Source organism: Vicia villosa, unplaced genomic scaffold (assembly GCF_029867415.1).
Source record: "Vicia villosa cultivar HV-30 ecotype Madison, WI unplaced genomic scaffold, Vvil1.0 ctg.000628F_1_1_3, whole genome shotgun sequence".
Classification (NCBI taxonomy): domain Eukaryota; kingdom Viridiplantae; phylum Streptophyta; class Magnoliopsida; order Fabales; family Fabaceae; genus Vicia; species Vicia villosa.
In genome coordinates this window covers 309,601-381,689 of record NW_026705284.1, presented here as the reverse complement: position 1 = coordinate 381,689, position 72,089 = coordinate 309,601, and the positions used below count along the sequence as shown (strand labels likewise).

The 72,089-nt window shown below is 33.5% G+C and overlaps 4 protein-coding genes and 1 non-coding gene across 5 annotated transcripts; 3 read left to right on the top strand and 2 right to left on the bottom strand.

Moving 5' to 3' along the window:
* Window positions 1–20,251: 20,251 nt before the first annotated feature.
* Window positions 20,252–29,828, bottom strand: LOC131629984 (ras-related protein RABA1f-like). Its single transcript, XM_058900779.1, has 4 exons — window positions 29,794–29,828; window positions 29,337–29,735; window positions 20,686–20,782; window positions 20,252–20,500 (listed from the first exon to the last, which is right to left on the bottom strand). Exons 1-4 carry the CDS (start codon window positions 29,826–29,828, stop codon window positions 20,252–20,254), a joined length of 780 nt encoding a protein of 259 aa, XP_058756762.1.
* Window positions 29,829–30,443: 615 nt separating this feature from the next.
* On the top strand, window positions 30,444–36,299 carry LOC131629993 (protein DETOXIFICATION 46, chloroplastic-like). The gene is made up of 14 exons (XM_058900793.1): window positions 30,444–30,994; window positions 31,122–31,216; window positions 31,852–31,960; window positions 32,093–32,148; window positions 32,454–32,509; window positions 32,928–33,066; window positions 33,186–33,323; window positions 33,409–33,477; window positions 33,578–33,688; window positions 33,935–34,063; window positions 34,651–34,728; window positions 35,363–35,434; window positions 35,789–35,848; window positions 35,967–36,299. The coding sequence occupies exons 1-14, from the start codon at window positions 30,589–30,591 to the stop codon at window positions 36,066–36,068; spliced, it is 1,620 nt and encodes a 539-aa protein (XP_058756776.1). The 5' UTR covers window positions 30,444–30,588; the 3' UTR covers window positions 36,069–36,299.
* A 6,453-nt stretch (window positions 36,300–42,752) lies between these two features.
* On the bottom strand, window positions 42,753–44,724 carry LOC131629998 (uncharacterized). Its single transcript, XM_058900800.1, has 3 exons — window positions 44,141–44,724; window positions 43,345–43,554; window positions 42,753–43,256 (listed from the first exon to the last, which is right to left on the bottom strand). Exons 1-3 carry the CDS (start codon window positions 44,699–44,701, stop codon window positions 43,188–43,190), a joined length of 840 nt encoding a protein of 279 aa, XP_058756783.1. The 5' UTR covers window positions 44,702–44,724; the 3' UTR covers window positions 42,753–43,187.
* Window positions 44,725–44,825: 101 nt separating this feature from the next.
* Window positions 44,826–44,897, top strand: TRNAP-CGG (transfer RNA proline (anticodon CGG)). Its single transcript has one exon. It is a non-coding gene; the product is annotated as a tRNA-Pro (tRNA).
* Window positions 44,898–68,972: 24,075 nt separating this feature from the next.
* LOC131629983 (protein MEI2-like 6) lies at window positions 68,973–70,576 on the top strand. Its single transcript, XM_058900778.1, has 4 exons — window positions 68,973–69,535; window positions 69,620–69,739; window positions 69,849–69,990; window positions 70,125–70,576. Exons 1-4 carry the CDS (start codon window positions 68,973–68,975, stop codon window positions 70,272–70,274), a joined length of 975 nt encoding a protein of 324 aa, XP_058756761.1. The 3' UTR covers window positions 70,275–70,576.
* Window positions 70,577–72,089: the final 1,513 nt, after the last annotated feature.

Genomic DNA, 72,089 nt, shown 5'->3' with positions numbered 1-72,089 from the left:
TGAGATGCCCATATCGACGGTGCCATAACTCTGCCTTGTCTGAGATATCAACCTGCAGGCATCTCTCCTCCTTTGTTTTGTCATTTGATTCACCCAGTAGGATAAACATCCTATTAGCACTCATAACAGATTATGCTATTTTTCCTCTCGAGGGATGAAAGATGCTGCAAGTTTTTTTATCTCCTCCTTTGAATAGCACATCTAAACCCCTTTCTTGAAGTTGCCAAACACTCAACAGGTTGTTCTTTAATTCTGGAATATAATACACATCGTTGACCACATAGCTTATTCCCTTGAGCATTATCTTCACCACTCCTTTCCCACCAACCATCAGTTTGTGATTGTTCCCAAGCTTGACATTATGTGTGAAGCTAGTGTCCAAGCTTGAGAACATGTCTCTTTCTCCACATATATGGTTTGAACATCCAGAGTCCACGAACCACGCATCTCTTCTTCTAGTACCTTGAAGTTCCACATACGCCATGAGAAGAACTTCATCATTTTCTTCGATCTCTGCAAAGTGTGCTCCATTGTTCCCATTTAGACATTCATATTGGAAATGTCCAAGTTTGTGGCAGTTGTAACACTCGATTGTTGATTTGCTGAATGAGCATCCTCTTCCCCTGCCTCGACCTCTATATGATCCTCTGCCCCTGCCTCTGACATTGAGAGCTTGATCATCTTCTTCATGATTGATCTTCTTAAATTTCTTTTCATGTACGGACAGAGAGCTCTGTAGTTCGTCAATCGTCATCTTTTCCGTGTCTTTTGACTCCTCGATGGACACCACCACATATGTAAACTTGTCAGTCAGAGTCCGAAGTATTTTCTCAACAATCTTCGAATCTGACATGTCTTCTCCGTTGCTTCTCATCTTGTTGGATACAGACATTACTCTTCCAAAGTAATCATCGATGTTCTCTTCATTCTTCATTGCTAGAACCTCAAAATCTCTTCTTAGGGTTTGGAGAAGAGACCGCTTCACCCATTCGTTGCCTCCAAACTTTCTCTTCATCGAATCCCAAATGATCTTGGATGTTTTGCGATCTAAGATCTGTTCAAACACAACCCGATCAATTGCCTGGAACAGGTAGTGTTTCACTTGACAACCCTTCATCTTGAGCTCCTCAAGAATCTTCTTCTACGCTGCATTCAGTTCGATTCCTGCTGCCGGTTCGGTGTAACCCTCTTTCACTAGACTCCACAAACCCTTGGCACGCAAGAGGTTTTCCATCAGTCCACTCCAATGGTCATAGTGACCATCAAACTGTGGAATCTTGTTGAGTGCTTTGTCGTCACTCATCTCTCTCCCTTGGATCACTTTGCTTTGCTTTGGCTCTGATGCCAAATGTAAACAGTAAGTTTCGCTGAATTTGCAAATGCACCAGAAATGATCACTTTATTCATAGGCTTCAATGCCTTTTTATAGGAAATACATAAAAACTGCAAAGCAACTGAAAATCCTAAAATAAAGGACATGACTCAACTAGCTCCACTAATAGCGAGAATTTAGCAAAACAGAAAATGACCTGTTCTAACCTAAAGAATAGGTCTTTATTGAAATAATTAAAACGTACACAACAAGCTTACCCAAATTGATCGCCATCGTTGGAAAGAGGGCCGCTGGACATTGCTTCGGCGAGGTTGGTTCTTTCCTTTTTTTTTAACACTGATGTTTTGCTTATGATGTGCTGAATAAAAACCTTATGCTAATTGCTTGATCTGATGAACCGTTACCATTCAATTTTTATTCATAAGAATTAGGGTTCATGTTTGAATTTGTATATTTTCGGATATTGGTGTTGTCTCTGAGAATTCGGGCTGGGAAGTTGATTTGAGAACGAAAATCTAAACAAAACTATACTTTCAATTTGCGTTTTCGGTTGAATTTTGATGGTGGGATAAAACGGCCATGGAAGGGGGAAAAATGTGTTAGAGAAGAAGTGAAATCGTGCTCTTTAATTCCTGTTTGTATTTAATTTTGTTATTTTGATTTGGTATTCCTTTTTTTTAGTTTTTATTTTATTAAAAGATATAGTATAAAAAAATTTAAGAGATATATAAGGGTGGGATGCGGTTCAGCCACCATTTTTTCTCTCCCCATTTTTATTGATTAATTATTTTGTTTATTTTGTTTTATTTAGATGTTATTTTGATTTTTTTTAATTCCATAAAAAATAGAACAAAAAACAGCCCATTGGAATAGAGAGACGATGAGGATTTGGTCCTCACATGTACAATTTTTGTTATATCATGTTTTTATTATTCTAATTAATTTTATGGCATTAGTTTGTTAGTTTTTATTATTCTAATTAATTTTATGACATAAGTTTGTTAGTTTTTATTATTCTAATTAATTTTATGGCATTATCATTTTATATATCTGTACTAACACTTCTTTATTTTGCGAGGTACTACACTTGATGTTTTGGATTATTTTCATGGGCATTTACAAGTTACTTAATTTTCACACTTAATCATTTTATTTTAATTTGATTGTTGTAATAATTTCCTATCCCCATTCGTTTAAATTTGTAATCCCCATCCCGAAGCCATGTAATAGTTTAGGGCTTTACTTTCCGCTTTTGCTTTCTGCACCCTTATAACTGCTGATATACCTGCTAGATGTATGCTTAGGATTGACACCTTTTTCAAAAACACACACACACACACTATGTTTTTTCAAGCTTTTCAAAAAACAAAACGAGCTAAGCAAACTAAGAGCCCGTAGATAACTACGGATGAAAAGGGAGCTAACACCTTCCCTTTTCATAATCTACCCTCCGAGCCCGTTTTCTTAAGAAAGGGTCTTTTTCTGTTCTTTTTACCCTTCCAAGATATTGGACAAAATAAAAGTTGGTGGAGACTCATGCTTACCGCAACATTGCTTGCTTACAAAAATAAAAGTCAGTTCACCGATTTACAGAACTAGCGACTCTGCTGGGGATTCTTTAAGAGGGGTTTACCTTAGGGCTTAGTTCATTATAAATGTTTTTAATTGTTTGTTTGTGTGCTTTATTTTTAAGGGTTTGCTTGGGATTGGTTCTGAGTGAAAGATTCTAACCCGAATCTCGAGATACCTTAGGTATGTGGCAATAGACCAAGGAGACTGTACGACATGTATCGTTATGGTTGATCTGGTGGCCACCATTAGTGAGACGCTTTGGTTTGTCCTGATGGCCCTTGAAAGTGAAAGAAGGGTCATCCAGATCACCTAAATTGACCTTTCTGAACATGATAGCGGTGTTAGTTTTTCCATTAAAGCAACGTAACTATGGATTCAAAGCATGGCCATGGTTATGTTCTAAGAAGGGTGTTTTAACATGGTACTCTTTGTTCTGGCCATTAAAGCTTCATGCTAACGTTCAAACCTTCTTTAAATGTTCCCAGGAACATGTTAGTGTGATTAGATTTCAACAAAATATAACAATAATAAAAATATGATAAAAATTGAAATATGCATAAATATGGAGTTTTTAATTCATGAACTCCTAACACTACTACAGGTTACAAGCTACATGATGCTTACTCTATGATATCCCAGGAGTGGAATAGAGTGATTTGAATGGATTGAAGATGGCTACTTGAATGAGCCTTGATTTTTACAAGTTTCTTGAATTTTTTATTTATTATGGAGGATATGCTTAAGCTATGGCTTTGTTGTGTTTGTTGTTGATTGTTTGTGGCTCCTTTTGAATGAAGTTTGAGGCTTTATTTATAGGCCAAGGATCTGATCTTGAAGCCCAAGCAAGTGGAAATTGTCATGATTGATTTTGTGGAAAAAATATGGAATATTCCCATTATGCTAGGTTAAAAGCTTAACCATGGTTTAAGCACTCAAGTGCATTTATTCCCCTTGGAAAATCTGATCTTTAAGCATCTTGCATTGGTCATTACTTGCATCACATGCGCATCTTTGAATTATCCTTGAATTATCTCACTTTAATTAAACTTTAAATGAATAAAATTCAATTAAAAATGGAATAAAAAAGTCATGAACCATGGATAGTTCTTGAATGCCCTTAGCCATATGAGAACCAAGATGGAATCATAAAAGAATTGGCCATTTTTGAAGAAGAATCAAGTTTTAGTCATTACTTGTTTCATGCATTTTCCCAAAAAAGGTCAACTTCATCGAGGCATATCTCCCTCAATTTTGGTCCTATGAAAGTGTTCTTGTATTTTTTGGAAAGCCCAAGATGTCCCTTACAAGCCACTTTGGAAGCTTTTTTGCATTTGGAGAAGTTATCTTGATGATATGGGCTTTGACAAAAAACTGCTTTTTGTTGACTTTGAAAATGACCTGTAATGTTTTGGCTCATATCTCCCAAATGCTGAATCTGATCATCATGAGACCAATTGCATTTGGTAGATAATTTAATTTCCTTTAAAATGAGCTTTGGTTGGAATTTTTCTGATAAATCAGGAGAGAGTTATGGCTGGTTAAAGTTCAGTTGACTTTTAGGTCAAAAACCCTAATTTTGCAAATTTGAGTTTTGTTGATTTCTGAACTTTTCTTGATGAATTATGATCAACCCTTGATAAAATGATGAATATTACTTCAAATAATTGATGTTGACTAAAAATTTTGATTTTTGATTGCAGTTGACTTTTCTCCGATGAACTGCAATTTTGCGATCTTTCAATGAATCAAGGTCTTCTCCTCAATTGAATGACATGAATGGACTATAATGTTGATTTAAAGGCCTTTGAATCATATTTTGAGTCTTGGAATCACCTCCTAATTAAAAGTCAATCCTCTGGTGAAATTAGGTCAAAACCCTAATTTGGCGCTTCTGGCGATCTTGAGAATTGTCTGCCTTAAACTGAGCCATCCTTGGACTTGAATATTGATTGAAGGAACCTTTGAGTCTTGAGAGAATGTTGAACCTCTTGTGGGCCTCAAAACCCTAATTTATTCAGCTCTCTCTTGATCATTCTCCTGTCTTTTTAACACACAAGCAACAAACTTTTTTTTTGTTAGTAAATAAAAATATGCATGATAATAAATGATAATGATAATGATCAGAATACTTAGAAAAATGATGGGATTTCAGAGGTTAAAAATTGGGGTATGACACTTATCCAGAGTCCAAAAGCCCAACTTAACACTTAGTTGCAAAGTCGGATGATCCTGCATAGGACATCTTATTCAACATGTTATACCAGTTGTAGTAAATAGAACATCTTGTTCAACATATTGATCAGCATATATTTTTTGCAATGTTGAAACATTCTATCTAACATGTTGTTTCCTAATTTGTTTTACTAAAATTAATGTCAACCATATAATCAGAGAATTAACAATTAGAACTTGTGGTTGTGTTTGCGGCGTCTGTTTCCACTATCGGATACACTGCAGATTCAATTGGTTATTCGCAAAAATAGTTGCGTGATTTTGTTAACCAATAGCTTTAGTTTCAACTAAATAACCAAAAGTTTCGCTATTGAGGCTAGCATGAACTAGGTTTCTTTCCAAGTTTGCTACGTTGACAATTGAGCCGATAGCAACCCTTGTTGTGTTTATTGAAGAGTAATTCATATTCAGAAGATGAGCATCAGAAGTTCTGATGTGGGAAGATCTTTTGATGGTTACTCAGAAGATAGTGTTGACCAGAAGATGTTACCTTCTGGGTCCCGATAGCGTAGCTGTTTAGTTTAAATGGTACTTTAGTATTTTGTAGTTTTGTATTGTTTGTACTTTAAACTTGTTCACTAAGTTTAGTCTGTTAGGGCTTAGGTGGCAAATTTTCTTTTGTATAAATAGCCTTGTAGTAGCTATCATTTTTTAACAACGCAAGTAGAATATATAACTTTATTCTCTCATTAATCTTTGCACCGTTATTCTCTTTGTCATCATCTTTATTCATTGTGCACCAACAATTGGTATCTAGAGCTCCGATTCCAAACACAGGGAAACACGAGTGAACGTGAGTGTGTGTGACTGTGTGATTGATTTTGTTTCTGGGAAACAAAGTTGTGTTTAATCACATTTTTTCTTGGTTGTTTGTGGGTTGGGAAATACTGTGTGAGTGTGTGAAATCTTTTTTTTCTGCACAAGTTTAAAGATGAGTGGAAGCAACTTGAATACCAAACTTCCAGTTCTTGATGGCAAAAACTGGAATATATGGATGATTCAAATGCGTGTATTATTTGGTGCTCAAGATGTTCTAGATCTTGTTACTGGAAGATATGTTCCGGTTGCAGCGGATGCAACAGAAGAACAAAGAGAAGCGCAAAGAGAGACGAAGAAGAGAGATCAAAAGGCGTTGTTCTTCATCCATCAGTGTGTGGATGTGAATGTGTTTGAGAAGATTGCTGACTCTATGACGTCAAATAAGGCGTGGGATATACTGGTCAGGTGTTACGGTGGTGACGTATTAGTGAAGAAGGTGAAGCTTCAATCCCTGAGAAAGCAATATGAGAATCTCAACATGAAGAACAATGAGAAAGTCTCTGAGTATATCTCTAGAGTGATTTTGATCACTAATGAGATGAAAGCTTGTGGAGAAACCCTTTCTGAACAAGTAATCATGGAGAAGATATTGAGGTCACTTACTCCTCAATTTGATTATATTGTTGTATCTATTGAACATTCTAAAGATCTGGAAACCATGAGAATAGAAGAGTTGCAAAGCAGTTTAGAAGCACAAGAGTTGCGTCTGACTGAGAGAACTTCTGAGAGAGAAGTTGAGCAAGCTCTGAAGGCTTCTTTTGTCAAGAAGGACCAGAAGCATAGACGTGGTGATAGATTCCAGAAGGAAGCCTCAACTTTTGATGAGAAGAGATATCAGAAGGGAAAGGATAAGAAGAAAGTTCAATGTTACTGTTGCAAACAGTTTGGCCATTTTGCTAGAGATTGTTTGGCAAACAAAGGAAGGAGATCAGAAGAAGCAAATATAGCCAGAGGAGTTTCAGATGATGAACCTGTGCTATTGATGGCTTTAGAGTCTGACGAAAGATGTTTGTAAGAGTGGTGGTATATGGACACTGGGTATTCAAGTTACTTGACTAGAAACAAACAATGGCTGATAGACTTTGACTCTAAAAGGAGGACAAAGATCAGATGTGCTGATGATAAGTACTTTTATGCAGAAGGAATGGGAAATGTCAAAGTTAGAGTGAAGAATGGGAAGAATGTTCTGATCAAAGATGTTTGGTATGTTCCTGGAATCAAAAGCAATCTGATGAGTGTGGGTCAGCTCATTGAAAAAGGTTTCTCAGTTGTTATGAAGAACAACCTCTTGAAGTTGTATGATTCCAATCAGAAGTTGATTATGCAATCTGAACAGGGAAGCAACAGAACATTCAAGGTGAATGTAGAAACAGCTGAAACAGAGTGTCTGAGTGCAGAAGGCTCAGAAGGTGATAGTAAGCTGTGGCATAAGAGGTTGGGGCATCTGAACTATATAAGTATGGGACATCTAAGTTCTAAGAAGCTTGTACATGGTATTCCTAAGATTGTGAAGCCTGAGAAGTCATGTGAGGTATGCATAAAAGGCAATCAACCCAGATTTCCATTTGTATCAGAAGTTGCTCCAAGAGCAAAGCATGCTCTGGGAGCAGTGCACTCTGATGTGTGTGGACCATTTCCAGAACCTTCACTTGGAGGAAATAGGTATTTTGTGTCTTTTGTGGATGAGTTCACAAGAATGACGTGGGTAACACTTATCAAGTTTAAGACTGAGGTGTTCACAGAATTCCAGAAGTTCAAGGTGAAGGCTGAGAAGCATAGTGGTCAGAAGATAAAGATTCTCAGAACGGATGGTGGAGGTGAGTACAACTCTACAGAATTCCAGAAGTTCTATGATGATAATGGAATTGAGCATGAGGTTACTGCTCCTTATACTCTTCAACACAATGGTCTTACTGAACGTAGAAACTGTATTTTGCTTGATATGACAAGAAGTATGCTAAAAGAGAAGAAGCTTCCTCACAATCTCTAGGGAGAAGCTGTTGCTACTGCAGCATATGTGCTCAATAGGTGTCAAACAAAGAGGCTGAAGGAAATTGTTCCTTTAGAGAAGTGGACTAAAGAGAAGCAAAGTGTTAGTCATCTGAAGGTTTTTGGTTATGTGTGTTACAAACACGTTCCAGAAGCTAGAAGGAAGAAGCTGGATGATAGGAGCAAAGTGATGTTATTGGTGGGGTACCACAGTACAGGTGCATACAAGCTCTATTGTCCAGAAACTAATAGAGTTGAAGTCAACAGAGACGTCATTGTGAAAGAATCAGAAATTTGGGATTGGAGAGAGTCTCAACCAAGTTCTGATGTAGAGATAACTTTTGAAGAAGAGTTAGAGTCAGAAGATGAAGAGTCTTCTGAAGACGAGTCAGATGGTGAATCTGATTTTGATCCAGATTCTGATTATGATCCAGAGTCTGGTGGTAGTCATGATTCTGGAAGGGAAAACTCTGAAGATGTAGAGTCTGGAGGACAAGCTTCTGGAGATGATCATGAAGGTGGTGACTCTGAAGTAGCTCAAAGGCCACAAAGAGTAAGAACTATACCTAGAAGGTTTGCAGATTTTGACATGTTGCAAGACACAAAAGTTGACTCAGAAGGAGATGACAATCAGTGTGCCATGTTAGTAGATTCTAAACCAGTGGGTATTGAAGAAGCGCTCAAGAAGAAAGTCTGGCTGAATTCCATGAAAGAAGAACTTGAGGCTATAGAAAGAAACAAGACTTGGAAGCTGACAGAACTTCCAAAGAAGAAGAAAGCCATCAACGTCAGATGGGTTTTCAAGGTAAAGATGAAGCCAGATGGATCAGTTGGTAAACACAAAGCGAGACTAGTGGCAAGAGGTTTTCTTCATAAATCTGGGCTAGATTACTTTGAGGTGTTTGCTCCTGTAGCTAGACATAAAAAAATCAGACTGGTGATTGCGTTAGCTGCAAATAGAGGTTGGTCCTTGATGCATCTAGATGTAAAGTCTGCATTTCTGAACGGTCCATTACAAGAGGAGGTATATGTGTCACAACCCCCTGGATTTGTGAAAAAGAATCAGGAAGGGATGGTGTACAAATTACACAAAGCTCTGTATGGATTGAAGCAAGCGCCCAGAGCTTGGAATTTGAAAATTGATTCATTTTTCAAGAAGCAGGGGTTTCAGAAGTGTGAAATGGAATATGGAGTTTATGTGCAACATTCTGGAAGCAATATGATTCTGTTGTGTCTGTATGTTGATGACATATTGCTTACAGGGAGTTGCCCAGAAGATCTGATGAAGTTCAAGAAGTTGCTGATGAATGAGTTTGAGATTACAGACCTTGGGAAAATGTCATATTTTCTAGGGATGGAGATTTTGTACTCATAAGATGGTATCATTCTACATCAGCTGAAGTATGAGTTAGAACTTCTGAAGAAATTCAAGATGGAGAATTGCAAAGCTGTTGTTACACCGTCAGAAACGAATCAAAAGTTGGACTCTGACTCTGAAGGTGAAGATGTTGATGCTACGATCTTCAAACAACTGGTGGGTTCTCTGAGGTATTTATGTAATACCAGGCCTGATATATGCTATGCAGTTGGATTGGTTAGTAGGTTCATGAGTAAACCTAAGTGTTCCCATTACCAAGCTGCTGTCAGAATCTTGAGGTATATCAAGGGAACTCTGAAGTTTGGCATATTATTTCCTTCTGGGAGAAAGGAAGAATCGGAGTTATTGAGTTACTCTGACTCTGATTAGTGTGGAGACAGAGTTGATAGAAGGAGTACCTCTGGATATTTGTTGATGTTTCTGGGAGGTCCTATTTCTTGGAGTTCCAAGAAGCAAGATGTTATTGCTCTATCAACCTGTGAAGCTGAGTACATTGCAGGCACTGTAGCTGCATGTCAAGCTGTGTGGCTTATGAACTTATTAGAAGATCTGAATATTAAAGTGAAGAAGCCTCTGAAGCTGATGATTGATAACAAGTCTGCAATCAATCTTGCCAAGAATCTGGTGTTACACGGAAGAAGCAAGCATATTGAGACTAAGTATCATTTCTTGAGAAGCCAAGTCCAGATTGGAACATTAGAAGTTGTGCACTATAGCACCCAGAAGCAGATGGCAGATGTTCTGACAAAGGCGATCAAGACTGATCAATTTCTGCTCTTAAGGAATGGAATTGGCGTTGTCAGCTTTGATTGAAGAATATGAATTAAGGGATGGTATTGAAGAGTAATTCATATTCAGAAGATGAGCATCAGAAGTTCTGATGTGGGCTGATCTTCTGATGGTTACTCAGAATATAGTGTTGACCAGAAGATGTTACCTTCTGGGTCCAGATAGCGTAGCTGTTTAGTTTAAAGGGTACTTTAGTATTTTTGTAGTTTTGTATTGTTTGTACTTTAAACTTGTTCACTAAGTTTAGTCTGTTAGGGCTTAGGTGGCAAATTTTCTTTTGTAGAAATAGCCTTATAGTAGCTATCATTTATTAACAACGCAAGTAGAATATATAACTTTATTCTCTCATTAATCTTTGCGTCGTTATTCTTTTTGTCATCATTTTTATTCATTGTGCACCAACAGTGTTGACCGTAGTTGTAGATGCAATAGAGGCTGCAACAATGACGTCTTCCACATTTTCATCCACGTCTTGATTCTTCTTGAACAAGAAATTCACCATCTTAATTATTAGCTAATCAAGTGTAAGAATTTGGATGTTAATTTTTTCTACGGATAAGACAACAACATTTGTGGTTGACAGTAGCCATATGTACAAGGTAAAAAAGGACAACCATAAAGATAAAACCTTTGATATCAATTAAATAAAATATTATGAAAGTATAACTAAATTTGAATGCCTTTGCGTTGAGGCTAGCTTGAAAAGCTGAATTTTTAGAACTTGCGATTGACTTTGCAACTTCTGTTGCCTCTGTCATAGACGCTAGAGATTCTACAGTGTGTTTTGTCGTAACAATTGCATGATTTTCTAAAGCAATATAGTGGTTTTCAGCTCTACTAATAGAAGCGTCACTGCCGCGGCTAGCATGAACTATGTTTCTTTTAGAGTTACCTCTGTTGACTGTTGTGTTGGCAGTAACCCCAACAAGTAGGCCGCAGTTGTACCTACGACTAAGGCTGCAGCCACAACATCTTTCACATTTGGATCTTCCACCATAATTTCACTCGCATCATGATTCTTATTGAACAAGAAATACACCCTCTTCTTTATTAGCTGGTTGATTGCAGGAATTTGGATGACAATTTTTTCTAAGCACAAGACAATAACAATCCTGGTTGACAGTAGCCATAGCCATATGAACAGGGTAAAGAAAACCAACCATAAAGAAGAGGCCTTTAACATTAATTACATAAAATATTATGCAAACATAAATAAATAGGAATGCCACAGCATTGAGGATGGCTTGAACAAAAGAATTTTCAGAACTTTGTGCCTATGTTTGTAGTGTATATTGCCTTTATCGCAAATGCTGAAGATTCTATTGTGTGATATGCCAAAACAAATATGTGATTTTCTAAAGCAATAGCGTGAGTTCCATCTCTAGAAACAAAAACTTTGATGTTGATGCTATCATGAACTGCATTTCTTTCTGAGTTTGCTTCATTGATAGTTGCTTTGGCAACAACCCCCTGAGTTGGTCGCAACTGCATTTGCAACAAAGGTTACAGCCATGGTGTCTTCAACATTAGGATCTTCTACCGTAATTTCATATGCATCTTGATTCTTCTTGAACTAGAAATTCACCCTCTTCTTTATTAGTTGTTTGAGTGCACGACTTTGGATGACAATTTTTTCTATTAACAAAACAACAATAATTGTGGTTGATAGTAGTCATATGAGCATGGTAAAAAAGTTCATCCACAAAGAAAGGATATTTAACATCCACTACATAAAATATTATGAAAACATAAGTAAATAGGAAGGCCTCAACATTGAGGCTGGCTCGAAAAGTTGAATTTTCAGAACTTGATGTTTGCAATAATTGCGTGATTTTTTTGAATCAATAGCGTGAGTTTTAGCTACCGAAACAAAAAATTGGTTGTTAAGGCTAGCTTGAATTGTGTTTCTTTCTGAGTTTGCCGCGTTTATAGATGCGGTTGTAACATCCCTGCTAAGTTGGTCAAAATTGCAACTGCGACAGAGGTTGTAGCCACAATGTCTTTCACATTTGGACCTGCCGCCACAATTTCACATGCATCTTGATTCTTCTTGAACAGGAAATCCACCATATTCTTAACTAGCTAATTTAATGCAAGACTTTAGATGTCAAATTTATTGTTTGGACAAGACAACAACGTTGATAGTAGCCATATGAATAGTGTAAAACAGACCAACCATAAAGAAAATACCTTTAGACTCGATTACATAAAATATTATGGAAACATAAATAAATTGGAATTCCTCGGTATTGAGATTGGCTTGAAAAGCTGAATTTCAGAACTGACAGCCTCTATTGCCTCTACCATTGAGGCAACAAATTGTATTGTGTGATTTGTCGAATAAATTGCGTGATTTTCTAAAGCAATATCGTGAGTTTCAACAACAAAAACAAAAGCTTTGCTGCTAAAGCTAGCATGAACTGTGTTTCTTTTCAAGTTTGATGCATTGACAATTATGTTAGTAGTTGGCCTTGCAGAGGCTGACGTCACGGCATCTTCCATGTTTGGATTTGTTGCCACAATTTCACCAGCATCTTGATTTTTCTTGAACAAGAAATCCACTCTCTTCACTATTAGTCGTTTGAGTGCAAGACTTTGGATGACAATTTATTCTATGACAAAAAAACTACGGTTGTGGTGGACAATAACCATTTGAACAGGATAAAAAACCAATCATAAAGTAAAGACCTTTAACATCAAGAAATCATCACTATTATTGAAGTAATTACTGCACTATTAGAGAATTTTATTGCAGTCCCATGAACAAAATGAAGGAAAGAATGATGAAAAGAAATTGTCAAAACCTTTAATATATCTCATGAAAATGCCAAAACCTTTTCTTGACTACTCGACATCAATCTTAGTATGTACTTAAATGATGCCTATTGTACCATTAAGGACAAGTAGAAGATATGTTAAGTTTATTAATTTCGAAAATGATGTTTCCATTTCTTATTTGATTGAAAGCTGGAAAAGAAGGAGAGACGTGGAAGAATTCTAAAGCAATCGTCTGATTTGGATTATTTTAAATTAATTCTTGAATTCTCTCTCTCTCTCTCAGATATCTCTCTCTCTCTCAGATCTCTCTCTCTCTCTCTCAGATCTCTCTCTCTCTCTCTCTCTCTAGTAGCTTTGAGATATTGTAGAACAAGTTCTACAACTAGCAAGTTTTTCTCCGTTACAACATGCATAAATTGACTCACCATACTAACTACATATGTCAAATCCGACATAGTATGTATTAAAAGTAAATCAACATTCTCATTAATATCTTAATATCAATCCTTGTCAACTTTAGCGCTTTCTCCCTAAAGCAAGCTTATCCTAAAACTTTTCTCAATGGAAATATTTGCTTAGTTTACACTCAAGTTTCCATGTTTTTTTGCAAAAGACCAAACATATTTTTTAGAGAAAGAGATAAAAATGCCTTGTTTATAATAGGCATATACCAAGGATATGGAACTCATACTCTAACTCTTGGTCATTTATGTTTCCCTTATACGCGAAAAACGGGTGAAGTATGACATATTGTCATGAAAGATGATATTTTTAGTGGAAATATCCCAATTAGGAAGATGATAATATTTATACTTGACTTAACTTATAAAACTAACTCATAGGGTAATGGTTTTTTCAAATTATGAATATGTCATATATTGATATTTTGATGTGGTACTCTTAACATTAAGATTTATGTGTATCTTAATTCTCATTCTTCTGATGAAATATCAAGTGTTTGACAAAAAAAATGTTGTTTAACAATGCGACTACTCCTTTATACACTAGTTGTGATGTCTTGTTTCTATTTTCAGATACACGTCTGCTGATATTATGCTTGGGGTAATATTCTCGTCTCTACTTCTCCTCACGAGGTAGTATAAGCTAGGTCCATCTCAGATTATGTAGATCTAAGATTTGAATTGAAGTGTGTTACCTAATCCAATTGATTCAGGTTTTGGTTGTATTATGTGCAACATTTAGTTCATTTTTGTGTGGGTTTAATAGTAGTGTCGGTCTTTCTAACCTTCTACATGATGAGATTATGATACAGATATAAATTTGTGTGTATTTTTCCAATCCCTTAAATTTTTTTCAAAAGTTTTTCGAAAATCCAAAAATATCTTTTAAATTCCAGAATTCAAAAAAAAGTGTTTGGATTGTAGAATCTAAATCAAATAAAAAATAAAAATTTAAACATCTAAATTCTAACCAATTGGGGGAATTTAGATTTAGAATCCAAGTTAACGATGAGACCTAACAACATCTCCAACTTTGATATCACCATGAACACAACTTCGTTCAACTATTTTAGGAAGGTATATACACTTTATTTGGAAAATGGCAGAAAACATCGGTTAAGGGGACTTTTGATGGAACAGATCCAGTAGGAGGAGTATATCCAATTCGTTGGTGAATTGAAATATAAGCTTGCAATTGTCCAAGGAAGCGTCACCGAGCGCCGGGAGAAAGGGATTACCTAAATGGAAGAGAAAGAAGATTTAAAAAACCTACTCAAAACGGTGGCACTAGAGGTCGGGACTCACACTACAAAGGAAATAGCCTGTTAAGGTTTTTATTAAGTATGTATTTGAATAAATCCGTTTGTTAGGCTTTTACTAAGTCTTTAGTTGAATAATTCAGTCCTATATTATAGGAGACCTGAGTAGTAGGTGGTTCCTAAAAGTTAGGATTTTTCAGTTGTACTTAGGCTATTTAAGATAAGCCAAACATCAATAAAATCACAACGTTTTTCTATTCCAATTTAACGTTACAAATCTGTTCCAACAAATTGGTATCAGAGCCCCAATTGGGGCCTGATCAGTGAGAAAGAAAATAGAGAAAAGAGAAGATTCAGCAATGGCGGGAGAAGGGCACAGCATGCTAACCATTCCCAAATTCGATGGGGACTATGAGCACTGGAGCATGCTGATGGAGAATTTACTGAGATCGAAAGAATGGTGGAATCTGATTGAAACTGGCTATGTTGAGCCGGCTCGAGGAGAAGTTCTGAATGGAGTACAGAGACAAGCTTTGGCGGATCTCAAGCTTAAAGATCTTAAAGTAAAAAATTATATATTCCAAGCTATAGATAAATCAATTCTGAAAACAATAATTCAGAAGGATACTTCCAAGCAATTGTGGGAGTCACTCAAAACCAAATATCAGGGAAATAAGCGCGTTCAAAGAGCACAACTTCAATGCCTCAGAAGGAAGTTCGAAATACTGGAGATGAAGAATGGGGAAACCATCACAGATTACTTCTCTAGGGTTTTGCTAGTGGCAACTGAGATGAGGAACCTTGGAGAGGACATGCAGGACAACCAAATTGTGGAGAAGATTTTGCGCACACTCTCAGAGAAGTTCACATACATAGTATGTTCAATTGAAGGGTCAAAAGATATTGACAGTCTCTCGGTGGATGCACTTTAGAGTTCGTTATTGTGTCATGAGCAAAAGATCATGAGACATCACCCAAAGACAACAACAAAGGAAGAACAAGTCTTACAAATCACATCCTCGAGAGAAGGAAGCTTTGCCGGAGTACGTGAAAGGGGCAGAGGAGCATTCAGAGGCCGAGGACGTGGACGTGGAAGGTTAGGGCTTGACAAAACTCAAATAGAATTTTATAGATGTCATAAGTTTGGGCATTTTCAATTTGAATGCCCTAGTGGGGAAAAGCAAGTCAACTATGTTGAGTTCAATGAAGAGGAGGAACTCTTACTGATGGCACATGTGGAGATACAAGGCGCAAAGATGGAGGATTTGTGGTTTCTTGACAGCGGGTGCAGCAACCATATGTCGGGAATCAAGAAATGGTTCTCAGATATGGATGAAACGTTTAAGCACTTGGTGAAGCTAGGAAACAATGCAAGGATGATGGTTCATGGGAAAGGGAGTATCAAGCTTAAGATAAATGGCCTGGTTCAAGTAATCAAGGATGTGTATTATGTTCCGGATCTTAGCAACAATCTTTTGAGCATCGGACAATTGCAAGAAAGAAAGCTGAAAATTGTAATCGAAGATAATATGTGCAGAATTTATCACCCAATTAAGGGGGTCATCATGGACACAAAAATGAGTGCAAATAGAATGTTTGCAATCCTGGGCAGAACAGCTGATGCAGAATCATGTTTCCAATCCATCACCTCTGAGGATGCACATCGATGGCATTGCCGGTATGCACATTTAAGCTTTAAAGGTCTGAAAACTTTGTATTCAAAGAATATGGTTATTGGACTACCACATATAGGAGAGCCAACAAAGCTATGTGAAGACTGTCTCATGGGGAAGCAAAAAAGAGACCCATTCCCAAGGAAAAGCAATTGGAGGGCATCAAGAAATCTGGAACTTGTCCATGCCGATATATGTGGTCCAATTACTCTAATGTCAAACAGTCAAAAGAGGTATCTCCTAAATTTTGTTGATGATCATAGTAGAAAAATGTGGACTTATCCCATTTCAGAAAAATCAGAAGCACTGACTATCTTTAAGAGTTTCAAAGCAATTGTTGAGAAAGAAGCAATGTCTCCAATATGCTGCCTCAGAACAGACCGAGGCGGAGAATTCACTTCGCAAGAATTTAATGAGTTCTGTAGGATTCAAGGCATCAAAAGGCAATTAACGACGGTGTATACTCCTCAACAAAACGGAGTAGTGGAGAGGAGGAACCAAACAATCATGAATATGGTGTGCAGCACTTTAGCAAACCAAAAGATGCCAAAAGAATTCTGGGCCGAGGGAGCGAAATGGATATCTTATGTATTGAATCGAAGTCCAACGTCAGCACTACAAGAACAAATGCCAAAAGAAGCATGGAGTGGCCTCAAACCAAATGTAAGCCATTTTAAAACATTTGGGTGCATTGGATATGTTCATATTCCAGCAGCAAGAAGAACCAAGCTTGATAACAAAAGCTGCAAGGCAATTTTTCTTAGTGTCAGTGAGGAGTCCAAGGCATACAGAATGTACAATCCCAACTCTAAAAAGATCACTATCAGCCGAGATGTTGTGTTTGAAGAAAATAGAGCTTGGGACTGGGGAAGGAACAATGATCATGTGACTACAACTTCTAATGTACTCACATGGGAGAATGATGGGGAGGATACTGAAGGTCATGAGGAGAATTCTTTCCCTGAAGCCGTAGACACCACACCTGAGCAAGGTCATGAAGAACAAGAGAGCTCCTCATTTGACAGCTCAGCTGCAAGAGGGCATAGAGCGAGAAGAGAAGTCAGACAACCTGTATATCTCCAAGACTATGTCTCTGGAGATGGGCTTTCGGAGGAAGAAGAAGAAGCAATGTTCATTGAGACCCAAGCCTTTCAAGTCCTTACCTCTGAAGGAGACCCATTAACCTATAAAGAAGCAGCAAAACATGCAGAATGGAGAAAGGCTATGCAATTAGAAATTGAAGCTATTGAACGCAATCATACATGGGAGTTGAGCTCACTGCCAAAAGGTATGAAATCTATTGGTGTTAAATGGGTTTTTAAAACTAAAGTTAATGAGCATGGAGATGTAGATAAATGCAAAGCCAGGCTAGTAGCGAAGGGATATGCTCAAAGGTTCGGAGTAGACTATTCTAAAGTTTTCGCACCAGTTGCAGGGTGGGGTACAATCAGACTCATTACAGCAACTGCGGCACAAAGGAACTGGTACATCTACCAACTTGACGTAAAGAGTGCATTCCTACATGGCGAGCTTAGTGAGCTGGTGTATGTCGAGAAGCCGCAAGGGTTTGTTAAGCAAGGAGAAGAAGGGAAGGTATATAGGCTGAAAAAGGCATTGTATGGGCTAAAGCAAGCTCCAAGAGCATGGTTCAACAAGACTGAAAAGTACTTTGCTGAAGAGGGATTCGAAAAGTGCGACTTCGAACACACTTTATTCATCAAAACTGAAAACAGAGGTAATATTTTGATTGTCAGTGTTTATGTAGATGACTTAATCTTCACTGGAAACTGTTAAAGAATGTTTCTTTCATTCAAAGAGTCAATGAAAAGAAACTTTGATATGACTGATCTTGGGAAGATGAGGTATTTTCTTGGAGTATAAGTGTTGCAGAAAGAAGAGGGAATTTACATGTGTCAGCGAAAGTTCACACGAGATATTCTGAGCAGATTTGGTATGAAGAACAACAATGGAGTAAACAATCCCAGAGTACCAGGTGTGAAACTCTCAAAGAAAGGAGGAGGAGCCGAGGTAGACATCACGCTCTACAAGCAAATGATAGGCAGCCTAATGTACCTTACGGTTACACGACCCGACTTGATGTTTGTTGTATGTCTTGCTAGTCGATACATGTCTGCACATACTGAAGAACATTTTCAGGTAGTAAAGAGGATACTCTGATACATTGAAGGTATAATGGAGTTTGGAATATTATACAGGCGAGGAGGAGATGAGAAAGTGCTATCATACACAGATAGCGACTATGCCGGTGATCTAGAAGATCGCAAAAGTACATCAGGTTTTGTTTTTTTAATGTGCGGAGGAGCCATTGCCTGGAGTTCGAAAAAACAACCCATTGTTGCTCTGTCAACCACAGAGGCAAAATACATAGCAGCAGTATCATGTGCAACTCAAGGAATTTGGATGAAAAGAATACTTGACAAGATTGGAAATAATCATGATGATTGTATTGTGATTAGGTGTGATAACAGTTCTACAATTCAACTGTCAAAGAATCCGGTATTTCATGGACGAAGCAAGCACATTGAGGTACGATTTCATTATCTGAGGGATCAAACTAGAGAAGGGAGAGTGAAGCTTATACATTGTGGAACACAATATCAAATAGCCGATATTATGACCAAGCCACTTAAGCTCGAGACATTCACAAGATTAAGGAAGATGCTAGGAGTGTTGGAGGTTCCTAATCAAACTGCCCTACTTTCAGAATGCAGTTTAGGGAAGGATTTGTTAAGGTTTTTATTAAGTCTGTATTTGAATAAATCAGTTTGTTAGGCTTTTACTAAGTCTTTAGTTGAATAATTCAGTCCTATATTATAGGAGAGCTGAGTAGTAGGTGGTTCCTAAAAGTTAGGATTTTTCAGTTGTACTTAGGCTATTTAAGATAACCCAAACATCAATAAAATCACAACGTTTTTCTATTCCAATTTAACGTTACGAATTTGTTCCAACATAGCCTTAGACGGTCTCTTGAGGGATCCCTAAACTCTCTGAAGAAACTCAAGGAGGAGTTGTCCACACTCAAGGATGACCAAGTGGAAAATTTTGACCAATACTTCGAGTGGGCGAAGGAGCATATAGCGTTCCTCTATCCAGGGGTAAACTTGAGTCAAATATACTTATTTAAAATGGTCTACGGTGGCTATTTAGTAGATGACGAAGAGGCCGTGTTCGCTGATATGGTCTCCTTTACTGATTACCAAGCGACATAATGTGTTGTTTTCCCGAGGAATAATTTAGAGGATCAATGAACTTAAGGTTAACTTATTCACGCCTTTAGCCTCCATTTGATAATGGTGCCCAAAAGGATTTTGTAATCATTTTCCTTTCAAGTCCTTAGAGCATCCACATCCATGCCACTCAATTTAGTGGTGTAAATGGACCCCATCCAATATAATATATTATTTCACGTTTTCCAATTACTTAAACCACCCAACTATATTTTTTCAAATATCCATACCACTCATTTAAATTTTAAAATGGGTCCCACTTTACCATTGAAGAATAAAATTGTAATATTTAATGTTGCAACTATCATATTTATTGTTGTTATAGATTAATTTTTTATTATATATTTTGTTTCAATATTGCTGATGTGGTCATATTACCACGGTGCTCTGCAAGGCCACTTTCAAAAAATAAAGCCACTCATAAACTGTCCAAAAGCAGAAGTTACTGACACAATTTTCTTGAATTTGGTGAAGTACCCACCGATGTGGGTGGTCTTAGAGGTTCTTTAGAACTCTTTTTTGCCCTCTTTGGGTTTTAACTAAATGACATGTTTGCATACCCTTGTCTTATTTACGTGGATTACTTATGACTTATTATTTCTAACATCCCCTTCTTCTTAAGAGTTTTCTTCTTGTTGTTTGGTGTGGTTGACTTTTGGGTAGGGTTTCTCTTGGGTTTTAATACTGATTTTTGTTTCTCGATTATTTTCTTGGATATTTTTACATATTTGGTTGTGGTTTCACTGTTATTAACAGTGGGAAAAAATCATCAATATTGCAAATACCCTTGTTATTGACATCATTATGGACTTCATCAACTTCATAATTTTCTGAGACATCTACCTCAACGTCATTATGGGTTGGAGGCCCAGTCTCCAACATGCCTTCTAGATTGTCTCTTATATCTGTAGGGACATCTTTAATATTAATCTCAACTTCTTGGTTAACCTTTGCATCATCATTGTCTTCCTACATTTTATCTTCACAAGGGTCTTCTTTGCTATCATCTGGTTCATTCATTTGGGCATCTCCTTCAATCTCTTTTATACCTTTTTCACCTTCTTCTAAACATGCATCATCATTGACTTCTTCGTCATCATCTTCTTCTGACTTATCCTCTATGTCTGAGGAATCTCATATATATTGTTGGTTACATCCTTATTGCCAACATCCATACTGGCCCCACGATCCTCTTCACTAGATTCATCATCTTCAGACACATTATCGTTCAGGATGTTTTCAATATCAATACTGAGAATAGGAATATCTATAGGTTACATAACAACATGTTTCTCTTGATCAGGTTTTTCATTCATAATCTTATCATTATTGTTCTCACTTGGAAGGTTATCACATGGATCCATGGTTTTTAGGATTTGATTGATGTTGTCTAAATCATTACCCCAAACATCTTTTGCATTAGTACTAGGTTTAGATGCTACACAATCAGCCTTATAAACCAACACAATTGCAACAATACTAACTTTAGAATGATAAATATATTTGGATGACTTACTGTTTCCCGTTTCAGGAAACCCAATGATCAGTGGTTTTCACACATATATTTATCGTTGTTTTTAAGTATGTTTAAGTTATGTTATTGAGCGTTTTATTTCTTTATTCGTCATTTTATGCTTTGGTTGTATGTTTTTATGTTTTCAGATTCATATGGAGAAATCGGAGTAAATCAGTGCAAAACTCGGAAGTTTTGAGGAAGTTCAGAAAACATGCTACAGGAGGCCTGACACGGGTGGCCGTGTTGCCCAACACGGGCCGTGTTAGGAAGAGAGCTGGGAGCAAAGTTTGAGAGAAAGGAAAAACAGTGAAGCAACACGGGTGCCCGTGTTGCACAACACGGCCCGTGTTGCACATCCTGGGACCAAACAATAAAAATAAACATAACAGGGGACCAACACGGGTGCCCGTGTTGCTCAACACGGCCCGTGTTGGTGGATGACGCTGATTTCAGTGATTTTTATTATTTAGTTCAGTGGTTGGCCTGCAGGGGTGTTTTTGGGATTTCCAACCAACTTAAGTGAGTCTGCACTATTTAGGAGGGTTTTCAAGATGAATGAGGGACTTTTGCATCAGAGGATAGAAAATCACAGAAGAGAGAAGATAGCTTCATCAAGGATTTCGGAGACGGAGAGATTCAACGGTGGACACCATTGAAGATCAAAGTTCTCAATTATCTTTGTAATGTCTAAATTCTTTACTATGTCTTTCTTGAATATTATGAGAGGCTAAACCCCCCAATGCTAGGGGGGTGGTCCTGATTTGGTTTTTGTAATAACGATGAATTTGTGATCTCGTCAATACATTGGTTTATATTATTCAGTTAAATTATGCAATGTTCTTCTTGTTTTCTTTATCGGTCAAATAAGGATTAATCTATGGCTGACAAATACAGGACTGTAGTTGTTAGGGTTTGTGCATAATTTGATTATAGTAGATATCACCTAGGACTAGGGATACCCTATCATTACCACATAATCTTGATTATATAAAAGCTTGGTTTCAATTTAGGTTCCTAAGGACTTAGGATTTAGGTTGGAAGACCAAAGGTTTCCTCACTAAGGACTTAGGAGGAAACACCCTAAGGATGTGGTAACTGAACATTATGAACTTGTTGAAGAGATCTTAATTCTGAAGTGTTACATGCCAAATCAACCACTCACCCTAGCATCTCATATATTTGATAACAAAAATCAATTTATTTTCTCATCATTTTTTCTTTGCAAGGATTTCATCCACCAAAACCAAAACATTAATCTTTTGTTCAATTGAATCATCTTTTACGAACCTGTATTTCCTACGCAGTCCTTGAGATCGACATTCGGGGAATTTTCCCTTTATTACTACAGAGGCAAAATAGTACACTTGCTATTTTACCGATCAAGTTTTTGGCGCCGTTGCCGGGGACTGCCAAAATACAGATTTTTAACTTAAGTTCAATTGAAATTTTGTTGCTCTGCGACTAAAATTTTATTTTCTGCACTTTTTATTTTTTTTCTTTTCTGATTTCAACTAATCTGCGCTAATCATTGTATGCGAGGAAAGTCCTCAGCTGATTTATCTTTTGACACAGAAATTGAAAGAACCTTGCACGCAAGGCATAGACAAGCTCGTCAAGAGAAACTTGAATCCGAAGAAGTTGTGACAGTTCATTCAGATTCTGAAAGTGAAGAGGAAGTTATGGGCGAGAATCCACCTCCACCGGAGAGACTTCTCGGAGACTATGGTGCTACGAACACACCGGGTGGTAGACTAACAATTGTCAACCAACCGGTAAATGTGGCAAATTTTCAATTGCATCCGAGCACAATAAATCAGCTGGAAAGAAAACCTTTCACCGGAAGGGTTAATGAAGATGCAAACAAGCACCTACAAAGATTTCTTACCATGAGTACAACATTAAAAATTGAAGGGCATACAGAAGAGGCAAAGAAGCTGAGAATGTTCCCGTTCACCTTGGCCGAAGAAGCAGAAGAGTGGTTCTATTCTCTTCCAGCAGGAAGTATCACATCATGGGAAGAGATGGAGAAGGCTTTCTTGGATGAGTATTTTCCCGCATCTGTTTTTATAAGGAAGAGGTATGATATCTTGAACTTCAAGCAGAAAGAGGGTGAACCCTTAGGAGATGCCTACAAAAGATTCAAAAGAATTCTAGTAGCATGTCCCACTCATAATATGGACAAGACTGAACAAATGCAAGTATTTGTCAATGGGCTCAAAATGAAGACAAAGCAGTTGATCGATACAGCAGCTGGAGGCTCAACAAATTTCACAACAGCCTCTGGTATCATCAAGATCATTGAAGCAATAGCTGCAAATGAGCATTTGGAGTTGTATGACCGGTGTACGAGAAAACCTGAAGGAGTCATTGATCTGAAGCTAGACACCAACAAAATTCGGGTTGAAGAAGCTATAGCTGCAGAGGTAGAAAAGAGATTAAAGGCTAGGAATATTGGTACTCAACAGGTTGCTCAAGTCCAACAAGCTCAACCTGTAATCTGTGAAATTTGCCAAGGCCCTCACCAAACTGTGTGTTGTGTTGCTACTCCCAAGCAAATTGAAGAAATCAAATTCTTGAGGCAAAACAACCCGTATTCTAACACCTATAATCCAGGGTGGAAGAATCATCCCAACTTTGCTTGGAAAGATCAACAACAAATTCCTCAGAAGGCGGAGTGGGAAGTAGCTATTGAGAGATTGGTTGGACAATGCTCTCTGTTTCAAGAAGAAACTAGAAACAACCATAGGAACACCACAGCTTCGATAAAAAATCTGGAAGTTCAAGTGGGTCAAATAGCACAGCATCTCACTCTACAGGCACAAGGTACTTTTCCGAGTTCAACTGTGAAAAATCCGAAAGACGAAGAGAAGATTAATGCTGTTACTACAAGGAGTAAGAAAGTGGCAGAACCGGAAAAAGAAAAAGAGGAAATAGATGATCCCATGGTGATTGAGGTAGATTTGGAGATAAGAGAGAATGTGAAAGAGCCCAAAATTGTGATACCACCGGTTAAGCAACTTGAAGAGAAAAATAAGAAAGATGCTAAACCGGCAATCAAGCTTCCTTTTCCTTCTAGAGTGACAAAGAAGAATTCAACAGAAAAGGATTTTGAGAAGTTTGCAGCCTTGTTTAAAAAATTAGAGGTTAATCTACCTTTCTTTGAAGCACTTGAGCAAATGCCTTTGTACAAGAAGTTTATGAAGGAGGTTATCGGTAAAAAGAGGCCAATGGGGGGAGAACCAGAAATTGCAACAGAAAAGTGTAGTATAGTCTCTCCAGCAAGGAAGATCCCCATCAAGAAGAAAGACCCTGGAGCAGCGGCGATACCATGCACTATCAAGAACATAATGTTTAAAAAGGTACTCATTGATTCGGGTTCTAGTGTGAGTTTAATGCCACTATCTATCTTTAAAAAGCTTGAATTGGGAAAGATAAGTGAAAGTGAGACAAAGTTGAAGTTCGCTGATCACACCATCAAGAAATCATATGGGATAGCTGAAGACGTATTGGTGGAGATTGACAAGTTTGTATTCCCTGTTGACTTCCACATCATGGACATTCCTGAAGATGAAGAAACTCCTATCCTTCTTGGGAGACCATTTTTGTTGACAAGTCGTTGCAACTTTGACATTGAGAAAGGGACTCTGACGGTGAAATCCTTTAATGAAGAAGTAACCTTAAAGATGCTAGAAGTCAAGAAACTAAGTGAAGGTGTACATAATCAAGCTTCTGTTGGTATGATCAAAAGTGAGGGAGAATACAAAAGCCCTAAACATCTCCAGGAAAAAGTTTCAAGCATAGCTTCTCAGGTGGAACTAGCTCATGTTGCTATCAAAAGTCCTAAGGTCGCTATAGAAGTTAAGAAGAAAAAGAAAGAAGAAAACCAAGGTGAGAAGATGAAGTTTGAAAGTAAGTTACAGAGAAAAGTGATCCATGCTTTTCATCTTCATGAGTTCTCGGTTGCGGAAGTGATGAGCAACAAGGTTTGGAAAAGGAAATACCCTCCATAATAAAGGGTAATGGACCGTCGAGCCATGCGACGTTAAACGAAGCGCTTCGTGGGAGGCAACCCACGGTTTTAATAATTAATTTTTCTGTCTGTTTATGTTATTTTCAGGAAATAAAAGAGGACGTCTCTAGTGAAAGCTCAGAAGTGATCATTGGAGTGCAATACCCTCTGTGAGTCACCTCTCTCGAACTCGTTCTGAAACATTGAGGTCAATGTTTAGTTCAAGTTTGGGGGAGGCTCTTCTCTTTGCATTTTATTTTTATGTTAGTTTTATGTTATTGGTATGATGTGAAACCATTAAGTGAATTCTACCCAAATTTTTACCGAAATTTGAAATTTTTGTTGAAGAAGTTTTGATCCTAAAGAGCGATCGGGAATAGTATATAGAGATGAAGCGAGGATTGTTTGAGGACAGGGAGTGCGGAATAATGTGACAAGAGGTTTGTGTAAGCACCCTTGGTTCCCTGAAAGAGATACGAGTCTAACGTGTAGATTTGCACCATAGTACTTGTCTCCTGAGAAGTACTTCTCGAGTAGTTTATTGATACAGTCTGGCATAATTCGGATTCACTTGCATGATGGCTGGTTAAGAAAAAAAAGAGAGAGATATAAAGTTGGCACCAAATGATGAAAAGGCGGTAAAAGGCAATCGGCTCGCTAAGTTGGGTAACCCTCACCCGGTTATTCAGCCCAAAGGAGATTGATCCCCAAACGTCGTCCAAAAGGACAATATATAACTGCAAGGTTTGAAAATTTCATCGGTAATAAAAAGTAGCCAATGCTGCTAGTTTGGTGCCAGGAAAAAAATAATAAGAAGCCTTGATCCGTCTCATGCAGGTGATGATTATTATAAGAAATGCAGTGCCTTAATATGATTGTCCGAATGAAAGAGGAGGAAAATCGGAAAGAGACTTAAGTGCAAAGCATAGTTAGAGAGGTATCCGAAACGGGAGCTTGAGGATTAATGTGGTAACAAAACTCGTTGCGTCATGTGAATGCCGAACCAACTGTTTCTTGATCAATACAGACAGATATCTCACGTATGAACACCGTGCGCTTTGAGGGTCATTAACTTTTGTAGTTGTCGCTTGAGGTCAAGCAACGGTTTAAGTTTGGGGGAGTTTGATCAGTGGTTTTCACACATATATTTATCGTTGTTTTTAAGTATGTTTAAGTTATGTTATTGAGCGTTTTATTTCTTTATTCGTCATTTTATGCTTTGGTTGTATGTTTTTATGTTTTCAGATTCATATGGAGAAATCGGAGTAAATCAGTGCAAAACTCGGAAGTTTTGAGGAAGTTCAGAAAACATGCTACAGGAGGCCTGACACGGGTGGCCGTGTTGCCCAACACGGGCCGTGTTAGGAAGAGAGCTGGGAGCAAAGTTTGAGAGAAAGGAAAAACAGTGAAGCAACACGGGTGCCCGTGTTGCACAACACGGCCCGTGTTGCACATCCTGGGACCAAACAATAAAAATAAACATAACAGGGGACCAACACGGGTGCCCGTGTTGCTCAACACGGCCCGTGTTGGTGGATGACGCTGATTTCAGTGATTTTTATTATTTAGTTCAGTGGTTGGCCTGCAGGGGTGTTTTTGGGATTTCCAACCAACTTAAGTGAGTCTGCACTATTTAGGAGGGTTTTCAAGATGAATGAGGGACTTTTGCATCAGAGGATAGAAAATCACAGAAGAGAGAAGATAGCTTCATCAAGGATTTCGGAGACGGAGAGATTCAACGGTGGACACCATTGAAGATCAAAGTTCTCAATTATCTTTGTAATGTCTAAATTCTTTACTATGTCTTTCTTGAATATTATGAGAGGCTAAACCCCCCAATGCTAGGGGGGTGGTCCTGATTTGGTTTTTGTAATAACGATGAATTTGTGATCTCGTCAATACATTGGTTTATATTATTCAGTTAAATTATGCAATGTTCTTCTTGTTTTCTTTATCGGTCAAATAAGGATTAATCTATGGCTGACAAATACAGGACTGTAGTTGTTAGGGTTTGTGCATAATTTGATTATAGTAGATATCACCTAGGACTAGGGATACCCTATCATTACCACATAATCTTGATTATATAAAAGCTTGGTTTCAATTTAGGTTCCTAAGGACTTAGGATTTAGGTTGGAAGACCAAAGGTTTCCTCACTAAGGACTTAGGAGGAAACACCCTAAGGATGTGGTAACTGAACATTATGAACTTGTTGAAGAGATCTTAATTCTGAAGTGTTACATGCCAAATCAACCACTCACCCTAGCATCTCATATATTTGATAACAAAAATCAATTTATTTTCTCATCATTTTTTCTTTGCAAGGATTTCATCCACCAAAACCAAAACATTAATCTTTTGTTCAATTGAATCATCTTTTACGAACCTGTATTTCCTACGCAGTCCTTGAGATCGACATTCGGGGAATTTTCCCTTTATTACTACAGAGGCAAAATAGTACACTTGCTATTTTACCGATCAAGTTTTTGGCGCCGTTGCCGGGGACTGCCAAAATACAGATTTTTAACTTAAGTTCAATTGAAATTTTGTTGCTCTGCGACTAAAATTTTATTTTCTGCACTTTTTATTTTTTTTCTTTTCTGATTTCAACTAATCTGCGCTAATCATTGTATGCGAGGAAAGTCCTCAGCTGATTTATCTTTTGACACAGAAATTGAAAGAACCTTGCACGCAAGGCATAGACAAGCTCGTCAAGAGAAACTTGAATCCGAAGAAGTTGTGACAGTTCATTCAGATTCTGAAAGTGAAGAGGAAGTTATGGGCGAGAATCCACCTCCACCAGAGAGACTTCTCGGAGACTATGGTGCTACGAACACACCGGGTGGTAGACTAACAATTGTCAACCAACCGGTAAATGTGGCAAATTTTCAATTGCATCCGAGCACAATAAATCAGCTGGAAAGAAAACCTTTCACCGGAAGGGTTAATGAAGATGCAAACAAGCACCTACAAAGATTTCTTACCATGAGTACAACATTAAAAATTGAAGGGCATACAGAAGAGGCAAAGAAGCTGAGAATGTTCCCGTTCACCTTGGCCGAAGAAGCAGAAGAGTGGTTCTATTCTCTTCCAGCAGGAAGTATCACATCATGGGAAGAGATGGAGAAGGCTTTCTTGGATGAGTATTTTCCCGCATCTGTTTTTATAAGGAAGAGGTATGATATCTTGAACTTCAAGCAGAAAGAGGGTGAACCCTTAGGAGATGCCTACAAAAGATTCAAAAGAATTCTAGTAGCATGTCCCACTCATAATATGGACAAGACTGAACAAATGCAAGTATTTGTCAATGGGCTCAAAATGAAGACAAAGCAGTTGATCGATACAGCAGCTGGAGGCTCAACAAATTTCACAACAGCCTCTGGTATCATCAAGATCATTGAAGCAATAGCTGCAAATGAGCATTTGGAGTTGTATGACCGGTGTACGAGAAAACCTGAAGGAGTCATTGATCTGAAGCTAGACACCAACAAAATTCATACCACACATAATCACTAAATTCAAGTATTATGTTTTCACAAAGAATTGCCTCAAAAGCCATCCAAACATTTTTCATAAAATTTCAGAAATTCACTACAATTCATTATAAATCACAAGCATACAAAATCCAGTTCAATTTTCAAAAATAATTTTTTTTGAAAAACAGACTGCACTAAGCCCGCGTGCGAAAAACCAGAAAAATTATGTTACTGACAGATTCTGTCCCACACGATTTTTCACCATAAAATCCATCCAAACAGCCAAAATTCATGAAATAAAAGTATTCTAACATGTATCACCATATAACAAGTATTACAACCAAAACTTGCTTTAATCATCAATTTCATGGATTCTTAACAAAACCTAACAAGTCAAAACCTAGAATTAAAAATCTCAAATCCTAACATGCTACTACCCATTACTCATGCATGATATATCCCATAACAAGATGAAGACCCATTCTTACCTTAGTTGATTTCTTCCCCTAGGTTTCCCTCCTTCTTCTCTTCTCTTATCTTCTCTTCTCTTCTCTTCTCTTCTCTTCTCTCCTTTTCCTCTTTCCTCTTTTCTTTCTAATTTTCTAATTCTCTCTTTTCTCTTGTTTTGTTAAACTCTTACTAACTTATTATCTCAATTGGGATTACTAATTCTTAAACCCCACTTTTCTCATTGTAACACACTGTTAGGCCCAATTAATTATTTTATCATTCTCACACCAAATCACACACGCACACGCACACGCACACACACACACACGCACACACGCGCACACACACACATACACAAACACATCGCGGGAACCAACATTAATCGTCTGTCCTTTAGGTAAAGCAGCCAGATCATCACCAATCTCAAGGGCCTTTTTGCTTACAACGCGGTATATCTGGGTCAACACTTCTGTGAAGGCACTTTCAACGTTCAAGGACTCAAGGGCAGATGTCTCCATAAAAAATGTATGCTCCCGTTTAGCAAAAGCTGTAGAATCTTCTGTCGAAACTGCTCTTAAATGACGCAGGTCTGCTTTGTTGCCTACAAGCATCACGACAATGTTGGCATCAGTGTGATCTCTCAGCTCTTTTAGCCATCTCTCCACATTTTCAAATGTTACGTGGCGGGTAACATCATAGACTAATAAAGCGCCAACAACTCCACGATAATAAGCACTTGTAATTGCTCGATACCTTTAGTAATGAAATGCAAAATGAGATAAATTATATCATGAAAAATTGATAAAAATACAGTATGATCAATAGTAATGCGTGATCTAGAAACATTCTTATTAAATTGTATTCACATTATTCTTTTCTTTCCATAGGAATTGGTTCGGTTTGTATTGTTTACAGGTTTGAATTTGTGAAGGCTTTAATAGAATTTGTTAATGATTTTGCAATTTTAAATGGTGCATCTAAGGTGTCTGATGAAATGTCTGTGAGAACTTTGTTTCTAAATTTTTTTGGGTTTATTTAGAGGAAGTTTAAAACCCCCTCAATCTAATGCGTTTTAAAATTTTTGCCAAGCTGTCTTCCACGTGGCATGTCACGTCAGCTTCCGTTAATTAAAATTGACGGTAGGGACCAAAATTGAAGACGGAAAACTTTATGAGGATCATTCTTTGAACGAAAATGTTATAGGGACTAAAACAAGATTTTGGGTTATTTATAGGGACTAAAAACATATTTAACCAAAAATATTATTTATATCTTGTCAACCGTTAGTAGGCATTCCTATGTTTGAGATTAAAAGTGACTTAGGCACCAATAAAGATTTGGCTCCTTGATACTTGATAGTTAGTTTTGAAATTCATGTTACGGTTCGTTTGATCCTATATCAACAATTTAGATGAGTCCGCACACATTTTTAACTAGTCAACAATAGTCAGCCATAAAAATCAAGAGTAAGAATGAACGTGAACTCGGTGGAAAATATTATCCCATGCGTTTCGGCATCGCATTTGTAAGCCATTTGTCAGGAGCTATTTTTTTGTTAGAACTTGAGTCGCTTTCTTTTCCCTCCACCAAACCATAGACCCAAAAAATGGCACTCAAAATCCCCTCAACACTTCTCCCTCGCTCTCTTCACCTTCCTCCCCGCCAAAACCCTAATCTCTCACATTTCTCAACCGTTTCTAACCGTCACCTTCCTCTTCATTTCTTCACACCTTCCATCCTCCCAATCTCCGCATTTCACGAAGCTCGCCTCCGAACAGCTCGCGCGATTCAAGGTCAAGAACTCACCGGCGATGATCTTGAAAAAGAACAAGAAGAAACCGTGGCTAAGAATACGGAAAAGAAATTAGCGGAACAAGGTATATGGATTCAGATGCAGGAAATTATCAAGTTTACAGGACCGGCAACTGGACTTTGGCTCTGTGGTCCGTTAATGAGTTTAATCGATACCGCGGTTATTGGTCAGGGAAGCTCCATTGAGCTTGCCGCTTTAGGTATTCATGATATTTTTAGTACATTTATGTAAATTTTCGCCATGAATCTTGGAGATTTTGTATTGATGATGATAGCATTTAGTAATGAGTAATTACAGTTATTGTGTTTTTTATTTCGCCTGTGTAGGTCCTGCTACAGTTGTTTGTGATTACATGAGCTATGTGTTCATGTTTCTATCAGTTGCTACTTCAAATATGGTTGCAACTGCTCTTGCTAAACAGGTTATTTCATTTGTTTACAAAAGTATTGACGAATATTCTTGTTTGATTTATTGATTGATGTGTATTTCCGAACTTTACATTAGGTTTGATTAGTGTTGAGTACACGGCGTCTTAGGAAAAAATCATGCACAAGACATGAACGACTGACATGTGGTTGATTGATATGGTCTATGTTCTCAAGTATGAGTGAAGTAAATTTACTATGACGTGATGGAACCTGGATCCTTTCCAGCTGTAGCTCGATACTGTAGCTGTAGAGGATCCGATGCCAGTGAAATAATGCGCCACAAACTAGGCTGATGATAAATGGTTATTCAAATTTTAGTTACTAATCGATTAAGATGTTTGATCTCATGTGTAACTTGCTTGTGATTGTGAAAACACTGCAATATTATGACATGTGTTGGCTGTAATGAATTGGACATATCAATTGATTCCATTTGAACATTAATATGTTTTATTGCTTTTTGATGGATTTCAATATGCGGTAGTGTGATTATCACTGCTTTATCTATTAATATAATTATCTGGTTTGACTAAATCTATATGTTCGTGTTAACTTCAATCTTCATATTGATCACTTTGTGCACTTTTAGGATTTATACTGGTTCTCATTGGTATAAATGTTTGTATAGGATAGAGAAGAAGTGCAGCATCACATATCTGTCTTGCTTTTTATTGGGTTGGTTTGTGGCTTCATGATGCTTTTGTTCACATGGCTATTTGGTGCTACCACACTCACTGGTATTGAAAATAGAGCAGGAGTGGTTTAGTCTTTTATGCTTTCAACTCATTTTGGATAAGAAGAACTTGATTTTGCTCAAAGATAAGAGTCAATCCCATAACGGATGGTTTTGCTGTTTATGCCCTTTTCAGCTTTCACTGGGTCAAAGAGTGCACATGTAGTACCTGCAGCCAACACTTATGTACAGGTTTGTTTTTATGTTATTATGTACCCTTGATTTAAATTACGGCTTCAATTCATGTTTTATAAATTGAAGAAGTCACATTGAATTTTATGGAGGAAAGTAATACTAGCCTTCTTCATTTCCATTTTTTTGTAAATGTAGATGAAAGTATTATCAGAACTTTCATCACGGCAGGATAAGAGCTTGTAAAAAGATTCCTCTTTGTGTTTGTTAATTATTTTATTTTAAAAATGACCAAGTTAATGCTGTTCTTCTGTGTTTGATTTACTGCAGCATATTTCAATTACATTGAGTTTTTTTGTTGTTAGATTCGAGGCCTGGCATGGCCTGCTTTACTTGTTGGATGGGTTGCACAGAGTGCAAGGTGCAAATTTACTATGTATTACTAATATGTGATTCTCTGATGTGAGAGGTTGAAAGTTTTTATATCAAAATTGATACTGAGATACTGCTAGAGTTATGGCTTTCTATTTCATGTATCAGAGTTGATTTTATGTTGAAATACTGTTCAATATAATGGTAGAGTTTATCTTCTTAGTTACTTAAATCTCTTGGCAAACGATATATTGTCCGTTTTTTATTTTCTGAACAAGTATATGCCTTTTCTCTTTCTGGTTTTACTTAATATTTTAAAATCTGTATGAGCAACCTTTTTTAAATTCCTCTTACCATTAATCAAGCTTAATATAATACCTAGTCTCAAGTCTCAACACATGCTTTTTATGATTTGACTAATATGGTAACTATTAGCTTATTAATTTTCATCGTTTAATCTGATATAGTCTTGGTATGAAAGATTCCTGGGGACCCTTGAAAGCTTTGGCTGCTGCTAGTGTTATAAATGGCATTGGTGATATAGTTTTGTGCACCTTTTTAGGCTATGGAATTGCAGGGGCCGCATGGGCTACAATGGCATCACAAGTATGCTGAACTAGCTCTTCTGCATCATCAAATATTAAATTGTATTTATATATGGTTCCTCCTATTTTCAAACCACTCAAATGTTATATACTGTTTCTCTGTTCCGTTACTGCTCCTAGGTTGTTGCTGCATATATGATGATGCAATCTCTAAACATGAAGGGATACAATGCCTTTACCTTATCCATCCCTTCGGGGAGGGAACTTCTGACGATTCTTGGGCTTGCTGCTCCTGTGTTTTTGACAATGACGTCAAAGGTTGTGTTAAGTATTAGACCAAATTCTTTGCCTTAAATGAAATATGCTATAGCCTTTTATTATAACAAAAAGTTCCAATGTTTAGGTGGCTTTCTACTCCCTTCTAATATACTTTGCAACATCATTGGGGACACATACAATGGCTGCTCATCAAGTTAGTTTTACTTCACCCTGTTTCATGACTGATCCTTCCACTGCTTGCTATCTGCACATCTGGAAAACTAATTTCAAGGCCGGTACAACTCTTACTTCAGGTCATGCTCCAAACCTTTAGCATGTGCACAGTATGGGGCGAACCTCTCTCCCAAACTGCTCAATCGTTTATGCCCGAATTGTTATATGGAGCTAATAGGAATTTGTCAAAGGTTAGTGTTTCTCATTTGCATTGTTACCCAATGAACTCCTGCATATTCTCATATTTATAGCTTCTGATCTCTCTAGTGTCTAGTTGACCTTCATATTATATAATGGGATGGCTGTTTTCTTTAATTGGGATATGAAGTTTTATACAGTGATACTACATTATCTTTTCTTTATAATGTTGTTATATAAAATAACATTCAGTTCTCATTTGTCTATCCACCTTTGTTTAATTTTTGTACTATCAACAGGCCCGAATGCTTTTAAGGTCTCTCGTGGTAATTGGAGCTACACTTGGATTGTTATTAGGAGTTGTTGGAACGTCAGTACCTGTCTTATTTCCCTACATTTTTACGCATGATCAGATGGTCATTCGGGAGGTCAGTTCTTTTTTTGAAATTCAGATTAGATGAGTTTTGTCTTTATATAATCCTTTGTGATTATGTTCAAAACATGTGGCTGTATTATCAATCTAGTAATAGTAAATCAGCATGCTACTTTCCGCGAGAGCTTATGATTTTAAATCATAATCTGCATGTGATATAAGTTCCAAATAATCAACAGAGAAAACAAAGAGAAATGTGATAGGAAAAAAAATCCTTTCTAACAAAGTGAGACTGTATCATTGAAAAACATAAGAAATACAGAAATTGTTGGAGCTAATGCCCGTTCAAGGATGACACCTTTAGCCCCAAGCTACAAACCTAAATTTTTTTATGGGATTCACACAATTCCTTCTCCCTCCAAATAGATCTAACATATGTTTGCTCTCTCTCTTCTCTGACTAACTTTCCCTATAACTTGTTATGTACTGTACATGTTATTACTCCCCTAAAGTGGGCATTGGGTTCTTGTTGAGCCCCTTCCTGTTACTAATCAAGTCGATGAATCTACAAAATGCGTAATTTTTTATGAATTGTAACAGCTGTGGATTCTTACAATAGTTAACTACTTTGTAACCATGCAGATGCACAAGGTGCTGATTCCATACTTTATAGCACTGGCTGTGACACCCCCTACTCACAGTCTTGAGGGAACGTTGCTGGTATGATTATTTCATCTTCTCTATTAATAGGAAAGTAAGCATATAGTACTAATATTACTTCTCACCAACTATTTGAGGATGTTCAAATGATTTTTAACTGTAGCTCATAGCTTGCAACTTCTAATTTTTGTATTGTGTAATACTAACATAATCCTGCTATTTAAACATAAATGAAACTGAACCAGTACTACTACTATGATATTATTTGGTCAGAATGATGTCTACTGCAAGTAGATTTGATTTCACAACGAAAAATGTTATAATTGATTGTCTCTGTTGGACATGATTTTAGTACAATTTTAGCTATTATCATGCAAGCTTGATTTTGCCTCCCAACTTTGGGTTGGCTAGAAGTTATATAAAGTAGTTTTTGGTTTAACTTGAAAATTTACACCAAATTTTAGACAAACTTGCTTTTAGCGTAAAACCATCTAAACAAATCAGCTTACTTCAAGCTCATTTTTACCTAATCTACTTTTCAAAATCAAGTTCAATTAAAATTATGTATGATAATTACATTTTGTCTTCAACAGTCCTAATTGTTTTATGGTGCTCCTCACATTAAAGATAGGGCACGTGCATGTGTTAGTTGACAACTACAATTGTAATTTTGATATATCGGTCACATGTGCAGGCTGGAAGGGATCTAAGATTCATAAGTCTGTCAATGAGTGGATGCTTATGTGGGGGTGCACTAGTATTATTGGTAATGACCTTTCTTGATCTCTTGGGTTACGTATGATATTGCTTGACCAATTTTGCCCGGACTGTAAACACCTGCTAGCCACTGGCCAGTGCAAAATAGTGATGATAAAATGTGGAGAATATATTGTTATATGAATAAACAAACAGCAGGGTATTTGTGAGTTAGTTATGCTAGTTAGCAAGGAGTTTGGATACTAAAATGAGGGAAATTTGTCAATTTTGTGGAATAAAAGCACTACTGATTTACTATTGTTTATGTTTTTCCCCTCATTGTGTTCCCTTCCCTCATTGTGTTCCTTTCCCGCTCATCAATTATGCGCGAGAAAACCTAACTACCAATATTTCGTGATGCCAGGTCTTGTGTAGCAGATATGGTTTGCAAGGCTGTTGGTTTTCCCTCGCATTATTTCAATGGGTAAGAATAAGATCTCAGCTTGCATCCAATTAAAATATTATTACTAGTTCATTAAATATTAACATATCATTAGTAACTAGTTCTTGAAATAATATAACTTGCATCTTATTTTTTATAGGCTCGGTTTTCAATAGCCCTCCTGCGACTTCTTTCTCCCAAAGGCATTTTATACTCGGAAGATATAGACCATAACAGACTGCAAAAGCATAGAACTGCTTAGTCTAGGTACTGATTAATAGACAAATGTTGTATGTTAGTCTGAATTAGTGTTACAAATTAGCCATACACGATGATTCACATTGCATTTACACTGTCAAGCGATGCAGTGCTAGCAACAGGCTCAATCTTACTGATGTATTATAATTAGTAATAGACCTGCCCAATGCATAGGGCGACATTAAAATTTTATTGAGTTCTATTAAAGATAATAACAAAACAATGTTACATAATATAGTAGAGTTGTTTAGTCTTTTCTGGCTTTAGTACATATCTTTTGATTTGTATTGTTAAAACTTTTGTTATTCATTTTATTAGAACCTTAGTCTCTTTTTTCCTTTTCATTTCTCTTTTTTATGAATCTATATCTATATTGTTTACAAATGTATGATCAGATATAATTAATACAATGAAAATGAAAAGTACACAGCACTTATTTCCAATCCAATGGTTGATCATTGCACTAACAAAAAATGATAGTACTAAGGGGACAGAAAATAATAGATCTAATGGTTGAGAACGGAGCATGATAGAAACATGAGAGAAAATAATAGATCTAATGGTTGAGAACGGAGCATGATGGAAACATGAGAGAAATGGCATGAGAGAGGATCCAAATCCTTTTGAAATAGCATTGTCATCCCAATCAAATCAAATAAAATAAAGAGCAAAGATGTACTTGTAGGGTATAAATGTCATTAGAAAATGCATATGATATAGTATGGAGCTAAATCTGCCGGACAAGTTTTTTATTTGCAGGATAAAACAACGTACAAGAATGAAATCCAACAAGTGCTACTTACTACCCAAGAAATACAAAGGGAGTTGATAACCTCTCCTATATGTTGGGAAAACACCTTCTACAAAATTAAAAATATCTTTTAGATTTTGGAGATGCATCTCCGAATGCACTATATGTATTTACCAAATACAATCAAATTGAGTAACATCCCAATGTTCAAAATTTGTTAGGGAGATATATCTCAATAACAACTCAATTTACACCATATATATTCTCCAGTAAAAGTTTTATGTTGACAAGAATTGACCCGGAGATACATCTCCATGATCGTCCCAGACAAATTCCGGAGATACTTCTCCGTATCCACACCAGATAGCAATTTTTACATTTGATTTAGATATACTCAAGAATTTGACGATATGTGACTTTTTTTTTTATAATTTAAACCACACTTTTAGAATATATATATATATATATAAATATATATATATATATATATATATATATATATATATATATATATATATATATATATATATATATTATTATATATAAAGTTAATTAATCCAAAGTACACAATAAAGTTAAAATTCATGGTACAAATTAAAATACAACAAAAATATAAATTACTGCAAAGCCATTCAAAAATATAAATTAAAATACCCCTGTAATGTAGTGCTTCTGGTGCCTCCCCATCATGGCATCTATAACGTCCCTCACTGTAGAGTCATTCGGAAATAGTCTGTTGTTTATACACGTCTGCCCAATCTCCACGATACGGTGACATCTAGGCAACACTTCAACATCATGATCAACTATAGTTTTCCCATCCTCTAGTATCTCTAGATGAGCTAGCCTAGTAGGATCTCCTAGGACATTTGGTACAATATAAGGATGTGATACCCTAAAGTATCATTGGATGTAGCTGTGTACAAGACTCCAATCACTAGGAGTTGGGATACTTTGTGCCTCATATTGTACCATATGAAAAAGATAGTCATGAAACATAATATCCATATATTGACATCTTATAGTCGGAGGAATAAACTATGAAGGGTCTCTGGGAACAAGTTGCATGTAGCTGAACTGCCTCGTGGCGTGCTCAGGAAGAAAAGGATACATTAAACGTGAACCGCAAGCCAACCAGCCAGAGTAGAAGGAAATGTCGTCCATGGGACGCTTCTCATGGTGAAAGACATACACCTTGAATTGTATTTCCTCTGCTACCATGATGTCAAGATACACCATGTATGGATGTGTCGCCTAATTCCCACCGAGTGAGGCATATGCCATACCACGCGACATATGCTCAGTGTAGGTTGGCATATATGACCATCCATATATGTGTGGAAAGTGTTGGAGAATTCAAGCCTGGAAATGGTAAGTTTAAATAATTAGTAAAAGATACAAAAATGGATGTATATTTTAAGTATTAGGAAAATGTTACTAAATGATGCAGAAATATTACCGTCAAAAGTGTGATGCTGCCTGTAACATGTTTTGTCTTCTACATACAACCTTCGCCTAACTTGGAGTATAGGTATACCAAACAAGAGACTCCTCAATTGTACTATGGACCCGCTCCAAGTCATATAAGTATTGCAGGTATACCGCATCGACATATGTGGCACTCTTGTCCACGAAAATGGTTGTGTCATCCATATATAACATGTATGATCTAATACCGCATACTCTATGGTGCACAATCTGCTCAACATCATTAGCATTCTGCTATGCATTAAGTAACTATTGTATATACACATTCTCCTGGCATTGAACGTAGCAAGAGCCCGTCGGTTGGCTTCTAACTCCAGCATGGCTTTTCTGGGTCAGCTCCCAGATAGTCTACCAACATCACTAGTGCCTCCTCTTTGTTACTTTTGTTGTGATCTAAGAATTTCCCCCTAATCAGAATATGTAGCAGGCACGAGACATAGTCCAATGTGATAGACATCTCACCGTGTGGGAGAAGAAATGATGACGTCTCCAAGTGTCATCTCTTTACAAATGCATACATCATACCATGGTTAACCGTAACATAATTGATCCTGCTCAAATCTCTTAGTCTGAATTGCTGCAACATATCCATAAACCACCATTAATTAGGAATATGTAGACTCATAATCTTTCGGTCATGGTTGATGAAATTTAAAGAATCATTGTCCTGCAATAAAAATAAAGAATCGTGTGACATGTCTTTTCAAAGTAAGATGAAAGAGAGATATTTTTTATTTTATTTGCATAATTTACCTCCCCGTCCCATACATGTCTGCAGTATCATTCGGGTATATTGACAACAATGATAGGTTGAACAATCCTCCTCCAAAACCCTGTGGGGCCTTGGGTACTTCCTACGGGGCCTTGGGTGCCTTTTGTGGGGCCTCAATATGGTCATATGCATCAGTAGGTGACACCAGGCTCATTCGCGATGACCTAGCCGGAGATGCACGAGCCCTAGATGTCGACCCCCTAGAAGTTGATGCCTCTGCAACGGCCGAGCTAGAAGCAACGACTGAGATAGAAACAATAGGTGCTTAGGAGGCTTGGGATCTTTCCCTCTAAACCGATGCATGATGTGTAATTATGTCGTGCCTTAATCTATCTTGCATATCAGCCAAAATGCCTACAAGAAAAACACACAATTATTAGACAGATGAAACATATCAGATCAAGTAAAAAAATTGAAGATATACAATTTTGGAGATGCATCTCCGATTTCTGGGAAATATTTTGTAAGTTTACGGAGATTCATCCTCGTAAGGTTCTGCAACTTAGAGCTCGTCCATGACGGACATGTAGTTCGACCCAACAACCAAAATAATGCATTTTTCAATAAAACAACCTATCAAACACATTGTTAATGTAAATGACATATCTAAACTACCTATTACGTAACCTAATGCTCAATTTCTACATATGTTCATGAAAAAAAAACTTAAGAAAATTTGTTGATGTTGAATGAGCTCTTTGATCTTTTTGATGTTGATGGAAGAAGATTTGGAAGTGTCTTGGATGATTTTGAGTGAATGTGACTTGAGATATTTTGAGAGATGAGAATTAGAGAGCTGAAGAGTATTATGAGAAGTGAAGAAGGAGAAAGGGTTTTGGCACCCTTTTAATTAAATATCGTTAAAAGATGCGTCTTCGAAAGTAGGTAGTGTATAATCTTGACGTTGAAATTTTACGGAGATGCATCTCTGTAATTTTTTTAACGTTACTTTAATGGCCTGAATCTGAAATATTTGTGTTTTGGATACGTCTGGAGATGTATCTTTGAAATCTTGAAGCATTTTTTATTTTTCTATAAAGTGTGATAACAATTCATATGGTGTCTTTAGCAATTTCTAATACAAATAGAAAAAGAAATGATAACAAAATATTTGAAAGTAATTGGCTGGAAAATCAAAGAAAAGTTCCCCAAGGCCAATAAAATGATAGCAAGACATTTGAAAGTAATGTGTTGGAAGATGAACCAAGGATTCCTAATGGTTACATTATTTTCTCATTGTGATTTCACACCTTTGTGAAAAAACAAAATTACTCATGTAATATATAAATGTATTTTGGGACGTATTTCACTTCACACATAATTCATTCGTGAGTTAAACCCTAATTTTTTCAAAAATTAATACAAAAATGTATCTCATATCATTTACGAAAATGCACCTCTGGGCAGAATTTAATCAAAAAAGCGCGTGACTCTCCCTCTTCCTCATTTCTAACTCTCTTCTCAAACTCTCTCAACTCACTTACAAATTTCTGCTCTCAACATCCAATCAATCGAAGTGCTCAACATTTAAGTCATATTTAGTAAGTTTTTTATTCCAAATTTCTATTAAACAAAATGGTAAATAGCTCTCTTCTCAAACTCTCTCAACTCACTTATAAATTTCTACTCTCAACATCCAATCAATCGAAGTGCTCAACATTTAACTCATATTTAGTACGTTTTTTATTCTAAATTTCTATTTAACAAAATTGTAAATAGCTATCTTCTCAAACTCTCTCAACTCACTTAAGAGCATCTTTATTGCAGGTTTCTTATTGCAAAATTTGTTATTTATTGCAGGTTTCTTATTGCAAAATTTGTTATAGTTTACGTAAGCAATAGACAACTTGCATTGGAGTAATAATCACATGGCATATAATAAGTTAAAATTTAGTAATCGTTATCTACAGAACCAACGTTAACTATTGATTTTAAAACATATAATATTATATTATTATTATATTGCATAAAAGTGGTTATAATAAAAAAGTGGTCATGTTATTTACAACTTTAAGCCCACAAGTAAAAAAAATAAAAAATGTGGAATAAAGTTTTGGTTCTTTATAAAAAATCACCATTAAAATAAAAACTACTCAAATTAACTATAAATATTTTAGAGAATTTTTTTATGGGCCCCCTAACTTTATTGAACACTCGCGGCGAAAATACTAAAATGCCCCTATATTTTAGAAATGCATCTTCGAAATCACATTTTTTTTAAAAAGTTAATTTCCGAAGTGCACTTCCGAAAACTATTTTCAGAGATGCATTTCTGAAATCACTTTTTTTTTAGGAGCGTGTGTCTTCGGAGATGCATATCCGAAATATTCCAATTTTTTGTCTTGGAATATTTTGGATATGCATATCCGAAAAAATTCAATAATTAATAAAAACTTAAAATTAAGGTGAATCAATACAATTAATAGTATAATTAATTATATTAATTAAAATATATTATTAAATATATATCATTATAATCAATACAATTAATAAAAACTTAAATATATTATATTAATTAATTATGTTAATTGATATAATAATAATATTATTCTAATAAATATTTAAATTAATACCTTATTTACTTCTTTTTTTATGATACATAAAAAAAATTATTTGAAAAATTAATGTAATTTAAAATTTATATTAAAATAAAAATAAAGTAGTAAATAATTTTATTCTTACTTTGTCTTTTATTTTAAATTTTTGTTTAATAAATATTAATATATTTATTTTTTATATAATTATAATTATATTGTATTAGCTATAATTTTAGTAATTATCAATATGAAATTTATTAAAAATAATTAAATTTTATGAGTTTTTTTAATTTATAATTGAAATTAGAAAAGAAATATCAACTGTATAATTATCATTATTACTATTCATAACTTATAAATTATATCAATTTTATGATATCTGAATTAATCAATATCCCAAAAATTTTAATTTTTTGGATTTTGATTAATTCGGATATGCATATCCGAAAAAACCTCTGACCATATTTTTGAGGTTTTTTCAGATATGCATATCCGAAAAAATACCTGACAGTTAAAATCCATCGTTTATTTTAAATTTTCAGTGCTTTCGGAGATGTATCTCCGAAAACACCACAAAATGAGTGTTTTCGGAGATGCATCTCCGAATTTTGGAAAAATCTAAAAAAAATGTTTCGGAGATGCATCTCCGAAGCAGAGATATTTTTGAGTTTTCACCAGGGGTTCTCCCCATAGGGGGTCAACAAAGAAATTTCCATTTATTAAATCCTACAAATCACTTTGGGCCCACATAAAATAGTTTAGTTTACCCATTTTAGTTGCTCCCACTAAAGATGCTCCTACAAATTTCTACTCTCAATATTCAATCAATCCAAGTACTTAACATTTAACTCATATGTAGTAAGTTTTTTATTCCAAGTTTCTATTAGACAAAATTGTAAATAACTCTCTTCTTAGACTCTCTCAACTCACTTACAAATTTCTACTCTCAACATCTAATCAATTGAAGTGCTCAACATTAAACTCATATTTAGTAAGTTTTTTATTCCAAATTTTTAATAAACTCAATATTAAATTGTAAATAACAAAATTATAATATTCGTTTAAAGCTCATTAAAAATAATAAATAGATTAATTTTTCCCTTTATTTATGTAAGATAATTTCGGCATTGCAAATATATATAAAATACCGATCTGCCAACACTTTTTACTTAGAAGAAAAAACATACACGTAAATTTTAAAAAAAAAAAAAACAGTACAAATAGTAATGTATAAAGCTAGTAAAAATATGCAAATTGCAAGAGAGCGGGCATCACTTCAAATGTATGGGTCACTGATTTTTTTTTCTTTTGTGTGAGCTTAATTGTAGCATGCGAGTCAATAATTGTTTATCATTTTTGTGAGCAAATGCAGTTTACCAACCAAGATTTATCGACTGGAAGCAACATTCTCTTAAGCAACATTCAGTCACAAGTAGTTGGGGTGCGGGAAAATGTTTGGCGCCACATATCCAAACAAGCACTATGTAAAATCTACTAACAAACTGCAATCCATTCATGGCTATAAAATCTACTGATTTAATCTCAATCTCAAAGCTAGAAAAAATCATAACTTGTTTATGAGCTCCTGCTTCTCGCTTTCCATGATGAACCTCGCTTTGATGATCTGGGTGCTTGTGTCTTACTCTGCAGTTTCACAAGAAGATTAGTGAAGCGTAAGAAGGGATCAAAATAATTTGAGCTTTCAAACGATACAAATAAAACCACAACCTACCCTGTCTATTGTTACTCTTCGGTTACGTTGTTTTTTGAGAAAAAGTTTCTGAACTTCTTTCCTCTTTTCTTCTACCTTCAATTTGGAGAGACTAGGCCTGTATAAAATAAGGGTTCGACCAATCCGATCGACGATCACTGAGCCAGTTGCTTCTTCCAACTGCTTCATAACATCATCTAACTCACCTGGACAACTCCCATGTATTTTAATCTGTAAATGTCATCCAAATTGCAAGTACAACTTAATAAGATACAATATTTGAAAAAGGTCTCACTTGTGCATTTTGATGATAAAGACGCAAAAGGGAAACACAGGATAACAGCACAATAGCGGATGGGTTTAAAGGATAAACACTATTGGTGTAAACCAGTTTTACACTAACATCCAATTTGAGTCCATTGTTTTGTTAAAATTGATTGTTTGAATTAGCAAAGTAATGAGTTCATATTAATTGTCCTTTCAAATCATAGAAGATTAAAAAAGCTAGAAAAATTACTCTCTGATTCATGCTAGAGTCTCCCTCAGAGATTAGAGAACCCCGCATTTTGTTCAACAATTTCAAATGTCATATTAATTATCCACTTGAATGACAATACACATTACTACATCCAGCTATGCAAAACAACAGTCACAGATATATATACTAAACATGAGAAGAATAAAACAGTTACCAGAATAACGAAGCAATAACCTAAAGAACACATGAATTATCAAAACACATGAAATACAAACCAAACAGAAGATATAGACATTTTTGAGAACACAGATTCTCAAACAACATAGTAATAACCGTTACCTTGAGAAGTTCATTAGCTTCAAGGTTATCAGTGAAAGCAGTAACAAGATTGGGAGTAACACCAAATTTACCCACCAACTGTGTATTAAGCTTTTTCCCCAAACTATGTGCATAAGACGCAAGTTCTTTCCTTTCCTTCACACTCAAACTCGGCACTTTCAATTTCAATCTATCTTCCCTCTTTCCCACCAACGGCGACGAAGTCGAATCCACCACTTCTGTATCTTCAACATTCTCTCTTTCATCATATTCTCCTTCTTCTTCTTCTTCCTCTTCCGATGCGTCTTCTGTGGAGTTCGGAGATGAATCTCCAATTACGGCGGAGAAGGGGGTGTAGGAAAAAGAGCGGGAAGAAAAGGAGGGTGTGGATAAGAAAGAGTGGGGAAGGGTTTTGGGTAGAGGTGCATTATAGTGAAGTCGTCGAAGGGTAATATTGGAAGAAGGGAGAAAGAAAGGTTTGAGAAATGAAATGAAAGAGGAAGAAGACGACGGTAACGGTAACGGCGGTTGTGAACGGAGAACGGGGAGGAGGTGACAGGATGCGGTTGCTACTGCCGTCATGTCTGTTTGGATTAACTTGTCTTGGATTGTGAAACTGGAATTGAAAAATTATGATAAAAATACAATTAAAATGGAAACATGTTTATTAATTATATAATTAATTATTAATTCAAGGTGCATGCACGGGTGTTTGGTCTAGTGGTATGATTCTCGCTTCGGGTGCGAGAGGTCGTGAGTTCGATTCTCGCAACACCCCAATTTCTTTTTCTTGTTTTTATGTTCTGGTGATTAACGATACTGGCACAGATATTCCCAAAAACACGATAGTAACACAGAATATAAAAAAACACTTTATTGATAACTATTCAGATTAAATTACATTTATTTTGGAGAACCTTTTCCAATTTTTATATTTAGTTTCACTTTTTTTTCTTTTACTTTTATTACATATATGACAACGGTTTTAGTCAAAGTTCACATAAATTTAACATATATTCAGATTAAACATTTAAATTAAACTTAGTCAAAGTTTTAGTCTCATAAATTGTAAAACAATTGAATATAAGATAGTCGTTTTTTTTTCAAGTTCACATAGTTCTATGATTTTTGTGAGATTGTTAGAATTAGTCAAATTGTAGTGGAACTTGATAATTTGATACTCCGTGCTTCATATTTATAATGTCATTAATTAAGTCAAGTATTGACAAAGCGACACATTTTAAGAAGAGGACGTATATGTTGATAAGAGAAATTGAAAATGCCACGAGTAGTATCACATACCTGAGGCATCACATACTTTAAATGACAATTAGTATCACACATTCTTCGCATGAATATTTGAACAAGACTAAATTTTATAGGTCACGGTGTTTTGGCCTTTATGATTAGGATTTGGCTATAGATATTACACTAGAATGTTTTTACACACACAATTAATACGTTATGATATTTATGCATTTTATCCATTTATCTTTCTGTTTTACTTTACAATTATGCATTTCTTAATTTAATGGCTAATAAAACACACAACTTCATACTTTTTACTCTTTGGAAGAGTTATGTAATTCATAGTTAAAGATAAAATTTCTTCTTCGACGTAATCGTTTAGAAATTAATGCAGTACGTTAAGAGTTTTTATGAGAATTTATGCAATGCAATGTCATGTATGTATGAAGGTTATGAAGGTACGAAAGGCGGGGACTGAAACGATCTTTACATGATTTAAAATTATGATGGGGAGATTTTAAATGTCTTATAATTAGTGGAGTACACAAGGGATGGCTTTAGAGTTTCACCAAGGTTCCTAGAGTCAGGAATCCTACTTTGAAATATCGCCATAATCACAGTCTATCCATTAGATGACAACCCTCTTAAAATGATCTATTCTAGATGAGATCTTTTTGTCAGCCAAACGAAATGTACATCTCGAAGGCCAATAATACGTAACTCTACAATTAATAAGCACTTTATGGTTCTAAATAATGCTTCTATAAACACATACTCAATTTTGAAATATTGTCATAAATCATAATAACAGGATAGTCATTAGGTGGTGATACTCTTAAAAAGATCTACTCTAGGTGATGACTTCATGTCAACCAAGCAAGATGTACATCTCGAAGGCCAATACTACTTAACCTCTAACTAAACTTAAGTGTTTAAACTCGGGTATAGAGCCTCACTAAAGAGTGTGTGTAGATGAAGGCGAATAGAAACCTAAATCCATAAGACATTCAATCATATAACAAATAAATACACAATTAAACATTTAATCAATAAAGACAATAATAAAATAAGAAAGTAAAAACAAAATCACATTAGAAAAAGAGATAAACAAGATTAACACTCTTCGTAAAACTAAATATATTAGGCTCGACTCCTTAAATGGTCCCTAGTTAAGTCGTCAACTGTCGCGGCACAAAAAATATTTGAGAAAGAAAACGCTCGAAAGCAATTAATTCACCACCAAAGTTTATTTTTAAAAGGGAAAACGTTGATAAAATCCTCAAAGATTAAAAATATGATCATTTCAACCAAATTTAGGTTCAGGAGTCGATAATGCGTTTGAGAGGTGTTAGCACCCTACGACATCCGTTCAAATAACGATTACCTCTAATTAAGTTTGCAAAAATATTGTGTTCACCTTAATATATTTAACTTCTCCTAACTTTAAACACAAGAATACAACATATTTACAAACAAAATGGGAAAAAAAAATTTTATTAGGGTGCTTGAGAAAATTTAACTCTTGCTCCTATGTATCTCCCGGCGCGATGGAGAATTCAAAGCTACATATTTATTAGGAAGAAAGGTCTTGTTTGTTGGTTTATTTTAAAGAATTTTTTTGATCGCGTTCAAGCAAAAATATGTTGCTTATTGGTCGCGCTAGAGCAGAATGAAAGTGTTGTTTGTTGATCACATTAGAGCGGATAAAACATTGTTTGTTGGTTGGTTGTAATTGTTTTTAGGAGGAAGAGAAGTGTTCAAACCAGTAAGTTGTACAACTTTTGTCCAAACAATTGAGAATAAAATGGATGTACAGGAGTAATCATGTTGTTGAAGGCTTGCATGTCAAAGTTCGTATAAGGCAATAACCTCTCTCTTTTTAGGAGAAGCTTCAAGAAATGTTTCACGTACATGATGTCGCTCGAGCATCCCCCTTTAATAAGGATTAATGACACATCTAAGTTGGCCATAGTCTCCATTATCACTAGAGGAAAAATTCCTTTCTAAATACAATCTACTTTCTCATTATCCTTAAATCCAAGAATAGGCCTTTTTGGTTTCTCCTCGGGGACCTTTCCTACCTATTTACAATCTTCCATCAGCTCGGCAATCGCTCTTTTAATTGTCCCTTTAGATAAATTCTTTGGTCGGGGGAGGCCTCTCGTGGTGAATGTTATATATTTATGTTTTCCCCTTTAGTATTCTTCTCTTTCATCATTATTGTCCCTCCTTCCTTTGGACTTATTCATATCTTCGATTGTGTTATTAAGGGATGCATTCTCTTAGCAAGGGGATCACTTATTTCTTGGTGTTTCATTTCACCTCTTGTATTTTTTTCTTTCTTCCACTATCATTTTTTCAACTGCCATATCGGGTTAGCCTTCCCTTTTTAATTATCTCTTTAATCATGTCTTTCAAATACACACATTCATCCATATCGTGTCCATGACTCTTTTGGAAAATGACAGAACCATATCTTATTAGTCCTAGTTGATTCTTTTGCTGGGTAAAAGTTTCTTATCCCGTCTTCCATGAAGTCAATGTTTGCACACTCCTGCAAAATCTCTCCTTTTGATGTGTTCAAGAGGGTGTAAGATAAGAATATGGATTGTGTCCATGTGTCACCTTCATCTCGATGGTCCTCTATAAATCACTTATTCGTCGTGTTCCCTGACCCTCGGCCATTTTCTACTTCTATCGCAAGGAGTTCCTTTTCATAGTGTATGTAGATTTAGACTGGTCAGGAGGTCATTTAAACTCTCATCCCTTATAGTCCTAAATTTTTGCGAAACATATAGTGTACCCTCATTCTCTTCTTAAATATCCAACATTCCAGCGCATTATTCATTCCTTCTACCTCTAAGATGACCTTGGTGAATCAGTTTATGTATTCTAGTAAGGTTCGTTTTTCTTTTCCGGAAGTTTGTTGAGAATGACTATTGTCGTGAGGTGTTGTTTCTGATTTCTGAATTAGGAGGTAAAGGGTTGTAGATCTCTTTCCATAAATTCGTGACCATATGGAAAGGTTTTGAACCACGTTATGGCGACTTTCTGAGGATCATAATGAATAGTTTACAGTTCACCATGCTTCGAGCACGATGATGATTAAGCATAGTAACCATGTGTTCGATGTGCTCGTCTAGATATCAAATCCCATATCCCATTGTAGTTATTTAACTTTGGGGATTTTTTTGAGGGATTCAGGAATCCAATTTTCGAGGATACACATGGATAGAAAACTCCTTCTCTGGTCATGAATTTGTCTTCCCTTCGAAAATGCGATAGTGATTGGTGAGGATGACATGCTCCTAAGGGAGTATATGGCTAATGCGTCTTCCTATGAAATCAAGTAGAGGAGGTTGACATTCTTGATACCACAAATGATATGGAGATATAGGGGATACTCGACCTGGAGAGGCAGTATTGATGAGGATCAGTTGTATTATGACTCTCAAATGTCGGGTAATACTGTTTCGCTCAAGGAGTGGTTTATAGAAGGAGTGTATTTTCGGTTATCTTCAACCCGAAAGCGTCTTTCAACCATGATATATGAGCTCTCTTGGTTTACAAAGTTGTAGATGTTATTGAACAACTCATTCTTCCTTGTTTGACTTTGTAGAAATTGTTAAGAAGATTGAAAAGTCAAAAGGACCTAGAATATGCTCTGACCAATAGCCGGAAGAACTGGATTCTGAGCAGTTGGAACGTAAGCAAAAGTCACTATGACTGAATAAATATATCCTGTTGGAAGAGATGGAACTTCTCTCGCGGGACAGAAAGTATTAATCGTCGCACCAATGACGACGATGATACAATGGGTGACTAGCCGAGTGGACTTAGATGTTGTCATGATTTACGTAAGATTGACTGAATGCTGGAGTAGAAAGAAAATCAGTTGAAGGAGATGAGTGATGAAAACAAGTGGATTTTACGAGAATTTGAAGGAATCAATAGTCGTTTCCACAAACGGCGTCACTGTTATGGTTGAAACGAGAAATACATAATGTCAGGGGAATTAGCTCTTCTATTGTTGTGGCGAGAGCTCCAGGTACGATAAAATTAAGATGACTTGCAAGATTAGCTCTCCAGCACGCTGGCCAGTGAAATTAAAAAAAAAAACGTAGTTTGAGAGTAAGAGTGAGATAATTCCAATAATGGAGCGTTATGAGACTTATATATAGCAAACAATTAAAACTATTTATATCCAAAACTTATCACAATTAAACTTCCATTAAAAATAACTTCATAAATATTTGTCACAATTAAAACATAGTCTCAATTTTTTTTCCATCAGTTAAATCATCTAATTTGATTTTCAAAAACTTACTGACTTAATATAAAAGACACACCCAATATCACATTCAACTCACAAAAAAAAAATCACAATCCTTTTTTTATACTATAAACAAGGAAATCAATTAAACGAGTACTAGGGGTACTCGAACCCGCATACAAACGAAACACGAGCAACAAGAAACATTCCTAACCAACTAAAACTTAACCGAGATAATACAATGGATCTTTGCAAAACTCGTAAATTTATACTTGGAATTAGAAATATTTTCACTACTAAGCCACTTCCAAACCTTCAATTTAATATCCCAAACTAAATCCGATAATGATACCTTCGCACCGTTAAAAATGATATTATTCCTAAGACACCAAATGCCCCACATCACCGCCAATCACAAAAGACAATCGGACCCTTTTTTCACGTCAAAATTTCTACTAGCAACACACCAAACTTTCAAACTATTCCAAACTAATCCACCCAAATCAACAAGAAAACCACACCATAAGAACACATCTTTCCAAACTAACTTGGAAAAAGGACAACCCCAACAAAATATGATCTAAAGATTTAAGCTCGACGGAACAAAAAACACAAAATTGATCGTTGATCGATAATAGAATACCTCTACGAACTTAAAGATACTTTGTAGGAAGTCTATTCCACAATACTTGATCACATCAAATTTTATATATATATATATATATATATATATATATATATATATATATATATATATATATATATATATATATATATATATATATATATATATATATATATGAGGAGGGATATTCTTACTCCAGGAGTAAGTTTAAAACACTTACTCCAAATCTTAACCATTGATTTTCATTAATCTAACGGCTTTGATTGATTATAAATATTTCCAAAAATAATTAGATTAAATGATCAATTAAAACCGTTAGATTAATGAAAATCAAAGGTTATGATTTGGAGTAAGTATTTTAAACTTACTCCTGGAGTAAGAATATCCCTCCTCTATATATATATATATATATATATATATATATATATATATATATATATATATATATATATATATATATATATATATATATATATATATATCTTAAAATTATTCATTATGAGTTTTTCTTTGTAGACTCCCTTATGGGGAGAACCTCCAACGAAAACCCAAAAATTTTAGAAGATGCATTTCCGAATTTTAAGAAAATTATTAAGAAATGTGGTTGAGCCTAACTCATCCCTACAAAACCGGCTTGTAGGGTGAGGATTGCCCCCACTTATAAGAACATGTTTAGGCCATATATTGTCCGATGTGGGACTCTTAACACACCCCCTCACGCCCAGGACTAGACAACTGGAGCGTGGAAATAAATGGTGGGTGGCCCGATAGCGGAAACCATAGAAGGTGGTCCACCGGATCTTAAACGAGGCTCTTGATACCATATTAAGAAACGTGGTTGGGCCTAACTCAACCCTACAAAACCGGCTAGTAGGGTGAGGATTGCCCCCACTTATAAGAACATGTTTAGGCCATATATTGTCCGATGTGGGACTCTTAACACACCCCCTCACGCCCAGGACTAGACAACTGGAGCGTGGAAATAAATGGTGGGTGGCCCACCGGATCTTAAACGAGGCTCTGATACCATATTAAGAAATGTGGTTTAGCCTAACTCATCCCTACAAAACCGGCTTGTAGGGTGAGGATTGCCCCCACTTATAAGAACATGTTTAGGCCATATATTGTCCGATGTGGGACTCTTAACAAAAATCTAGAATTTTTTTTTTCATTTGATGTTTTTGAAGATGCATTTCCGAATTTTAGAAAAATCTAAAAAAAAAATTACTTTCGGAAATTTATTTCTGAAGTAGGGATATTTTTTAGATTTTTGTCGCAGGTGACCAATAAGGTAGGGAGGTCTATAAAGAAATTATGTTCATTGTTTGGTTTCTTCAAGAGATAATGAGTTTCTTAACGGCATATGGAGTGCAAATTGATGTACCACCAAATCATTCAACTTATTTAACATGTACAGTAACATTTTTTAAGGTGGAAGAAGTTCTTCCTAAGCATCCTCCTCTAAGCTTCGTATTACTTCATATTCAAGACGAAAACAATAAACATCTACAGCTTATCCAACGTGACTAATTTGCTTTTTATTAATATTAATATTTCTTACTGACCCATATTATTAATTTTATTTTTTAACTAATCTATAAATTATCTAAATGAAAGAGTAAAACAATACAACCCCGCCGATTAAAATGATACTACATCACATCATGTCGATTGAAAATAGGGTGTTTAGAGTAAGTAGATTCTCCCAATCCACAACCTCATCGTAGTACATTATAAAGGGTTTTTCTATCCTATTTCCTATACAAATTTGTACATGTTAAAAAATTTAAAATAACAAATTTATTTTGAAATTTGTGTATTTTGTATTAAATATATAATTTTTTAATAAATAATTACTCCATCTGATCTCATTTATAAGAATTTTTAAAAAAAAAATATATTGAATAAACAATGTATCTGAATAACATATTATTCAGATACATTGTTTATTTAATATATTTAAAAAAAATTCTTATAAATGAGATCAGAGGTACAGTAGAAACTCTTTATATTAATACTCAGTAAATTAATAAACTCTCTAAAATAATAAATTTGTCCGATCCAAACTTAGGCTAATGTAAGAAATTGAAAAATTCGATAAAATAATAAGATAATAATTTTTAGGGAGATCCCTTTATAATTTTTCGGTCCCAAAAAAATCATAAATTAATAATTCATATAAATTGAAAAAAAATATATTACAAATGTGATTTAATAGTTGTTTGTTTTTCTGTAAGAATACATTGAACACATTTGTTTTTCTCGTTTACATTTAATGTACTTCAAAAGTCATTATTGATTTCTAATGCATATGAACACAATAGTTACTAATTTAGGTTGAGTCCCAAAACTCGCTGCATAGTTTTAAAAACTGGACCGGACCGACCGGTCGGACCGGTCGAACCGGGAACCGGTCAGGTAACCGGTGGTTCAATAGTTGGATCAGAAATGTCATTGAACCGGTGCGAACCGGTGTGAACCGAGAAAACCTGCGATTTTTCTGAACCGGCCGTTTAAATGCATTTTTTTATTTTTCTATTTTTTTTATTTTAAAAAATTAAAACGACGTCATTTTAATTATTTTAATGAAAAATTAAAATAAAAAATAAAATAAAATTTTAAAAAAATATTATATATGCGGTTGGTTTTGATATCGATGATTTTGCTATTGAAGAAGAAGATCCCAACATTGAAATAATTTTTCCTTTCTTGAAATTAAATTTAGTAGACAATGAAATTATTTTGTTATAAATTATTTAATTATATTATATTGCGATTAAATATTGTTTGCAATTAAACATTGTAATTTTGTACTATTTTATTATATGTGATACATATGTTTAAAATTTGAATTTAAATTATGAACTTGTGATATTATATTTTTGAAAATATTTAAGTGTTAGTTATATTTGTAGAGACTGAATCATCCGGTTCGACAGGTTTTATACCTATATAATTTTGTTATAACGACCGGTTTATTCAACCGAGTTATCCGGTTTAACTCGATTTAGTCATGCGGTTCGACCAGTGACTCAGTGGTTCGACCAATAAACCAATGACCCAGAACCTTCACCGGTTTGATGTCCGATCCGGTTTTTTTTTATACAATAAAAAATAATAATGACATTAGTTTTGAAATAATTTTTTTAAAAAAATGATATTCATTTTAAAATAAGTATCAAATAATATAAATTTAAATATAAATTTTAATTTACATTAAATAAAAATATTTTATTATTTTTTTTAATCATTTGATTTAATCTAACAACCGAAATTTTTTAACCGCGTGGATGAGTGATCCATGAATTATAGATTTTATTGCAAATAGCAAGTAATCAAGAATTGGAGAAGGAAACATTCGGTAAAGTATATGTCAGAGTTTTACTGTACTAGTAATTGTTTAAATCTTGAAAAAAATCCTTGCATTAAATACTATGTAATCATTATTCCATCACCAACCGTGTGTCTATTCATTTCATATCACGTTTGAAAATATACGAGTAGATTTTATCTTATTTTTAACATATGACAATTTTGCGAAAAGTTTAAATTTTGCACATTAATGCTGTGTTTGGATTAGAAAAGAAAATAAAAGGAAAGAAAATGAAAGGAAAGAAAGTTGTAGGAATGAAAATGAAAGGAAAGTGAGATGATTTTTTAGTTGTTTGGTATAAATGAAAGTGAAAGGAAAGAAAGATAAATAAATGATAAAAGAAAAATTATATATTTAGCAAATGACATAAATATCCCTATTCAATAAATATAAAATATTTTAATACACGTAAAATAACATACAAATATAAAATATAACATGTATGTATTTATTTTTTATATATAAATAAATTATATATAATATAAGCTTTACGCAAATAAATAAATAAAAAGTGAAGTCTTTCATATTTGTTTTAAATAAATACTAGTAGTTAGTGAGAAACAGCTTTGTCTTTTTGTTAGCAAAATATAGGGCTATCAATGTCTTTATGAGCAAAATATTTGTCTTTTTCCACTTTCCTTTCAATCTAGCGAGGAAACAAAATAGGAGTGGGTCCCAGCAACAATTTACCTTCCTCTTTACTATTCATAAGATCCCAAACGGTGGAAGGATCTTGAATATTGAACTTTCTTTCCTTCTTCATCTTTCCCTTCTACTTTCTTCGCATACAAACATAGTGTAAAGTTAACAATAATAGTAAGATAGTACTAGTATTGAGTAAATCATAAGAATTAGTTTTTTTAGTTATAATGAAAATTTAACAACGATTGATATTATTTTCTTAAAGATTTTTTTGTGAAAAAATCTTATTTTATATTTTTAATGAAATATTTATTATTAACTGCACACGATATAAAACAGCTAACATTAAGAAATATTATTATAAAGTATTTATTCAGTATATATATATATATATATATATATATATATATATATATATATATATATATATATATATATATATATATATATATATATATATATATATATATATATATATATATATATATGGCATATCATATGAGAATGACTTTTTTATATGAGAATGAATCTGAACCATTGGATTTTAAAATAAAGGGTGGAGATTATGTGTCAATCTTTTTTTTCTCTCTCCTCCATCATTAATATAAGAGATTGAAGAGAGATAAAAAAAGATTCACATATAATCTCCACCATTTATTTTAAAATCCAATGGTTCAGATTCATTCTCACATTCTCATATAAAAAAGTCATTCTCATATGATATGCCCTATATATATATATATATATATATATATATATATATATATATATATATATATATATATATATATATATATTTAAATTTAACTAATATTTTAAATAATAAAAATTTTAAAGGCTTACAAACAGCATGTCTAGTTGTCTATGTTGTCTAGGATAAAAAATGAATTAAAAAATTTAAAATATAGGAATATACAAATCAATCATATATATTAAATTATTTTTTATCATCATGTCATTTTCACATCTTATTGAAAACTAGTAACAAACCCGTGCGTTTCTACGGGTTGAGTTTTGATACGGGATGCACATTTATTTCAGCTGTATATTTTTTAATTAAAAAATATATATTAAAAATAATTAACATTTTATAGACAAAAATAAGAATAATTAACATTAAATTGTGTCTAAAAAAATAATGAACAAAATTGAAAACACCAAAATTAAATTGTGTCTAAACAGTTTGTAACTTCATATTTATGTTAATATTTACTACTTTAATCAGTAACTTCATGTTTCCGTTAATATTTAATATTTTAATCAGTAACTCAGTAACTTCATGTTTCCGTTAATATTTAATATTTTAATCAGTAACTCAGTAACTTCATGTTTTCGTTAATATTTAATATTTTAATCAGTAACTCAGTAACTTCATGTTTTCGTTAATATTTTTAATATTTTAATGAGTAACTTCAGATTTCAGTTAATATTTCAATATTGTGATTAGTAACTTCATGTTCCTGTTAATATTCACTATTTTGATCAGTAATTTCATGCTCTCGTTAATATTCAATATTTTGATCAGTAATTTCAGGTTCACGTTAATATTCAATGTTGTGATCAATAACTTCATGTTCCCGTTAATATTCACTATTGTGATTAGTAACTTGATGTTTCCGTTAATGTTTACTATTTTGATATGTAACTTCATGTTCCCGTCAATATTCAATACTTTAATCAATAACTTCAGCTTCCCGTTAATATTCAATATTGTGATCAGTAAATTTAGATTCTCATTAATATTCAATATTTTAATCAGTAACTTCATGTTCCCATTAATATTCAATATTGTAATCAGTAACTTCATGTTCCCGTTAATATTCAATATTTTAATCAGTAACTTCAGGTTTCCGTTAATATTCAATATTGTGATTAGTAACTTCGTGTTCCCGTTAATATTCAATATTTTGATCAGTAATTTCATGTTCCCGTTAATATTCAATATTTTAATCAGTAACTTCAGATTCTCGTTAATTTCAAAATATTTTGATCAGTAACTTCATGTTCCCGTTAATATTCAATATTTTGATAAGTAACCTCAATATTTTGAATAATGTAATATTAATGTGTTTAATTTATATAAATAATCAAAATAAATTTGTTTTAATATAAAATATATTATTTTTAAAAGAAATATATATTTTTAAAATAAAAAAAATTATTTTACCAAAATTGTTTCATCGTTAATATAAATATATATATATATATATATATATATATACATACATACATATATATATATATATATATATATATATATATATATATATATATATATATATATATATATATATATATATATATATATATATATATATATATATATATATATATATATATATATATATATATATATATATATATCAATTTTTCATATACTATCTCTTAAAAATTTGTATTTTATAAAAATGATAAATTATGATTTGATCAAAATTTGTTTTTTATAGTTAGTATGTGTATTTGTTTTTAAAATGTAATAAAGTAGTTTTCATTTATAACAATCGTATTTTTCTATTAGTCCTTTCACATATATTGTGAGCTAGTCCTTTCACATATATTGTGAGCACGTAGAATAGAAATGAGAGCACGTAGGATAGAAATATAATATATAAATAAAACATGTTGTATTTTGAAATCAATACATTGTTAAATAGTAATAGACATATTTTCTTTTAAAAAAAAAAATCTTATGTGTTGCATAGAAGAATAAACAATCAGAATGCAAAAAAATAGAAGAAAACATAGATAGGGGTGACACTTGGCAACATGAATAGCAAGTAGGACATTTTTGGAATTTCCAAAACATATAATTTTCTTATATCATAGATATATTTTCGAAAATATACATTTATACTTGTGAGACAATATAATATATATAAATTATTTTATATTGTTTAACAATATACATAATAATTAAATTATATTTAAAATGGTAGGTTTCTAGTCTGTACACAAAATGATATTCCCTCTGTTTTAAAATAAATGTCGCATTTGTAAAAATTATTTATCTTAAAATAAGTGTCGTTTTTAGTTTCCAATGCAGTTTTAGTTTTTTTTTCTTCAATTGTATCATCTAATTAATACTGATAAATTACTATTTATCTCACATTGTATTAATGATAATTAGAATACACCAATAAACAATAAGGATAATTTGATAATATCATTATCCTCTCTTTTTTATTTTTATTACAATTTTATAATCAGTGTAAAAGTGTCAACTAAGACACTTATTTTAAAACAGAGGGAATAATACATTTTTAAAATACACACTTCTGAAATCTAAAATTCATGGTATCAACATTTATCAATTTTTTCCAAAAATTGTTATAACTTACTTATTAATATAATATACAAAGTTTATGTATATCCCGGAAATTTTATCTTAGACGAGATGGTAAATAGAAAATGCAGGAATCATCTTAATCAAAAATCAAATTAATACCCATGTATCATGGTCGTGCAGGACCTCATATCTTGACTTTTGAAAAAAGTCGGTCAGGCAGGACCCCGAGTATACCCTCTTCTGGTAGAGGTCGGATGTCAGGACCCTGGAGCCGAGCCTATATATCTCGTTCTTGTGTAGACGCAAGATATTCGAATTGGTAGTCTGACATAATGATTTACAAGCACTTCATGGAGGTTACAAAATTTATGTAGGGGCCGTTATGGAACATGATTGACAACAATGATGGCAACATCAGACATTATCTCAAGCATTTAAGCATGAGAAACAAAGAGGCAGCTTATTATGGTTCAAGGTTAGAAACTCAAGTTATATAAAGGATATCATAGTAGGTGTGAGGCTCTTATTTGTTTAGCAAATGTGCCCTAGTTCAAAACTTTTTGGAGGTAACTGTTAGAATATTTTTTATAGGGAGAATTTTAAAAACTCATCTATATGGCATGTAGCAAAATAACTATTAACCCAAAATTTTAATTTTTGAGGATTTAACACAACAATTAACACAAAAAATTACATCAATTATATGACACCGAATATAAATGTATCATTGAACTCAATTGTATATTAGTATGTATTTTGTAAAGCAATTAAATATTTAAAAATTATATATTAAACTAACATTGTTCATTTAACCTAACGGTAGAAAAAACTTGCATATCTTGATATTTATATTCATCTTGCACGAGTCTGAAAAAATGAGATGCCACGAGATGAACATTGTTAAGGATGCAAATCTAAATTTTTGGTCTACGCGCAAAGAAAAATAAGGTTGTAATGTACCACTCTTTTATCTTAAATACTACAAAAATTTATGTTAATGATCGTTTCGCAAAAACCCTAAAAAAATGAAGTGGGTATACATATTAGAGGATATAATCCTAAAATCTTGATCTGTGAAAAAAAATGTCCGCACAACGAGCATGATTAACAAGTCAAACTCGTTTTACCTTTCTTTGTATATGTTTGGTTTAGCTTTTGAAAGAGTCAAAAGTAATTCTAGAGGTATAAAATCGATTCAATAATGATTTTGAGGTGTTTGATTCTCTTAAAGTATAATTGATTTTGCCTCCAAAATTGATTCTACTTGAAGCTACAACTTGTAGCTTTTGAGTTTAAAAGTGATTTTTACATTGTTGTTCAACCCATTTTTACTTAATGTATCCAAAAATAAATTACTTTACACTCTACTCACTTTTAACCAGAATCAAATCTACAAAATTAATTCAATCAAGATCAAATCTCTTCACTGCAAAACCAAACATACATTGCACATAATCTTCTAACTCTGAATTCATTAAACTTTTAGAGTATGTTTGATTCTCTAGTGAAGAGAAATGATTCTGGGTGAATTAATATTGTAGAATCGATTATGATTAAAAGTGAGTTCGATGTAAAAAGATTTATGTTTGTACATATTTATGTAAAAGTGAATCGAACAATAAATTTCAGAGTAAAAATCACGTCTAAACTTTAAAACTACGAATCGTAATTTCAAGTAACATCAATTCTGAATGTAGAATCAATTATATTTTAAGAGAACCAAACGTCTCAAAATTATTCTAAAATAAATTCTACACATTGATTTTAGAATAATTTTAGGATGTTTGGGTTTTTTGAAGTAAAATTAGTTATGCCTTCAAAATTGATTCTATTTGAAATTACATTTTGTAGCTTGTAAGTTTAAACATTATTTTTACATTAAAGTTTATTTTTCAACTCACTTTTACATAAATGTATACAAACATAAATCACTTTATATCCGATTCACTTTTAACAAAAATTATTTTAGAAAATCAATTCACTCAGAATCAATTCTCCAAAAAGATATTTTTAAATAACAAATTCAACATTCTTCCATTAAAAATTGTGATATAGTTTCCGGTTTTGTGATCACGTGGTTCTTTAGTGTAGTTTTATTTTGTTGGATTTGCCGTTGTGGTAGAATATAAACGTCATTAACTTTTGCTAAATAAGTTTATTAAATTTTATGTAAAATTTTGAATTTAAAATTAAAACATTATATATATTTTTAATTTTATTAATTACTAATTTAAATATATATGTTTACAAATGAGTCATTTACAAATCTAAAAGCGAACGATAATTTTTATCATTTTGTAATTAATAGTGATATTGTGTATTCATAAAAATATAAGATATGCAATATGAAATTTTAAATATTACTTAATTTGTGGTTAAAAATATAAAAAATAATAAAATTAATGTTAAATAATATTAAAAATATCATCACATATTAATAATAATTTTTTTTCAATTATAAAAATATAATTCTTTCTTTATAATATTCATGTAAAAGAGCAGTTTCAAGGATGCGGCGATTTTTCCGTTCTGCAACACCACTTTATTGTGGAGTTTGTGGACACGTGGTTTTGTGAATAAGTATGTGATTTTTGAAATACTCACAGAATTGGTGATTTACAGACTCCCCACCATTATCAGAGCGAAGGATCATAATCTTCTTTAAATATTGAGTTTGAATCATTTTATGGAATTGTTGAAATATGTGCAACACTTCAATTTTTTTGTTTCAACAAATAAATCCAAGTCATTTGAGTGCAATTGTTAACAAATATCACAAACCACTGATAACCAGATATAGAAGATTTTAGGGATGAACCTCATACATCATAATGGATTAAAGCAAAAGGAACATAACTTTTTTTCACACTTAATGGAAAAGTGACTCGATGACTCTTGGCTAAAATACAAGCTTCACATTTGAAGTTCAACAAAGATGTATACGAAAATAAATTTGGGAACACATACTTTAGGTAGCCAAATGAAGGATGGCCTAATCGATGATGCCAAAGTAAAACTTGCTCCATTTTGTCGTTTCTTGGATAATGCATGTGATGCGCTCGACCCACACAAAAATCTTCCATGTAGTAAAGTCCCTCTCTCTTAGTACCACGCCCAATGATCTCCTTCGTGAGAATATCCTGAAGGAAACAGAAAGATGGATAAATTATCACAACACAATTCAAGTCTTTTGTAACTTGACTTATGGACAACAACTTATGAGATAAAGAGAGAGCAAGTAGTGTATTTAAAAGAAAAATGACTGGTGATTAAGGGTGTTCAAAACCAACCCAACCCAATAGAAAACCGCAAACCAGACCAAACCAAACCGAAACCGCAAAAAAACGCATTTGGTTCGGATAAGTTTGGGTCATCTTTTAACAAAAACGCACGGTTCGGTTCGGTTTGCGGTTTGTATTTTGTAAACCAAACCGAATCAAACCGCATTATGCTACAACCTAACTTTTACTTAAATCAATTCCAACCCAAACTTAAACCTATTATACCTTAGCCTTATGATTACGAACAACTTTCTCATCCATACACATAATTTCAGTCCCGATCTTCTCAAATTTCTAATAACATTATCGCACCTTCTTTGCCACATACATCTATAATCTCTACTCTCTTATATTCGTTCTTTTTCACCTTCTCATTTTTATGTAAATGTTTCGTATTTCAGTTTCGTTTTTATCGCACATCTTCTTCTCTAATCTCTCTTTTTTTTTCACCTTCACTAATCTCTCGTCTCTTCTATTTTTTTGTTTCATTATAATAATTTTTAAATAGTTTTATGCTATTATTTTATGTTTAATATTCCATTTTTGTCTAATTTAATTTTTACATATTAAATAGAAAATTGTTATCAAAATATGACGAGTTTTGTTGTTATTTGATAGTGTATGAATGTCTAAATACAAAATTATGTTATCATCTATATGTGTATGTATGGTTCAATAAAATATTTGTGAAAAACTGAACCAACCGAACCGAACCAAACCGTATTCTTTTGGTTTGGTTTGGTTCAGATTTTTTTTAAAAGCCAACCAAACCAAACCAAACCAAACCACACGATTTTTTCTCTTGCGGTTCAGGTAATTTTTTTGTCAAAACCGCCCAAACCGCACCGCGAACACCCCTACTGGTGATAACATCATAGTTCCAGCCCCTGTTACCGATGATAAACCACCATTTGCATTGGCGATACTTAAGTGCATAGGGGTTAAACATTCAGAAAAATCAGTAAAATCAAATGTTATATAATCAGTAGCTCCGAAATCAAGTATCGATGCATTAGAGTCATCGTCATGATTAGAGAAAATTAGGACATTACCTTTAGTGGAGTGAGAACTTGATTTTGGAATGAGGGAAAGATGTAGCTCGGCAGTAGCTACTACAGCTTTTCCCGGGTTGTTGTCAGTTGTATCGCGACTATTTTGAACCTGAAAGTATGTCCACTAATATGGATAGCCATTAAGCTTAAAACAAGCCTCATGAGTATGTTTTTTACCTCCACAATGAAAACACTTAGTGCCATCATTTGCTTCTTTATGTTTGGGTTGAGAAAATATCTCGTTGCTTTGTTATTTGAGACCCTTAGATGCGAGAACTGCTCCCAATAATTCATATTTGAATTGTCTGTCATCACTGTCTGACGAAGAGCTTCCTTTCTAACATATGCATATGCTTGTTCCTCTGTTTGAAATGGTTTCATTTGCAAAACATCGATTATGATATTATCCATGCAGTCATCAAGTCCATCCGTAAACACATACACTCGTTCTTCTTGGACAAGTGTATTATTATGTTGGATATCCACTTGACAAGTCATCTGATTTGGACGACGAAAATATATCTCATGCCAAAGTCCTTACAGATCGTTATAATATTTTTCAAGAAAACCTCCGACTTGTTTAAGACGTGTCACCCATCGTCGAAGGTCATACACCTGGGAGGTATCGCTACCATCAAAGTATGTGGTCGCAATAGCATCCCACACTAGCTTGGCAGTGGAGAATCAAATAAAGTTGTTGATTAAAGAAGGGTTCATTGAGTTGATTATCCAGCCTTTAACAATAACATTGTCATTTCGCCAACATCGAAAGGTAGGGTTTGTTTGAGGGGGTTGCGGTAGATCTCCATTTATATATCCAAGTTTGTCTTTGCCCAAGATATGCATTTCAACCACCATATGGTCAGAACTAATTTGTGACGGGGCTAAAGCACGATTAAGAACTTCCTTTATTTTCTTTGTCAACTCAGCAAGAATAGTCGATGAGGTAGCCTCATCGGAATTTGAATCTGATTCATCTACGGAAGACGGATGGAAGGTGTAGGTCAGGATTAAGACCTAGCTCTGATACCATGTTAAGCTGGCACATTTTTTTCATATTATTTATGTATTTCATGTCTTTTACAAGAGAGGAATAGGTTAATATATACATGGAAAACCTTATTTCTAATTATAACCAAATCAGGATAATTAGCAAATAATAATTATATTCCTATTATAGCTCTTGAAATCTCGTTGACAACTAATGCCAACAGGTTGGTCTTAAGCCATGTTATGATTGTTCTTGATGTGAGACCATGATTGTGAGGAATGGATTATAATTGTTGTGGCTATAGCAATTGATATTTGTTGATGATGAATTTGAATTGTTGCTGAATTTTATGTTTGTTGTATGTTAAAGGTTTGAGATGATTATTATGATGATGATAAGGTATGGAATTGTGAATTTATTAGTGTGATTATATGAATATAAGTGGTGATTGATATTGGTATGTTTATGATTGAATTTAAAAACATTAAATATTTTAGGTGATGATTTTCTGAACGTTTTTGGGGTTGAAGAAGATGAAAATCGTGTTGGAAATTTCAGAAAAACAACAACTCTTTAGTAATGCCTTCGTGCACAATTTTAATCATACCTTTCGACTCATAAATCATTTTGGGATGAGTTTGAAGTGTTGGGTAGCTGAAACAGGGGACTATAACTTTATTTCAGGAATAAAGTATTTTTTGTGATGATTTCATTGATGTTTTTGAGGTTGAAGAAGATGAAAATCGTGATGGGAATTTAAAAAAAAAAACTTTTTAGTAACGCCTTCATGCACGATTTTGATCATAACTTTCTATCCGTAAATCATTTTGGGATTGGGTTTGAAGCGTTAGGTAGCTGAAACACAGGGCTATAACTTTGTTTCAGGGATAAAATATTTTTAACGATTTTATTAGATGTTGGTAGCAGGTGGAAAAGAAGTGTATGAGGTGAGGAATATGGACGAGGTCCATATTAGAATGGGGAGTTTGGGATTCCAAAGAGGGAACCAGGTTCATATGATGAACGATTGATGAGAATTAGTACCATATGTATCATGTAATGTTGTCGAGTCCCGTTGCATTGTAATTATGTTGTGCTTGTACATTTGTTGTGGTGAAGATGTGAGTGTGAATGAATGTGATTTGTGTGTATAAATACTACTCTCTTAATTATTATGCACCGTTTATTATATGAATGAATTTCTCACCCATTTTGTGTTTGTTGTGTCGGTGCTCCCTCAGGTACATGACTAGCACGAGTAGTTGGAGATGTACCTCGTGTTGTTATCAGTCAAGTCTACTAGTGGAGTTGTTCTGATACGTAACACCGGGGAACAAAGTGTTTTCTTTATGTTATTCTTCTGTTACATATCTTTTAATTTAAAATAACTATTGAACCACTTTTGGTGTGAGTGATTTGTTGAGGCTATGGATGCCATACTTTTGTTTAATTTCGCTATTTGGACTATAATTTTTTATTAAATGAAGTAACATTCAGACTTATTGAGTTGTGAAGGGACATCCTACTTGATAGAATTAAATTTTATTTAATAATTATTGAGTCGGGAATAGGGTGTTACAAGTTGGATGTAAAGTGATTTATGTTTGGACATATTTATGTAAAAGTGAATTGAAAAACAAATTTCAGGGTAAAAATCACGTTTAAACTAAAATGTTACAAATCGTAGCTTCAAGTAAAATCAATTCTGGAGGCAGAATCAATTATATTTTAAGAGAACCAAACATCTCAAAATCAATTCTACACATTGAATTTAAAATAATTTTTAGATGTTTGAATCTCTTGAAGTAGAATTGAGTCTGCCTTCAAAATTGATTTTATTTGAAGTTACAATTTGTAGCTTTTAACCAAAAGATATTATAAATTTTTACATCTAATTCACTTTACATCAATTTGGTTAAAATGAATTGGATGTAAAGTGAATTAATTTTATTAAATTGATCAAATTCATTTGATTTATCCGTGAAATTGATTTCATAGTATCCATCAAAAACTAAAATTTTATAAATTGAAATTGAACTTTTAAAATATTGCATTGAAGTTAAGTTTTGAATTTGATATCCACTTACCAACTTTGATGAATACTTCCTCGTCTTAAATTATAAGATTTTTTGGAAAAAGTTTTTGTCCAAAATTATAAATTATTTTATAATTCTTTTTTGAATACTGCTCATATATTGAAAAAAAAAAAAGAAAAGAACAAAATACAACTAGAACACAAAAAGAGGAGAGTTAAGTTAACCCCATCAAAAGCCATCAAACCTAAAGAAAGGTATACCTAACATATTTTTTACAAAGTCACTCCTAATCCCTACAAGGATGGAATTAAAAAAGACGGAGGAACCTGTGTTGAGTGCTAAATTAGCCAAAAAAATCAGCACAAGAGTTAGTAGTAATTGTCTGGTTGAAACTTCTATTCCACCTATGAATAAATCATTTTATTAATCTTTCTTTTTCATATTCTTTTTTTTATCTTTTCATTTTTTAATATAAATATTAAATAATATTTTTATAAAATTATACATCATTTTACTTTTTCATAAAATAATAATTACATTTTTTAATTTATATGAAATATCCAAAATATCTTACAATTTAAAACGGAAGTAATATATGATCACTTAATACTCATTCCATCCTACAATGAATAACCTAGTTAACAATTTCACATATATTAAAAAAAATATAAAAAGTAACATTTTTACTTTAGTACTTTATTACATATTAAAAATGATATAATTTTATTAATTAGAGCATAAAATTAAAAATATATATTAAATAATAAATAAATTATTTATTTTAGATACTATTTTATTTTCAATAGGTCGGTATTCATGGGAGAATGTGAGATAGGAGTAGTATATTAATTTTTCTTCGTCTCATAATAAATGTCTCATTTGTATTTTTCTATGTCTCAAAATAAATATTTTGTTAAAATATTAATACAACATTTATTATTTTTTTCTACTACTATATTCATATTTATTAACTTTCACGTTTTTCGACTAGTCTACTACTTTTAATAAATAAAGATAAAGATATTTTAATAAAAAATATTAATTTTATCTTTAAAACCAACTTATTCCCTCCGTCTCAAAATAATTGTCTTATTTGATCTTTGCGCGGTTCTTAAAAAAATGATTAGAAATGTTGATTGTAATGATAAAATTAATGTCATTTACTAGAGTACCCTTATTTATTATACTCCATCCATCTCATAATAAGTATCTCATTTGCACTTTTTCTATGTCTCAAAATAAATGTCCTTTTAGAATACCAATGCAACATTTATTATTTTCTTTCACTACTATATCACTATATATTACTCCGTCCGTTTTTTATTATAAGTCGTTTTGGAAAAAATATTTGTATTTAAATATAAGTCGCTTTACAATTCCAATGAATAATTAATGCTACTTTTCCTATTATATCCTTAAATATTTATTATTCTCTCTTCTTTCAATTATATAAATTTATCTTCCATATGTCATTAATGAAGGATAATTTTGTAAAAACCTTCATAATTTCTCATTTTAATACAACAATTATAATTTTTCTTAAACTGTGTGAAAAGTCTAAAACGACTTATAATAAAAAATGGAGGGAGTAACTTTCACGTTTTTCAACAACTCCACTATCTATAATAAATAAGGGTACTTTAGTAATTGATATTAATTTTACCATTAAAATTAATATATATAATCATTTTCTTAAGAACCGCGCAAAACTCAAATAAGACACTTATTATGAGACGGATGGAGTAGATAGTGGAGTTATTGAAAAACGTGAAAGTTAATATATAGGGGTATAGTAGTGAAAAAAATAATAAATGTATTAGTATTTTAAAAAGACATTTATTTTGAAACATAAAAAAGTGCAAATGAGACACTTATTATGAAACAAATACAGTATTTAATATTTTTTTAAGAACCATGAAGAATTCAATTAAGGGATTTATTTTCAGAAGGATGGAGTAATACATTACACTACAAGTCTACAACAGATACCCAAAAGCAAAACGTGTTTCATCCAACAGTAACGAATTTCGCATCCAAAAATGAGATAGACAAGTTAAATCAGTGCTGGCTATGGATCTTCCTTCTAGTCCCTTCTGCATCTCTCTGTTCCAACAACCTTCCAGCTTCTTCATCATTCTATAGACAGATTAAAGTTAAGTACTTTAACCATACTTATAAGGAAGAAAGATTTGCTTGGCGACAAACCCAACTATTTTGTACTAATGGGTTACTTAATACCATCGCCGATTCTTTCCATAACAAAAACATTATTTTTTTATAAATTAAATAATTAATATATTTAAATGATATATATTTATTATTAAATATATATTTTTTTATATAAACAGAATTAGAAAGAGTATAGGAGTATTATTTTAACTTTTTTAATTAATTTAATTACCTAACTAATTTATGTGAGTGTGCCCAAATATATTCATATTCAAATTTGCGATTACTCATCACAAGGAAACTTTGGGATTGTGATAAATTCGAGTATGACATTTATTTTTAATATTTAAATATGATTTGTAAATATAAATTTGAGTATGACATTTATTTTTAATATTTAAATATGATTTGTAATATTATATTTACAAGTTTATTTAGTACGTATGAACCTACTATGATCTACAATTTGAGTTATATTTAAATATGCAAATAAATTAATTATCAATTCGGTCATATCTAATAAGATATCTGACGAAATAAATTATTTTAAAATTATAGATAAAATTTAATTTATAAAAGAGATTACATAGAATACACTTATGGTGCAAAATTATTTCGCACATTCATTTAATTAGAAGATAAGAGAAACATAGAAGAAGTAATTCTTAGAATAATTTAATTATTTTATTTTTAATTACATATTTATATGTTAAAATAATTAATTCTATTTGAATGATAGTGTAAAATGACTTTTCAATTAATTACATATTTATATTTCAATTAATTTATTTTGTAAAAATAAATATAATTTTGATCTCTGTATTTTATCTTATTTACTAAATTAACCTTCTATTTAAAATTTAAAATATTTTAATTTTTTTCCATACTTTTCCATAAAAAATTAATGATGTCTTTAAAACTTTTAATTATGTATATTTCTTTTGTCCTAAATTTTTAATATATCTTTTGTTAATTATTACTGTTTTTTCTTTTAATTCTTTAAATTATTTTTATTTATAATTAATAAAAAATATTATAAATTATATATAATTTTTCTTTTTCATACAAAATTAATTATACTTTTAATTACCGTAAAATGTTTTATAATTTAGGATAGAAGAAGTGACTTCTAACTTTATTATTATATTTTTATAAAATTTTCTATATGATATTGTCATATTTCACCAACATTATTTTAAAATTAGACACATTATTAATTTTTTAGTGCAATAATATACAATAAACTAAAACTATTTAAATAGGATAATTAACATCGTGAATCACTTAAAACAATAAATTCTAACTATAATTAAATTAAATTTATAATAATATTTTTAAATATACAAAAATCAATAAACTTAAATAACCAAAATACTAACTATTTCAAATATTAGTTCAATACATAAATCTAATAATAACATGAAAATATTATTCATATTTATTAAATAAAACAATTTAATTTTAAAAAGCTTTTTGTTTAGCATTACAACTTTCACTATAGACCTTTAAAAAAAAGGAAAATGACTATTTAACTAAAATAATCATTTTAATTAAAATAATTAATTAAAAAACTCTTGAATTTCTTTATTTAATTAAAATAATTACTAATTTGATTTGACATAAGTCAGTCATAATTAAACCATAGATCATAATGAAGCCAATAGATAGACATGTTAGTACAATAGACTAATAAACCATAGATCCATAGATCCATTGTGATTTGTTTTTATATATCACTCTCACACTCACTCACGTTCCTTCATAATCATTCTTCCTTTTTTTCTTTCATTTTCATCTCTCATTCACTGAAAAGTCTATAAATATAGTAGTCATCACTTTATCCACATCATTCACTTTCTAACATAATTTCTTCTCCAATGGCTTCCTTGGCGTTAAACGCAGAAGCTCCCGAATTTCACCCCACCAACCAAGTTCAAAAACTTCAACCTCCATACCTCACTTTTTCTCCTCTCAGACATCAACCTTCTTACCCTTTTTTCTATTACTACTACCCTACTGCCACAAAGCATCACTTTCACTCATCCACCTACTTCTCCTTTCGCTTTCACACAAACCAACATATCACCACCGCAACTCCCACTTTCCCGCCATCTCGCGGTATGATAAAGGAAATAGCGGTGGAGGCGGCATCTTCAGAGGCTAATGCTAATGGAGATATGGAAGACCGTCGTTCTCACAGGATGAGAATCCCAAAGCTTCAGTGGAGGAGAAAAGGAGTAGATGGTGCTGAAAAATATCCTAACCTTAAGAGTGAGAGTCTGAGAAAGAATCATCACAAAAAATATGTTAATATCTATGAACAACACTCTAGGGCTTCCACCGACAGGAAGAATAAAGGAAGTGTTTTTCCCGTGGTTCCAGTTCGTCCGGACGGAGATGAAACTACTGTTATGATAAGAAACATTCCTAGCAAATACACGTATGCATCTTTCTTCCTTGACTTAAGACGTTACTAAATCTATTATTAGTTGATAATTTATTTGTTTTTGGTTTTTGGTCACAGTCGAGACATGGTGGTGAAGTTCCTAGAGAACCACTGCATGGTTGAAAATGCAAAGGATCATGATAATGGTGAAGAAAACACTTTCGCCTTTGATTTTGTCTATTTGCCGATAGATTTCAGGTACGCTAACAAGTTCCTTCTCTAGATAGAACTTTCAGTGTTCATGCACTACTTGTTACTAGTAATAATGATGATTGATGATTGTGTGTGGTTTACTATTATTTTGCAGAACTGGTCTGAATAAAGGCTATGCTTTTGTTAATTTCACTAAGCCTAGTGCAGCTTGGAGATTTCTTGTAACAGCTTCAAATCAGAAGTGGGAATTGTTCCTTTCCCATAAGATACGTGATGTGGTTGCTGCACGCCTCCAGGTATGGTTTCCATATACTAGACCTAATCATTATAATCTAAATAGTAGTAAACAGTTTCTATATTTTTGCCCTAATTATTTTACTGTTATTTATTGAATGAACTTTATATTAATTTCAATTTGTTGATTATGTAGGGAAAACAGAAACTGGAGAAGCATTTTGATAGTGTGAATTTTCCCTGTGAGTCCGAGGAGGTCCTGCCACTATGCTTCAGTCCACCTCGGGATGGTGTGAAGAAAGGAAACCAAAGGACACTGGGGAGGCTTCTCTATAAGCCTCAGTAGTATGTGTTGTATGTGTGTAGTTAGTTAGGTTTAAATATGGTATGAACTTGATGAGATAAGTATATTTTGTTGTGTGTAATTGTCCATTCCACGAAATAGTTGGGTGGAGCTTGGCCACTTTATCTCTTCAAAGGGAGGGTTGTGTGGTGGGGTCCACCCTTCTTGTGGATAACTAGCCAGCTACTAGGGTTTTGGTTCACTTCAATCTATTCTCTGCTGTTTGTGTTGGTGGTGAAATGAAGTAGGATATGATGTTTGATTGTACTTGGTAGGGTTTATGGCCTTTTTGCCCTACTAAAAAATGAATATGTACTAGTAATGCTTAACTTGAGGGAATATAAGTATATAATATTGTCTTGTGTCATCTTTGCTTGTTCTTTTTTTGGTTGTGTCGCTGTTGTTTGTCCCATCAAAACAAAATTTACACTAATTTGTGATACATAGTTTGGTCAGCGCCTGAATATATGGTATATATGTACCTGTCAAGGCAAACAAACTGAGTAGTTTCTGTGGTTGCTGCTGCTACTACTTGCTATGCTTTGTTTTGTTTGTTTCAAAGATTGTGAGTTTGTTTGGTCAAAAGATTTGTTTACCCTTTTGAAGTATTTCAGAATAATGGTTAGACAAATAGATGTGTTGTTCTATTGGCATAGGTCTGAAATGGTGTAATATTGTTTGGAGCGTTTGGGAAGTAGAGCTTGTTTATTTTGGTTGTATACTCCTTGAGTCATGGAAATGGACCTATGAAGACATTCACCTTTTTATCAAAAGTTTTTGGCTTTTCTTTTTCTTTAGCAAAAAAAGTAGTAGCAGAGTACTTGCAATTTGAGATAGTGATAGAATTGGGGCTCTCATCAAAATGTATCCAAAGGTCGGATTTGATAGTTTGGGAACCATAGTTTCCTTCCAAAACCTATAAATTTTAATGTTAAAACCCATTCATCCTTGCAACATGTTAGTTCTGATAGATTTATATTGTAAACTTTTTAACCTTTCAATTTGGTCTCTTCAGCCTTCTTTTGACCATTTTTTAATCAAACAATTATAAGCATTTTTTCTTATGATATTTTCAATTAAGTCATTAATTTGATCCTAATACTTTTCAATTAAGTCTTTCATTGCATTTTTTTAATCTTAAAAAGAGAATTCTATAATTAGAGAATTTAAATGAGTATTTCATCTTTCAAATGTTTTGATTCTATTTCTATGTATACATCATCAAGTAATACTCCCTCAATCTTAAATAGCCGTATTGGAAGAAAAAAATCATCTTAAATTATAAATTATAATTATAAATTATAAGTCTCTTTACATGCAACATTAATTCAATTTTTTTAACATTAAATTATAAATTACAAGCCCCTCTATCATTTATTCTTTATTTTCATATTATTTTAATTTCGTTTTTCAATATAAATATTATATAATTTATTGAAGGATATTTTTGTAAAGTTATACTCATTCTGTCTCATAATAAATGATATGTATTTTTTCTATGTCTTCAAATAAATGTCTCTTTAGAATACCAATACAATATTTATTACTTTATTACACTCCTATATATTAACCTTCATGTTTTTAACTACTCCACTTCATGTTTTTAACTACTCAACTTCCCTTAATAAATAAGGGTATTTTAGTAAATGATATTAAATTTATCATCAAAATCAAAACATCTAATTATTTTTTAAAAAACCGTGCAAAGTTCAAATAAAATATTTATTATTTTTTAAGAAATGTGATAATAGTTGTTTGAAAAAGAAAAATTATTAATTTTTTACACATAAAAAAATATAATAACATTTGTTTGCAATA

Coding starts and splice junctions, on each gene's coding strand:
- LOC131629993 (XM_058900793.1), top strand. CDS start 30,589: ATGGCACTCAAAATCCCCTCAACACTTCTCCCTCGCTCTCTTCACCTT. Junction 33,689..33,934: donor CTAATAGGAATTTGTCAAAG/GTTAGTGTTTCT, acceptor TACTATCAACAG/GCCCGAATGCTTTTAAGGTC. Junction 35,849..35,966: donor CCCTCGCATTATTTCAATGG/GTAAGAATAAGA, acceptor TATTTTTTATAG/GCTCGGTTTTCAATAGCCCT.
- LOC131629984 (XM_058900779.1), bottom strand. CDS start 29,828: ATGTTTCTAGATCACGCATTACTATTGATCATACT. Junction 20,783..29,336: donor GGTTCCCGCGATGTGTTTGT/GTATGTGTGTGT, acceptor TCCTATTCTCAG/TATTGATATTGAAAACATCC. Junction 20,501..20,685: donor TGGATGTTGGCAATAAGGAT/GTAACCAACAAT, acceptor GATAAAATGTAG/GAAGACAATGATGATGCAAA.
- LOC131629998 (XM_058900800.1), bottom strand. CDS start 44,701: ATGACGGCAGTAGCAACCGCATCCTGTCACCTCCTCCCCGTTCTCCGT. Junction 43,555..44,140: donor AAGCTAATGAACTTCTCAAG/GTAACGGTTATT, acceptor TGACATTTACAG/ATTAAAATACATGGGAGTTG. Junction 43,257..43,344: donor GAAGAGTAACAATAGACAGG/GTAGGTTGTGGT, acceptor GTGAAACTGCAG/AGTAAGACACAAGCACCCAG.
- LOC131629983 (XM_058900778.1), top strand. CDS start 68,973: ATGGCTTCCTTGGCGTTAAACGCAGAAGCTCCCGAATTTCACCCCACC. Junction 69,536..69,619: donor AACATTCCTAGCAAATACAC/GTATGCATCTTT, acceptor TTTTGGTCACAG/TCGAGACATGGTGGTGAAGT. Junction 69,991..70,124: donor TGGTTGCTGCACGCCTCCAG/GTATGGTTTCCA, acceptor TTGATTATGTAG/GGAAAACAGAAACTGGAGAA.